Below are 71266 nucleotides of genomic sequence, written 5' to 3' on the forward strand. Positions count from 1 at the left end.
ATTTATGTTCCTACCTTCTCATCTCTTTCCCACACTTTTCTATCCAAGGCAGAGCTGTTTCAGTTGGGGCCCGCAGAGCTGTTTCAGTTGGGGCCCGTTTGGTTTATTAAGTTGCACACCTGCCCTCCCTGGTGGCCAGATGGCAAAATGACGCCTTCCTCCCACTCATAGAACAGGAAGGAGCCCATAGGAGGCTGAGTTCTAAAGGATGGCCAAAGAGGTCATCTAGGGCCAGTTCAGAGAGCTCAGCAAGGACCAGTGGTCAGAGCGTGAAAGCAATGTCAACTCTTGATGAAAATGTACTTGCCCATGCCGCCATTCTGCAACATAATAACAATGCTGGTCAGCATTCATGAGTCATGGCTACTCCAGATAGTGCGATAAATGCTCTACACAGATTATATCACAACAACAAACCTGGAAGTAGGTACTATTATTGTTGCTGTTGTATAAATGAAGAGTCTGAGGCTCGACAACATTAAGTAACTTGTCCAAGGTCATCCAGGTAGCGAGTGGCAGAGTCAGGACAGAGATCCAGCAGTGTATGCTGTGAAGTGTCATACTTTGAGGCTCCTCCTTGTACTGTGTGGTGGTGATCTGTCTTCCCCCACTGGACTGTGCCTTTCTTGGGGACAGTGACTGTCTTATTCATCGCTGTATCCCTAGCACTGAGTTCAGTGCTGTGTCTGTGCTTGGAAACACTGGAAGGACGGCACAACAAGGCTGGATCTCAGAGGGAAACTGGAGCCAGCACAGAGGGTGCTCAGAGGCTCCAGGCACAAAAGGAAAGCTCAGCCTTGAGTGCCTTTGGCTAAGTAAGGTGTGTCAGAGTCTGGCTGCGACACCAAAGGTGGCCTTGGAAGCCAGAGAGCAGGTCCCTTGTCATGCAAGGTGTCATGCAGGGTCTCTGGTTCCGCTCCCCACACAAGAACGCAGGACATGATGAGGCGAAAAAGGAACACCCACGGAGCCATAGGTAGGGGAGTCATACCACTATAGTCTCGCTGGCGGCTGGGTTGGAGACACGGGAAGCAGAAGCCACACTATCCACAACCTGCCATCCACTTCTCTGCCAACCAACCTCACTTGCTAACTGCAATCTGCCCTGCTAACTGCAATCCACTTTTCCTAGCTCAGCTACCATCTTCTTGCTAGCCCCCATTTGCTGCTAGTGTAGCCACGGCAGTTATATTAGTGGCCAATGGCTCACTGGTTACAGCTGATGGTCAACTGGCCACAGGTGATGGCCATCCAATCACAGTTAATGGCCATTTTCTACCCGAGTGAGCATCTTTTCACGTGAGGCCAAGAGCCTGGAAACAGCACTCCTGGCTCCTGTCCCCACACCCCTTATCTGTTCTGCATGGTCACCGGTGTGAGGACAGCTGAACATTACCAGGTGCCTGCAGTAGCTTCACAGACACAGAAAGGGCGGGAGTGGGGGAGAGAGGGAGGAAATGGGGGAGAGAGAAGCCAAGTCCAAAGCTCAAACCTGTCTCTGTAGGGCAGTAGCACCACCTAGTGGTGAAGTTCAAGATGATATAGGAAAAGAATACCAGACCATTCAGAGCTGGGGAGAAGCTCGGAATACCTTCCTCTGGAGGGAGCATCTGTGACTGTTGCCCTCCCACCACCTAGAGCCCAAGGGAAGGGCCTGGAAGCCTCTGGCCCCTCCCCAAGGCAGACTAGCCTATGCTGAAAGGGCCTATGTGGTGCTACAAAATGTGAAGAAACAATCCCCAGTCCTCCCTGACCTTTGCTGAAGAGAGCTGCCTAGCTCAGGGTCATGTCAGGGTCACGCTCTCTCCTGGGGACAGCCAGCATCCAGGCTAGCTGATGAAGGATATAAAAACTCAGCCAGGGCCAATCTAGTCTCAGAACTCCTCATAAGGGGTGAGTGAGACCTCCCTTGAGATTGCATTGCAGCCCAACTTCTTCCTCCACCTGATCCTACTTCCCTCCCTGTCTCCAAAGGGGGTGACCCTGAGACCCCTCCCCAGTAAACTCTGCACTTCAACTACATTTACAGTCAGCTTCCCCAGAACCTGACTTGCAATGCTATCTCATGTATCATATACGACCTGTCCGAATAGAGAGAGTCAGAGCAGCTGTCAGGAGCAGGGACCCCCACCTCCTGAATCACTGCCCCCCGCCAACCACTGCTCCACACTCCCTGTGTTTCTTTGCCTCTTGGAGCACAGACTCCTCCAGGAGGCTCGCAGATTTCTTGTCCACCATGAGTGCTAGCCACCTGATGAGGCCTCCCCTCGGTCGTGCTGAGGATGCCAGCTGTCCCTCATCATCCTGGTGCCCTGTGGGGCCATGGGGCAGGCAGACAGACCCCACACTGCATAGACAGCCTCCAGGGAGCTCCAGCAGAAGCTAGAGATGCTGACCTGGGGGCTCTGGCCACTGTTTTCTTGCCCCCAGGACTGAAAGAATCAACATTTCCTGGCACACCACTGACCTACACGGATTTCGGCCACATGAAGCTCGCAGCCTATCAACGCCATGCCTGTACGATGGTTTTCCTTTGTGCCCCCTTTGCAGGCCTGTTCACAGCAGCGAGGTAGCAGCATACACATGTCCTACATGATGTCGAACAGTGTAGTGGCTGTCTGCCCACCAGATCAACAGAAGCGCGTCATCCACCATCAGATAAGAATGCGTTGTGTTGACCAGTGTCGTCCCACAGAAACTTTTGCGATGACAGAGATGTTCTGGAGCTGCCCTGTCCATCCGGGTAACCCTGGGGCTGCTGAGTAGTGGACATGTCGCTGGTGTAGCTGCAGAGCTAAATGTTGGCTTGCACTTAATTGAAATAGTCACATGTAGCTACCTTATTGAAGAGCACACGTGTAGAACCAAAGTTGGAACGTGAAATCTTAAAATCACTTTATCTTAACTCTCAGGGCCTCTCAGTTTACCTGGAAAGTTCACTGTAACATGCAGCCTTAGAGACGTGCATACCTCTATCTAGGTCATGTGTAGAATGCTTAATAAGATTCTCCTAATAGTGTCTAAGAACTTCATCCTCGTGCTTCTCCAGCCAGAGATGTGCACGTTTAAGCAGCTGTTGATTTCCTTTCTCTAAGTCCATTTGTTTTTCATACCCAAATAGCAATCAAGCCGTATCCCCAATTCTTCTACTTTCATCCCATGCCCCAGTGACACATGTGGTTTGAAATCTTTGCTTGGAAATCTTCCTAGATACTTCTGAAAAATTAAAGTAAATCCCATTCACAGGTTCCCAGGCCAATTTCTCCTAAATAAATACATAGATTGGGCATGATTTCCTCATTTGCAGATTTCCATGTTGTGTCTTTGGTGGGCTATTTTTTGCGGAGTAGGGTGCACCGGCTTCTCTGGGTCCCTTGGGAGTCCTGTTTATGTACAGGAATTGGTTGCAATTCTCTATCACTGGCACAACAGCCATTTCAAATACAAGACACATTATTGTCAACAGTTGCCTGGTTTTCATTCTTGAGGTTCTCGGGTAAGTGCCGGAGGGGTGCAGCACATATAACTGAATGCTTCCTGAGAGTCGAGCACTGGTTAGTCCATTCTCCCATCTCAGGCCCTACTTCAGAAATGGGAGCCTGCCTTACGTCCTTTTTAGTAGAGAGCTGGCAAGACTGTCACTTGTCAGGCCACTCAGCTCAGTAGGAAGCAGTGTAGTGTGGCACTTTGTAAACGGCTTCTGGAGCCAGCTGTCAAGGGTGCAAATCGCATTTCTCCACCCACGTGCCTTTGGGCAAGTTATCCCCTCTCTCAAATGGGGGTAATTGTAGTCCATCTCCCCTGGGGTCCTTACAAGGATAGAGCAAGTTGGTTTGCATAAAGCATTTATTTATAGCAATACTTGCCACACAGTGAGTGCAATGTCAGTATGAGCTATTTTTATTACTGTAAGCAAAATTTTCTTCACTGTTTTTTTTTTGACAACAAGCTTTTTTTTTTCCTCTTTAGAAGTAAGTCAGGAGGCACTCTTTAAAGCTTGCTTTTGCTGCTTCTTCTGAGTCCGTCATCCATTCCAAACCTCTCTGCTGGACTCACTTGGATTCTCCCGCTTGCTTCCAGTTAGGTAGCAGCAGGATTTTCTGAGCTCCCAGAATCTTTATTTGGCATTTTGGTGCGCACACTTTACTGGGTTTCTGATAATATACTTTAAAAGTTTTAGATTTATAAACATTGATCGTCATCTTCTCTCATTCTAAAGCAGAATAGATGATAATCACATTTTCTCCCAATTCAGCCCCATGAAATCTCACTTTTCCTTTTTTTTCCCTCCTAGCACCTCGACTCCCGTTGGGAAGGGGGCTGGGTTGCTGTGGGCCCCAGGACTATGGAGCTAGTGTTCTCCACGTGTGCAGTTCCTGGAGAAGGCAGGGCCAGAGAGAGAGAGAGAACTGGGAAGGTGGAGACATTACAAAGACAAATGCACTTTATTGATAAGGCAACAGCATTATACAGGGCTGAGGCAGACACCCCAGGTGGCCAGGGCCACAGTGGGGGCAGGGGGTCTGATTCACATTGAGACACAGGCTGAGGTGTCCCTCATCCTCCTGATGGGTCAGCAGGGTGACAACCCATGGAAGGAAGGCAGGGGTTTGGGATCTAGACTTGCTCTGTCTCAAATCCAGCACTTCCTCCAAGGGACTAGGTCAGCTTCCGAGGGAATAGGAAATGGGGTCTGAGCTCAAGTGTGGTATAGTGAAAAGAGCACTGGACCATACGTCCTAAGTCTGGGTCCAGGCCTGGTGATACTTCTAAGTAGTTACATGAATTTGGATGAGTCATGCCCTCCTCTAAGCATCAGTTTTCTGTAACAAGGGGGTTGAACAAGTTTAGTGATTTTCAAGCCTTTTCTCCCACTGAATAGCAAGCTGGGCCAACGTATTTTTGTGTGTTCTGCAGCTAAAATCAAATAATAAGGGTCTCTCCCTAATTTATAAAATAACAACAAAAATAATAATTAATATATAGAATTTTCACAATACAAGTCCCCCCATAAATACCTCTGAATCAGTGGTGCCTACTACCTGCTATATTAGAATGTAGTACAAAATGGAATCTGATTCTGCAAAGAACTCATAGCTAATAAACGTAAGATTCAGCCATAAGGATGCATTCTGCAATAAGGAACGTGGCTGTCAGATGTTTTTCCACCTGAAGAAACACTGGGCCAGGTGGACACTGACAACTGTGGCAGTGGTTGGATGGCTCTTAGGGGACAACAGATGCAGGTGGAGGGGGTATCTTACAGACATGAACTCCTCCGTGGTTAGACATTGAATGTGGCTGTGTTCCTTAAACTCAAGTAACAATCTGAAGGACGCTTCGTGGTTCCTGAAAGGACCCACTCTGTGTTGGTCGCACATACCTACAACTCACTCACCTAGAAATCTCATCCCAGAGTAAACAGACCAAGGCTTCCCACCCGCTGGGCTGGGCTGGCTACAGAGGAGAACGTGGAGTTTGAAATTATGTACCTCATCCCTCCTGGTCCCCCAGTCCCCTTCTGACTTTGGGGTGGTGAGGTGAGAAGAAGAAGGGAACCAGCCCTACAAGACTCCACCCCTAAATGCTCTCTGACGAGCCATCAGAGGCCGACCCCTCTCCCTCCACACACCCGAGGTCTCAGAGAACCAGGTCCTGGTTCTGCACGGGGAAGAGCCGTCTTAGAAGTGCACTCAGCGGGCAGGGGGAGCGCGACCTAGGCTGCTGGGGTCTGGGAGGTCTTCACTTCTATTGTACCCCGCCAGGTGGAAGAGGCGTGGCTCCCACTAGTAAGCAGAGTGGACACTGCTTCTCCAGACTGTGAGGGGGTTGGGACAGTAGGCTGATCTCTGTGCCATGCTCGGCCATCTTAGGGTGAGGTCCCACCAGTGCGAGAGGCTGCAATGAGAGGGCTCTGGAGCCTGCAGCAGATTCTCTGTGGTGGGAGGTAAGGCACTGGCAGGGGACGATGAGGACAATGCCCGATGCTTCTCTGCAACTGGGGGGCAATTCATCCTGCCACGTGGATTGCTGGAAGGAGAGCTCCTGCCTCAACTAACTCCTTAGATCCAGGCCAAGGAGCCATGGGCTTGGTGACAGGGACAGCTGTGGCCACCATCCACTACTCTTCTCTGAGCTGTGTTTGCCTGTCCCCACTGCTTGGGCCCTGCTTTCTCCCCTCCTTGGGTTTCTCAGTAGGTGGGTTCTGGGCCAGTGGCCCCAGTCATGGGGAGAAAGCCCATCTCACCAAAGCTACTTCTGAGGAGAATGTTACCATGGTGATGGGCTGAGGGTGGGCACTGAGGGGTTAGGCAAGTGCACTTTGGCCAGCAGAGGTGGGAGGGGGGAGTTGTGACACTAGTCACCCTGTTTTTGGTCCTCCTTGGCAGTGAGTATCCTAGACAGGCCAGGGTGGGAAGGCAGAGGGAAAAGGCCCCATCATGGCACACTGTACTGGGACACAAAAGCATAGATTGGAGGCAGGAAGTGAGGCCACAGACTGTGGCCTGCAGTAAGTGAGGGTAGGTGGGGGATGTGGCCAGTTATTTATCATGGGTGGAGCAGGGGGAGGGAGAGCCCCACCAGGCTCTGGACATGTGGGCCTGGAGTGGGGGGAGGTACGGGTATCTGTCCCTGAGGAATGGGTGCGTTTCTCCTGCCTGCCTTTTCCCTAGGCACCAGCCAGCAGCCACTTCTGGAGTAGTGGGGGCATCCCGAGGTGAGGCTATGCCTCCAGCCTCTGCCCTCTGCCCCCACTTGAGTCTTTCTGTCAAATAAACATCAATTCCTCATGATTGAGGTCTCAAGGGACTGGGGACAGCCTGTGGCCTGCAGAAAGTGGGGACCTGGTCTTAGGTTGGGCAGGAGAGAGGTTGAGCCCGGCAGGAAGGAGAGGAGGGAGAAGAGGGGCTGAACTTGAGAGGGGGTGGGAAGGGCTGCTGGACAGTAGCCAGCCTCAGGCCTGGGCACATGCCCCAGAGGAGCAGCCCCAGCCCCACCCCGGTGCCACTGTAGGCCACTCTGGTCAGGAGATCTCATTGCCAAACACCTCAAGCACTAGGGGCGTGAGCTTCATGCTGCATTCAGGCTGGAAGGAGAGGCAGCGGTACTGCTTGGAGTGCTCCTCGTTGAGGCTACGCAGGTCAGCCAGCTTCTGGATCATCTTGGCATAGAGCAGATGGCTGCCGGGCGGTGGGTGGCGACAACGGATGTAGGTCTGCAGAGTGTTGGACAGGCGGTCCTGGATGGCCTCGATCAGAGCAGCGTCCTGCACCCCAGGACGGTCTGTGGGGACAGGGAGGTGGGAGCAGGAGGCATAGGAGCTTTGAGCTGTGTCCTTTACTGTTCAATCTCCCCACCACCCTTTAGTTCACACAGACAGACATGCAACCTCAGTATACTCCTAAGTCACCCTTGTATGGCTGCTGACCTGTGACATCATAGTACTCTTTAAAACCCCTCAACCACTTCCCATTGCATTTAGGATCAAGCCCCAGGTCCTTTTATGCGCCCATCTGGCCCTGTCCCCACCTCACCTCTCTCCCTCCATTTCTACACTCCATCCTTCCATGAGGATTCTGATGCACCATGTTTTCTGGACTCCAGATTCACATTTGTGTTCCATATGCCTGGAACTCAGTAATTTATCTTTGCCTGACTCCTACTGATGTTTTAGGTAACAGTTTAAAACACCTTCCTCAAGAAGGCCGTTCCTGATGACTCCCTACCTCCATGCCCCAGACTACATCAGGTTCCTTCCTTCTATTATACCCTGCTCTAGTATCACATACTTCTTTATTTTTTAAAACTCTCATGACATTAGAAATTAGTTGTTAAATAATATTTGTTTAATGTCTCCTCTTACACTTCATGGGAGAGAAGTCCTGTTTGCTGCTGAATCCCTATGCCCATCACAATGCCACTATACACTCAATAAATCATTGCTGAGTGTATGTATGAATTAATGAATGAGTACCGGGTGGAAAGGGGAGGGTAGCCCATGTCCATTCCTTGGGTCCCCAGCCTAGGAAAGCATCTCTGGGTAGAGGTTACTTGCTTGTTCCCTGAGCACAGTCCAGGGTGAGGCAGGGCTAACCCCTTTGAGCCTCATCACCAATATAACATCCCTGGGACCACAATAACCTCCTCCTCAGCCTCTCTCCCTCTTCCTACCCCAAACAGGCAGAAGAGTTCAGGGGTCACAGCACACTGCCTCCAAAATTAGTCAGGTAAACTGTCTAGGTAGAACCATCCATCAGGCCCCAGGGTTTTTTACCCTGCCTCCCCACTCCCGCCTCCCTCCCCCTGCTGGGTACCTCAAGTATCAGGGAAGTTCAGTCCAGTTCACACACAAAGTCTGAATACTGGCATTATCCAGGTCTGTCTGTGGCCTGAGAAACCCTATCTATCCAGCTCCTAAGATTCCCACCTATGAATCACCAAGAGCCTTGATAAGAAAGGCCAAAAGCAGTGGGGGACCTCACTGTACACACAGACCATATGGGCTGTGGAAACCAGGTGTTTCCTGGTCTGTCTGTCCTTTTGTTCACTTCTCCCTCCAGGCTGCCCTGCTGATTCTCTGTAGGGCTTCATCCTTCTACTCCCCACATCCCAGGTCCCCAAGTTCCTCATGAATAGGCCCCATACCTGGGGAGACAATGCAGATGGCCATGAGCAGGACATGCTCCTCCTCATGCAAGTTCAGCTTCTTCAGCCCCACCTGGAACTTGATGAGTGGCTCGATCAGCTCCAGGTTGTGTCCAGCTGTGAGAGAGAATGGCCAGATGTGTAGGCAGAACTGAGGAGCACCCCACCCCTGCCTCCAACCTTGACCAGGCCCAACCCTTGCTCTTCTCTCCCTGTTGTTGCCTAATAGGGGCCCATGACCCTAGGAGAGGTGGAGCCAGAATCTGGGAGCTGGAGAAGGGGGAGGCAGGGCCCAGACGCACCTTTGGCCACATCACTGACACGGTACTTGTAGTCCTGGCTGCCACAGGTCCAGGACATGTCGTCCATGGTGAAGGACTGGTTGGAGCGCAACATGATGACTTCAATAGCACTTGATTTCAGCAGCACAATCTGGTCCTCAGAGGTGAGGTCTCTGCCGGGGCGGGCACGGGTGAGGATCAGGTTATTACATTGGTCAAGACCCTCAAGTCATACAAATAAGTGTGTTGACAGGTCTACAACTGCCAGGTGACCAGTATGTGCCCTGGATTCTCCACTGAGGAGTTTGTAGCCTGGTTGGAAAGAGCAAGACTGTTTCTTGAGGAAGAACAACTCAAAACTGTATGTCAAGGTGAGAAGTGAAGTAGCTCAACTACTAAGACAAGGAAAACCCAGGGTCTCCAGAGCTATTTTAGGGACAGGAAGACAGAGCCTGAGGAGGCTCCCAGGGTTATGGCATGAATGTGGTGGTCTACAAAAGGTATGGCCAGAGTCACCTTTAACAGCTCCTATGCGTTCTTTCTCTCTCCCTCCTCCTGTCCTCCAGTCCCTCCTAGTATGAAAGCTCCACAACTCTGTCTCCAGGACGTCTCTGGAACCCTTGACCTCATTCCCATGCCCACCAGGACTTCTCGGGTTCAGAGCTCCATCATCTTTTTTCAGTTGCCTCCCACTAGAATCCTGGAGTCAAGTCTCTTGGATCTGTCATTTATCTGTCTTACAGTGGCTACAGGGAAGTATCATATTCCTGTGCTCAAAAATCCTCACTGATTATCACCCTCCCCCCCAGGATTAAGGCCATACTCTATAACTTGGCTCCAACCTGTCTTGCCAGCACCCCTTCCCATCGCAAACTCCATCAACCCTCCATGCTAGCAACTGTGGACTACCCCACACTCAGAGGCTGTGTTCTCACACCACTGTGCCTTTGAGCATGCGACAGCTGCAGCCAAGAATACTTTCTCCTCTCCCATGCCTGTCTGGTCCTGAATTCGGTGAGGTCTCCTTTGGAGGTCCTCACCCTCCGATTCTCCTCAGCAGAATTGGAGCTATTCCTTTCCAACACATTTCACATTGCTTGTACACCTATTTTTCCCTTTCCCCTTCGGCTCTGTTTTTTCATATGCTTATTCTTGATCTTAACTGTAAGCTACTTGAGGGCCAGCACCACCTCTTAACTACCTGAGTGCTGCCACACACTGATCACTCAGCCCTGAGCATAAGAGCTTCATTAAACATGTGCTGATGAGTCAACAGGCCAATGACTAGTTCCACTAATCTGAGTCACGCGCTGGGCTTGTCTGAACAATGACAAGGAAAAAAGCAGAGCCTGCAGATCAACTTGCTTCCGGTTTTTCCTCCCTCCTCTTCCTGACTATATTTCTGTCTGGATATCCTGTAGATAGGCTGTGATCCTCTCTGTGGCTGCACTTTGGTTCCTGAAAAGATGATTAGGATGACCAGCAAAGGGTTTGCACTGAAAAAGAAAACCACAAAGTGCTAGAGTTGGAAAGCCCCTCTTACAGGCTTTGTGGTCCAATTCCTGACAAATGGCTCTCATACAGCTTGTGTAAGATTCTCCCAGTGCCAATGAGCTCACGGCCTCTGGGTACAGCCATGAGCTTGTATCCAGCTTCATGAAGTTGGTTAACAGCCTCTTCTTCTACTTCTGTCCTCTCAAGGAACATAGAACCAGACCTCCCCACTAGCCACGGACATCCCTTTAACCATGGAGAGAAAGCTGCTACCATATACCCCTTGCCTCTTCTCGAGGATAGACAGACCTAGTAATGAGGCCTCTAGACATCTCACCATCCTTGTCACTTTTCTCTAGATGCTATCTATCTATCTATCTATCTATCTATCTATCTATCTATCTATCTATCTATCTATATTTTATAAGGAAGGCACAACTCACAGTGGCCCATGTGGGGATCGAACCAGCAACCTTGGTGTTATTAGCAACACGCTCTAACAAAGTGAGCTAACCGGCCAACCCCTCAACATACATTTTAAAAAATAAAAACTAACACCACCCTCATTTGGGTTTTAATTCGTTATACAAATAAAACACACTCATCATTAAATCTTTGGAAAATACAGAAAATATGTAAAAGCAAATAAAAGTTACTCATAACCACAATGAGCATTTTGGTGAATTTCCTTCTTATTTTTTTTCTATGCAAATATCTTTTTTCAAAAAACACACTCGAGTTCATAGTAATTCTGTGTTCCCACTTCTTATAGCACTAAAATTTCTCTAGCCCAGTCCACAGAGGGTGGCATAATGTTACATCACATCAACATACTATAAGTTATTTAATCACTCTCCTATCCACCTATTTTGAGACATTTTGGTTGCTTCTAATTTTTGCTGTTACAAGTAATTTTGTGAGGGTTACCTTACATAACCCTCTGTTCAATGGCCCTCTCAAAATGGATGGCCAGAAGTGGCCAAACATCTCATGGGTGCTTGGCCAGAGAGATTTCAAGGGCACCACTGCCTATTGTGGTCCGGACATGCTACGTCTATGAAAGCAAACCTAGAACAATCTCGAATGATCACCCATGGACTAGAAATACAGGAAATTTCTAAGTGCAGCTCACCGCCGAACTGGGGCTGGTGGGGGGTGGGGCGGAGGTGGAGAAACCCGTAAGAGACCTTGTTCCTGCTGTGCTAGGGACCAGCTCAGGCTCCGTGCTCCTCCCTGGACCTGTGTAATATTTACACCCCGATTAGTTTTCACACCTGTGGCTGCTTCTGTGCACCTGCAACATGCTCTGGAACTGTGTCTCGGCTTTCCCACCTCCCAGGCCAACCCCAGCCTCTCCCCGCCTGCATTCTCATGGTTCCTCTAGCAGGCCTCTCTTAGAGCTCTCAGCTCTTCACAGAAGTCATCCACATGTCTATCTCTTCCATCAGACACTGAACCCCTGGAGCCCAGAGACTGTGCCCTTGTCAATGTTTATCCCTCACAGTTTATGTAAGAAAGTGGTTGATTGGCTAGATAAACAAGTGAATACGGAGGAAAGGGCATCGGAGGAGGGTATCACTAGGACCCCTTTTGATCCAAGATGGAGCCCCTGAGAACGGAAATGGCAGTCAGGTTGCAGGCATTTAGCCCACAGGGCTGGGCTCCAGCTGGTTTGGCCTGGTCCCCCGTGTACCTCTCTTGGCAGTGAAACCTGTGGTCCTTGGTTCTCAGACCCAAGACAGCTCCTGGCCATTTAGATGCTGCTCCTGACCCCACTTCCTCCATGCATTTCTCTTGCAGTGCTGAGGGAGGGAGATTTGTGGGGTACAGACTGAGAGTCTGAGGGAGGAGAGGTGGGAGCCAGGAGCCGGGCTCAAGGGGCACCACAGCACAGGTCACACCCACTGTGGTCCCATGCCTGCACTGGAGCCTCGTCCTGTTCTCCCCACCCCCCCACTCACCCCCACAGAAGTCTCATCCTGCCTGCCGCACACCTTCCACCCCGCCTATAGGCAGCAAGATCAAAGCCACCAGGGATACAGTCACTGTTCGTTTACTTCTTAGAAAAACAGAACCCTGAGTGCAGAAACTGGCAGAACCAGAGGGCTGATGGGCTGGCTTCACCTGGATCCCACCGGAACCTGGGCTCTGGCCCCAGTCCAGGCTCAACGTCTCTCTGCCCAGTCACAGAGTATCCACATCAGCAGCCCCCCAAGAGCTCTTGTCAAGGCCTGCTCCATTTTTACTAGAACATTCCTTTCTGAGACTTCTCAAGGCATGATGAAGAGAGAGAAGCAACCCAAGCGTGTTCAGGATCAAGTTATGCAATTTTGCATCAATAACTGGGCCGTTCCGGTACCGCTCGTATACACGTCACTTTGGCTATGACTGCAGGGCTAGACTAGGGCACTCTGGAAACTGAGGCTGGAAAGGGAAGGAAGGGGGCAGAATTCAGCGCATCCTAGGGGAGAAAAATTGAAGGGCTGGTAGTGCTATTTGTGTCAGGGTATATGTGGCGAGGGTCAGGGATAGGAGCCAAGGGCATGGGAGAAAAATAGGGGCTCGGGTTGTTGAATGGAGGGGGCCACAATGGGATCATCTGGTTAAATGAGTGACTTTCTTTTTAGAACAGTGTTCCCTTGCGTGCAATCCCAGCCAAAACTCAGAATCACCGAACCGTAGCATGTGGACAGGACATCAGGTACCCTTTCATCCCATGCAGGGAAGGATGGACTCTGCTTAGATGGGGACTGCCCCTTGGCCTCAGGATGAAAGCCGAGTACTACTGTGTATCCATTGGCACCTGAAAGTGTTTTTTCTCTGGCTGTTTACATAAAACAAGGCTTTGGAACACACAGAGTTTGCAAATAGTAACATGAAAAGTTGAGGAGAAAGTTGGAACTTGTGCTAAGCGGAATGTTTGTCGGTTCCAAGGAAAGGCTCTAGAGGGTAAATCCCAGGCCCAGCGCAATGCTGAGCTCACAGGTGACACTCAGATCTTCGTCCTGCCAGCCTGTCTGCCAGAGTGGCCCTTCCTCCTTTTGCTGCAACCACTATATGCAATACAGTAAGTGTCTCGACACTGTTTGATGTGTTTCTCTTTACAATTTTCACATTAATTCCAGGGGAAGAGCATTGGAGAGTCGTGGGTATTTGGGCTGGTGAGAGAGAGGCATAAAATCACACAGAGCCAGCTGTCTCAGGGTGGAAACTGACTGGGAAGAGCTTGGTTTAGCTCTGTGAATTACCATCATCATCATTTAGCTGGTAATGCCGTAATTTAGACAGGAACTGAGGGCTTCCCTACACAGCAGAGAGATTCACAAAACAATAAGCAGCACCTCAGAGCCAGTCAATGTGCAATCATTTCCAGGCTCCCAGTGTTCCTGCGCTGAATCTGAGCAGCAGTATGTCGGAGGCATTCTGCTCCTGCTGCCACAGCTGCAACGATTGCCACTACTTGAAATGATGATAATATCGCCGGATATTAATTTCTTTCTATTTATCTACCACACTGTATATTTATTTTATGGCAAAGTTCTAAATAAACGTTTAGAAAGAATGAGGATAGAAAGATTATATATAGATATAACTACCTCCCAACATATCTACTAAAAGTGTCAAATTTTAACTATTTTAAGAATATTTGACACTGCATGACTCTTTAAATAGATGCATTATATGTGACATTATTACCAAAACAACGAAACATCTGAATGAATGAATAAAATGTGTATGAATGAATCCACAACAGAGGATCTCCACTCCGGCAGAGCTCCGTATACTTCTCCATTTGAGCAGAAAGGTCGCAGCACGGTTAGGAAATGGCCTTGAGTGAAGAGTAAATTGGGTGGAGGATGCCCTGACCGTACATGCCCATAATCTGTCTCCCTCTAGGACTCCTACATGACTTCACAAATCTCCGTGTCCAACCCTTTCTCCCCTCCATCACTTCATCCTGGTTTCAGAACTGGGTGTGGAAGATTAATGTATGTTTAATTTAAAGGCATAACATGAGGATTAAAGCCAAGCCAGCTGGAGTAGACACAGCAGTGAACTAAAAGTTCCAGATCTGGCTCTGACACACTGGCTCCAACCCTAGAAATCCTGGTGTTGACCATTAAACCTCTCTGGGCTTCTGTTTCATCTTCCAGAAAGGGTGAGGGACAAATAGCTCTCCAGTGTTGACCTGCTGGGTAATGCTGGATGGGCTACGCTTCCTAAAATACAGATTACTGGACCTAGCCCAGAGATTCTGACTTAGGGCTGGGGTAGGGCCTGACTCTCTCTTTTGGGAAGCAGTGGATTGGTGATCTCCAAGCCTTCTTCCAGCTCACTCTAGGACTTTGACTCAGTTCCCCAGGTGTCCCAGAAGTTTCTTACCTGAACCCTGGGATCATCTTGGCAAAGCCAATGACCTTCTGGATGCTGTAACTGACCAGGTCAGCCAGGTGGGGCAGCATGGAGAGTTGGGACAGGTCCAGGGTCACAGAAGGGTCATCTGAGTCTTCTTCGCTCAGATCCAGGTTGGAGAAGCTCGTTGGTTCCATCATGTCTGGGGAAGGATGAGGGAAGAGAAGGAACTACTTAAGGATACTTGAGCCAGGCTTCTTCCTGCTTGGCCCTGTGAAGACCTCCTGCACCCTGTGGGAATTCCAGAGTGACTGCCTCTCTCCAAGGTCACTCTTCAGCCCAGACTTTCCTCTAGGGTTCCTGTCTCTTCTTTCAGAAGTGTGGGGCAGTAAAATCAAAGATCAGAGATACTCTGAAAAATGAGACTTCCTCACATGTTGTTCCTAATGAACTAGAATCAAAAATGAATTCAGAGGGGCCGGCCCGGTGGCTCAGTTAGAGCTCCATGCTCCTAACTCCAAAGGCTGCCTGTTCGATTCCCTCATGGGCCAGTGGGCTCTCAACCACAAGGCTGCCGGTTTAACTCCTGAGTCCCACAAGGGATGGTGGGTTGCGCCCCTGCAACTAAGATTGAACACGGCACCTTGAGCTGAGCTGCCGCTGAGCTCCCTGATGGCTCAGTTGGTTGGATTGCGTCCTCTCAACCACAAGGTTGCCAGTTTGACTCCTGCAAGGGATGGTGGGCTGCGCCCCCTGCAACTAGAAACGGCAACTGGACCTGGAGCAAAGCTGCGCCCTCCACAACTAAGATTGAAAGGACAACAACTTGACTTGGAAAAAAGGCCTGGAAGTACACACTGTTACCCAGTAAAGTGCTGTTCCCCTTCCCAAATCTTTAAAAAAAATGAATTTGGAGCCAATAAACTTGTGGGAAACAATGTCCAACCTCACTAGTGAGCAAAGAACTGCCAAGTAGAAAATCTATACTTTTCACCCATAGACTAGAAACAAATATGTCTAAATGTTGATACCGGTGTTTGTAAAGATGCAGGGAGTTAGGCAATTCTTGTGCAGTGCTGGGGCACTAAAAGAGGCATAAATCTTCACAAGTCATCTAGAAAGCTATTTGACAATAGGGGTCAAAATCCTACAATTATGCATACTCTTCAACCAGTAATCCCACTTTCAGGAATTCATCATAAGGAAAACATTTCAAATAAGTGCAAATATTTAGTTACAAGCATATTGTTCTCTTCATGAAAAGCTGGTAAACAATCTAGATATCCAATGATAGGTGATTTAGATATGTTATTATACATTCATGCCCCAGATTACTAAGCAGCCTTCAAAAATGATATTCTAGATGTACACAGAATGATGTGAAAATGTGACACAATGTACTATAGTAAGAAAAAAGCAGATAACCAGACTGCATATAGCACAATTCCATTTCTGAATATACACATGTTTTAAAAAGAAACACGGGAAAGAGATGCATCACACTGTTAACAGTGATTATCTGTGGATAGTAGTAGGAGTGAAGATCTTACATATATAAAGGTTAGTTTTTATTTTCTTATTGTCTACAATGAACATGTACTACTTTTGTGTGATAATTTTTAAAAATTAAAAATGTTAACTAGTTTGAATTTTTAAATAAATATATGCTCTACTGAACATAGCGTTGGTGGGGGTGACCACCTCAAATCAATGCACCTATAAGAGGGTATCAAAACTCTTAAATAATATGGAATTATTATCAAAAGCTGAAGTACAGGCCAACACATAACATGCAGCTTGACCCTCATTGATGCAAGTGAACATGCCATCCAGTGAGAAAATTAACACAGGGATCTTTGATATACTTGTATAATTGAAAGTTGCTAAGAGAGGTATCCCCAGATGAGGAGCTAGGAGGTTCCGTTAATCCGTGCAGTGGTCAGTGGGGTGGGTAGACACAAGTTTTGGCTCCACTGCTCTCTCGGTCCAGTTGGCACTGGGACCCCTGCTGCCTATTCTGGATCTGAGCACAGATCCATCAATGAGTCTGGAAGTACTCGTGTCTGAGGGTTCCCAGTGGGGAAGGGAGGCCCCAAGCAGAGGGCAGCAGGGTTGGGGGGTTGGGGGTGGGTGCGAGGTAGAGGAATGAAGGACAGAGGAGGATGAGACAGGAAGATGAAGAGGCAGGTAGCAACGGAGCATAAGAAGAAGAGCAAAGGTGAGCTGGAGGTGACGGGTCCTCCAGGGCGGCCGCGTAAGGTGGGCGGCAGTGGGACCCGCGTGTTCTCTTTCGACAGAAAATTTCACCTTCCAAAGGGCTCAGGCTCTGATGAATATAGTTCACAATACTGTTTTATATATTTGACGGTTGCTAAGAGAGTAAATCTTACAAGTTCTCATCACAAAGAAAAAAATTCTTGTAACTATGTGACGTGATGGATGTTCATTTTATAATATGTACATATATCAAATCATTGTGCTGTACACTTTAAACTTATACAATGTTATCTGTCAATTATATCTCAATAACACTGGAAAAACCAACCAACCAAACAAAAATACCCCACAGGGCCCAGGCTCAAAATACCGCTTAGAGGAACCAGGTCGCCCCCAGGGAGGGGGCCAGGGGCAGACGCCTGGCTTAGAGGGAAGAGCAGAGGCTCTGCAGGCAGATCCTGCCTGGGGCCCCAGCGCCGGCCTCTTTCCCAGCGCCGGCCCTTCCGCAAGTTCCACGTCTTCTGTACAAAGGGGTTGTTCTCAGGCCACGGTGTGACCCACAGTGTGTAAGTGCCATCCTCCCCTCCACAGCCTGGGACAGGCAGGTGGGAAAGCTCGGGGCTCCCGCTTCCTAGGCAGGGACGGAGGCGTGCAGCCCACTTACCTGGGGAGGTGGTGTAGTGATCTGAGCAGGAGGAGGAGGAGTCCCCAGAGAAACTGGGCATGTGTCTCAGGGACGGCCTTGACAGGTGGCTGCCACCACACTCGGCCCCGCGGACCGGAGGCTGGAAGGGAAAGATGGAGTATCAGCAGCGCCCATTTCCAAGCCACCTTCCTACCTTGGCCCTCATCTTTGACAGGACTGGCTTCCAGAAAGTCCCCTGGGGGGGACAGGGCAGCCTCACCCCTTCCTGGTCTGTGCCAGGATGCGCCCGCGCTCCATCCCACTCCCCACGCCTTGGCCCCCCACGGGCAGCCGTACCCGGAACTGGGTAAAGTCGGCATAGGTGGGGTCGTAGGTCTTGTGGTGGGCGTCCAGCAGGACGTTGATGATGCGCTGCTGCTCCTCCGACAGCCGGGGCCGCAGACTGTCTTTCAGGGCCTCCTCCTCCTTCCTCTTCAGGATCATCTCACGCTTCCGCTGCACCTCCTCGTCCGTCAGGATAACTGTAGGTGGGAAGGGCAGGGTGTCAGAGGGCTGGGCCCGCAGCTCCTCCAAGAAACCTGCCTCTAGGCACTAAAGGCACAGGTGGGAGGGCTGTCCCCCCACTGGGGGCCTTCCTGCCCCGGGCGGATCCAAGCTCACCCTATGGGTGGAAAACTGGATTTTTTATGAAAAGGCAGGTGCATGAGAGAGGAAGAGAAAGAGGTCTTCAGCTGTGATGGCTGAGGCATTAGGAAGGCGCGTTCTTACGCGCACATGTTGTGTGGCTCTGGGAAAACTGAACTCTCTGGACTTAGGTTCTCTTGTTTATCTAATGAGACGTTTGGACCATATACTCTCTGATAAGGTCCCTTTTTTGGTTCCTTCCTCCATAAAGTGTGTCTGTGTGGGGCGGCAGAGTGAAAAACACCTCCCTCAAAAGATGGAGTGTTTTGAGCACTGACTGCAGGGCACGCCTGGCGCAGAGCAGCTGCTCATCCAACATGAATTCTTGCCTCTTCTCCCTCCTCTAATCCTCCCTCACACTGAGGGAGAATTCGGGGGGGGGGGGGGGGGAAGGGAGGGAGGAAGTCACTGTGTGGACAGTCATGGTGCGAGAAGCTAGGGGATGCCGAGAAGACCCCTCTACCTACATGGCCATTCTCATGTCCAAGTTTCCAGGCATGGAACTTGGGTACCTGATCTATTCTGACCAAGGTAGAAAGACTTTTCCTCTTTGGTTCCCTGCAAAACAACCCCACCTCCAGCCTGTCGAGTCTTGACATTTCTGCCCAAGGAAGTTTTCGAGTCCTCTAGAAGTCACCGATGATCACACCTCACAGCTCTAATCTGAGAAGGTATCTCCAGCTGCTAGCCAGGTGTCTGAAGATGGGACACCTTACGCCCCCTTCATGCTGTGCAGGGGCTTTCGGTGGTGCTGGGCAGCTGCCCGGGAGGGTGGGGCTGGGAGCAGGGATGCCTGGCACGGAAGCCAGGCAAACAGACCTCCTGGCCGGGGCTTGCAGAAAGCTGACGGCAGGAGTGGGCACTGGGGCCCTCAGCCTGTAGTTACTTGCTCTGTGCTGGTGTTGCCAGGGCCTCTGCCCACAGAACTGGGAAGTTTCACAAGAGCAGGGAAAGGAACCAGACTTCAGACTGGGTGGGTTCCAGTCTTTAAGAAAGGCCCATTGGCCCAGGGGCCTGCGGTGGGGAGAGGACAAGAGGAGTTGGTGGGGGGTGAGGGAGAGCCTATGAAGGGTGGGAGTGGGCAACCCGAGCCTGGCACAGTAGGAAAGGGGAGCCTGAAGCAAAAGATGGCGCGTTCCCTCTACAGGTGAGGTAAGAGGAGGACTGGGAGGAGGCCACGCCCAGGTTACTGACTCACCTGCCCAAATTGTTGCCAACCCTCCTCCCACAGAGGGTGTCTGCTCAGACCCCAAGAGGTCAAGTGGGGTGGGAGAGGTAGGAGCAGGGCGCATTCCAGACAAGGCAGGGTGCAAGGCCCTAGCCTCGAGGACCCAAGATTAGGAGTCTGGTCTTTCCTGCTCACCCAAGGGATGGGCAGGTGATGAGACCGGAGCTGGAGGGGGCTGGCCCTGCCAGTCACACCATGGGTGTCCATGGGCTTGAACAACCCCTTATGGTTTTACAGTGTCACTCTCTGCTCAGAAACTTTTCCTGGATCCTTATTGCTTACCACCTCCAAACTAAAGTCAAGATTCTCCAAGATTTTCTTCTTCCTAAAGTTCCAGCCTCACTTCTCACTGCTTCTGGATGCAGCTTCTGCTCTAGTCATGCTGGGATTGATGACTTGTGAACATGATCTGCCCACTCTTGCCACCACATCTCCACTTGTGCTGGATGCCTGTCCAGCTGGGTCTTCTCTCCCCAGTAGCTGTACAAGTTCTATCTGGTCTTTAAGCAGCCAGCATACAGCCGGCTCCCCATTACCATGAAGGCTTTCTTGATTGCCATGAGCTACACTGAGCTTTCATTTCTTATTTTTGCAGTAGTCTGGTTTTTCCTACAGACACCGGTAACCAAGTGTCTTTTACTCTGTAATATTTATGATTAGGATAGTTTCCAATAAATGCCCGTATATTGACAGCCTAAGAAGTTCAAGGTCTCCTTCACTAGAATTGTAGGCTGCTTAAGGGCAGAGGCCACGTCTTACAGTTCCTGTGTTCCCCCTGTGTAGGCTAGCCCACTGGGGCTTCCTGGCCATAGTGCTTGGTCAATATAGTCTGACGGATTGGACACCCAACACCTTGACCTGGCTTGTACCTACTACATGCTACTCATTGCCCTGGGCTCAGGAAAGGACAGTAAGAAGTACACCAACATTGCATGTACCCTACAATGTCAAGAATGGCACACACTGAATGCCAGTCCAGCAGATAAGTGAGCCAAACTTACCTTTTTAATTTAAAGAATTTGTTATCAAAATATTTTAAAGACAAAATACCTTATAACAGAACACTTGTAACATCATGTAACCTTTTCTTGATGATTCAGAGGCATCATTCTGAACAATTACTGGACTTTGTAGGAACAAGGTTATGACCTCAGAATTATATAGGGCTGTTTCCCTGCATGACCCAGCCTGCTATGATTTTGAGTTCTTGTGCTACTTTTCATGGCTTTCAGTCTCCCTCTCTCCCTCTCTGTTAAGCTGTGTGTTGTCTCTTCCTATTGTTGCCTGCCCCTAGAAGTGTGCCTTTTCCCCCATTAAGAGTTTCTTCAAATCTGTTGGGAGCTGGAAATCCTGGAGATCAAGTTTTATTTAATAGAAAATAGTGTTAATAAAAATGGACAAAATATATAGAGCTTTTTTTGTACTGGGCACGGTTCTAAGTGCTTCTTCTATATTAACTCACATATATCTGGTCCTTATAACAACCACTTAAGGCAGGTGCTATTATCCCCATTTTCTAGATGAGGAAACTGAGGCCCAGAGGCTATCTACCTTGCTAAAAGTCATACAGCTAGTAAGTGGTGGAGCAGGTATTCAGGCCAGGCCAGTATGGTTCTACAGTCCATGGTCGTAACCATGACATCTAATTAGAATCAGCTATAATTGCACAGGAGGATCCTGGTCCTCAGCATGGCACACACAAAGTGTTCGAATCCATCTGAAGAGTGTGAAGAATTAAATACAGTTTGTAAACGATTTACTCTGAAAGGACAAAGTTAAAAAGATTCAAGGTTAACCTTTTACATTGTTCCTCTAGGTCACTTATATCAAATAGCGACCACCTTCCCATGTGTGGTACCAGAGGAAGACAGGCTGGGATCTACTGGTTTCAAACAGAGGCCACCAACCCATCAGCCTTCCTCCAGACCACATTGTCTGGAGAGCAAATAAGTCATACGCCTCTCACATATGCAGATGTTGTGATTTATGAAACAAGTCATTTGTTTAAAGGGGTTATTAATTTCATAGGAGATTTTTTTAAATCATTTTTCTCAATGAATTGCTACTAAAAATGCCACTACTATCATGTAGGACACATGTTTTGCAGTTAAAAGCCACTGACCTAGAATAAGAGCCATTAGGTTCTAAAAGAGCATTTGTTGGGCTCTCCAATGACTGAAGTGCCTGAGCTCTGTACACAGACTTCGTGAAATCCATCTGACTGCCTAGTGGCTTTTCTCATTCCTTCTAAGTTCCTTGCTGAGTGAGAAAATGGATTTGGGCAAGTTATTCTGATGCAAGACATTCCCCTCTCTATGAAGTCTAGAATCAAGTTAGAGAGGCAAGATCTGAAAGCACTAACAACATAGAAACATTTCAGGGGCGGCCGGATGGCTCAGTTGGTTAGAGCGCGAGCTCTCAACAACAAGGTTGCCAGTTCGACTCCCACATGGGATGGTGGGCTGCGCCCCCTGCAACTAAAGATGGAAAACGGCAACTGGACTTGGAGCTGAGCTGTACCCTCCGCAACTAGATTGAAGGATAATGACTTGGAGCTGATGGGCCCTGGAAAAACAAACTGTTCTCCTATATTCCTCAATTTAAAAAAAAATTAAATTTCAAATTGCCACTGGTATCCTAAGGACAACATCAGGGAAGCAGACATAAAGGCTTTCCAAATGAATGACACAGATAATATCAGATTTGGGGGAATCTTCTTGATCTATAGACGAGTGGGAGATGTAGATATACAAAGAAGCATAATGGGGAGCTCATATTTAATCCTCCAACACGTATTTATTGAGCACCTACTATGAGCCAGGTGCCGTGCTAATGCTGGGTAGAAAAGATGTACTGCTGTAAAAACAGTAAACAAATTATCATATAGGTGGTTCTGTGCAGGACAGATCTATAAGAAGAAAGAACTCAACTATGAAATTTCTTGGGCTCTAAGGACACAAAGTCAACTAGGACGTGAAAGAGAAAGGGAGTCTTCAGAGGGAACAAAGCTCTCCTCAGCCCATGCAACGGGGCGCTGGAAAGTGCCTGGACACGCACAGGGGAAACGCTCTGGCCCATGGGGGGTGCCTGAGGGGCTGTGCTGTGTGGAGTCCGCAGGCCTGGTATTCAGAAACAGACAGACCTAGGTAAGAATGCTGATGCCATCATCTTATTAACTTAGAGGTATATTTTAATTCTTCTGAGTTTCCTCATCTACCAAATTTTAAAAAGTATTTACATATTTAGGAATTGTTATAAGAATTTAAGAACATGCAGTTTCCTGACACTTATCTGCACTCAGTAGGTGGTTAACAAACATTCACTCCCAGGCCCATCCCTCCTGTTCCTATGCCTCCTCCAGGGAAGGGCCACCTCCCTGCCCCATCAGAACACGCCTAAGTTTGCAGCTCCTTTCACAGGAATCCCTGGGTGTCCTGCGGTTTACAAATGTTGATACTCAGTTATCTCTACGAGGCTAGGCCTTGGGGACAACGGCCAGGTCAGGTGATAAATGAGCGTTAATCCTAGGGATATGAGCCAGGAGCTCCGGGCCCAGACACCCTGCCAGGCCTCCCAAAGCTGGGCTGACCAGAAGCAGGGAACCACAGCTGTCCCTGAAAGACCTCCCCTTTGGGCCAGTGGACCAAGAGCTTAGTGATGGGCCAAGGTTTCTATTTTAACTGGGACTCTGGGGTCCATCCCTAATTCATAACAGCTCCTTGCACTGGCACCTAGAGAATGGTGGGCATGGGGCTGCACTGGCCATATAGCAGGACACAGGACACGGGGCTCCATGGCAGGTGGAACTGAGGCTGGGGCTGAGGCGGCCGAGGCACAAAGCTGATTGGAGGCTGGGGGTGGGCATCTACTTCTGGATGGTGGCCCCCCTCGCCCAACATGGAGTTCCTGGGGCATGGGCACCCTGATATACTCCAGGCCTGCTCATTGCCATGGACGCAATGCTCTCTGTGGGCACCCGGAGGGATCTAGGAGTTGGACGTGGAGCTGGACTTTAGTCCCAACTTGCTTTCTTACTCTAATACTGACATTTTTACCTTTCTGGGTCTCAACTGATTTGCAAGTGTTCTTCCTTTTCTAGGTTGATAGAACATCTCCTTCCTCCTGAGCCACAGGAGAGGGGCCTTGGGACATCCGTGAGGCTGGCCCTGACCAGAGCTCCAGTGGCCTTAGCGATGCCCAGCGGGGTTGTTCTGTGCCGCTCGTTGTTGGCTGGGGCCTCAGAATCTGGCTCCCTGCCCCTGGAGGCCGCGCTGTCCCTGGCTGCAGGAGCAGGGACGACATGTGCTATATCTGTTTGTATCCAGCCCACCGGCTCACACACCGCAGGCCGCACGAAGCCACCCTGTGAGAAGCCCCAGGAGGCACCCAGGCCTTGAGCATCGACTGCTCCAGGATAAACACAAGCGTAGGGTGGGGCCAGGGACTGGGCACGGAGTGCTCGGCCTGTCCGGGCCTGCATGCTCCCGTGGGGGCGAGGAACACGACCTGGAAACTTCTTCCAGGACTGCCAGTGTTGGCTGGGGAGCTGGGATCAGGAGTGAGGGGCTGAGACCCACCAGCGGGGAGCCTGTCAAGGCCTGAGAATGACGCCCCAGGCGAGGACCTCTACTCTGCCTCTGTTTCCCAGCAACAGAAAATCTTTTTCCCATCAAGGAAGACATTTCCCATCCCCTCAGCCCTGTCCTGTGACTTTTACTTTGTCCTGGACACATCTTCCTCGTATCTGCCCTCTCGCCTGCATGCCAACCCGTCTCCCCTTCCCCCCAAAAACCCCAGACCCATAGTCAGGAGGGCATCCAGGGAGGCCTGCATCTGAGCCCCCCTCCCGAGCCTCCGCAGGTCACAGCTGAGCAGGGCCTAGACCCTACCCCGGGGCTGGGGAGGGGGTTGGGGTGCAGACTGCAGACAGGAGTGAGAAGGGGCACAGCAGGGGCTGATGTGCTGAGGGCACCTATGCCCAGGCTGGCCCAGTGCCCTTGCCTCGAGCCTTTGGAGGGCCTGGCTAGCCCTTCCCAGGATCTGCTGAATTCAATGGCTTCTCTGGTTACCAAGTAACTGGTAGTGGAGCTCAGATACAAAGTCCAGTGGTTACAACATACGAAACTATCCCGCTGGTCCTCTCCTCCAACCCCAGAGCTGGACACAAAGTCCTACAGGATCGCTTCTCTTTCTTCGTCTGGATCTAGAGGGTCATCCGAGAGTCCAATGCTTCCTCTCACAAAATCTTTCCAACCAGCCTCCCCTGGGCACCAGCCTTCAGGTCCTGGGCCATTCTAAGTGACCGCCCCCTTCCAGAGTGGCTGGAAGGCTGGGGTGGGGCAGAAGCCAGATGCCAGCCAGGCTCTGAACATGTATTCTCCCCATTGTCCCTTCCCTCCACAACCACAGCAGCCCCCTCTCCCAAAGGCCAAAGAACTCCTTCCCCTCGGGTCCAGGGAACAGGGAGCTGTGAGCATAGCGATGACATCTTAGAGGAAGGCTGACCTGGGGGGTCATGAAGGCAATGCCCAGCCTCTTCCCCCGCACAGCCCGCACCCTGGAGGTGCTTTTCCTGGCCCGAGACACATATACAGATCCTAGAGAGGCTCCCAGGACCCCTTGGTGCTTTGGACCCTGGAGTTCCGGCCACCCTCCCCAGGCTGCTGGCCCTGGGAGCCGGCAGCTAAGAGGAAGGGCGGGCACACCTCTCTGGCCAAATCCGCATACATAGTAGCCAGAGCCTCCCTTGCCCAAACCCCTGCCCTGGCCCCTGGACACTCACACTCCTTCATCATGCCAATGTCCACACAGCGCTTGAGCCGGCAGGCCTGGCAGTGGCGGCGGTTGTCCTTGGTGATGCGACAGTCCCCATTGAAGGGACAGGTGAACAGCGCCTTCCGCTTCATGCTGCGCCTGCCAAGAGAGCACACACCCTCTGCTGGGTCACCCACCTTCCAGCTCCTCAGCTCCGGGTGCTGGAAGATGGCCTGCAGAGGCATTAGGCCCCCAGATCTCCCGTCTCCCACAGAGGACGGGGGCCCAGCCCCTGGGCCACTCTCAGTGAGCACCCCCTGACCCCAGGCTGTGTGTGCCAATCGTGCCCTCCTCCTCCTCCATTGCCTGCTCTGCCTTATCATTGCTTTTATTCACTTTCATGGTAGTCTACTCCCCACTCTTTGTATTAAGTACACAAGAAGTATATGAGTAAATTAGCCTAGCAAACATGTTTCAAAGGATTGAAATCTGGAAAGTAGCTCCCACTGCTATAAACGAGCCATTATAGGAGGTGAGGATGCTAGTCTCAGCCTCAACTTTCTAGAGTCCAGAGATCTGTGGCTACAGCATCCCCAATGCAGGGACAGACATGCACACAGGTGTGTGGAGAAGGGAGAAAAGCCCAACCACAGCGTTAGACATCCAGATAACCTGCCCAGAAAGAGAAGAGGCGCGATGAGCAGATGGGAGCTCTGAGGTCGGGCCTTGGCTTTCGGAAAAGCAGAGGAAGCAAGGGTTCTGTAAGAACAGAAAACTGTCAAAGGTTCTCAGGTAGGAAGCCAGCACCCACCTGGTAGCCATTGTAAAAGAGTGTATGTGTGTGTGTGTGTGTGTGTGTGTGTGAGAGAGAGAGAGAGAGAGAGAGAAACAGAGAGAGAAAGACAACACTCACTGTCCGCATGCCAGCCTCCTCCCCTGCTGCGAGCCACACCACATGCGACCCTGAGAAGTTGCACACAGGACTCCTCCGTAGAGGCTTCTCATCATCTATGCCCTAGAGGTCCCTCTTACATTCCTCAGCTCTGGCAAAGAAAGGCCTCACTTTTGCGCTCCAGGACAGGTGACAAAGTTCAGCTGGGGACAGATGGTGGCAGCATCGCTGTCTCTGTGAACAGAACAGCAGCATCTCCCGAGGAGCTGTGGGGATGCCCGAGCCTGAGAGGCAAAGGCCCAGGCCCGACCTTTTCCCTCTCCCAGAGGTGAGCTGGTGCTACCATCTTCTCCAGATGTCACACACGCGTTAGTTTCTTGGTGGAAAGTGACTTATTGTTCACGTGCACTAGGACAAACATGGGATTCAGGACAAACACACTCCTCACTCGACATGGACAGGTGGGGACCGAACCAACTTGACCCATGGAGTCGGGGAGAAGAGACCCGAGGAATGGCCCTGCTGGCAGTCACAGGTAGTCAGACTCTGAGATTCTCAGGGCACTCAAGAGATCATTAGTGTACCCCTCATTTTATGGGTGGTACCACTGAGGTAAAGAAACTTCAGTGAGGCGATTCAGCAAGGCTCCCAAGTTGGGATCCTTAAAGAAGTGAAGCTGAGCTTTCAGTCTGGATTGAACGTACTGTTTCACCTCCAGAAACTCAAGGTGCTCGGTGAAGCTGAGCCCACAGGCAAACAGCTCCAGGTAGCTGGCCCTTGAACACAGCCCCAGGTGAAGGCCAACCCAGTGGTCCAGGAAGTAACTGCTCTTGGTTTTGGACCTTGGCCTGCCCTTGCCTGTCATAACCCTCATTACCCAAGGGGGAAACCAGCAGGCCGGGCTATATAGGGAGCCTAGGCTATTGGAGTATCCACGGAAGGCCGTGTCCTGTCCCTGCCGTGACTGCCGGGGAGAGACGGTGTATCAGGCTTTTGCCCACCTTTTATGGAAACAGGAAACCTTTCTCCTTGAGTCTCCCTAGGGACAGCTTTTCGGAGGGACAGGAGAGTGTGGAACTACCTTGGGCACTGTTAGAGCTTCCCTGAAATGACATACTGTCATCACCACAGGACATACTATCCACGCCAGGACGTGAGATTGGTTCCCCCCTTTACTCCTTTCTACTTTGCGGTTCTTGGGGCTCCACCTCTTACCACAAATGGTCAGGACCCAGAATGCCCATAATTCTCTAAACCTACTCAAAGACCAGAAGTTTCTAATTCAGAGCAAACTCTCATTTCCCTTTTCTTTTCTTTTCTTTTCTTTTCTTTTCTTTTCTTTTCTTTTCTTTTCTTTTCTTTTCTTTTTTTTTTCTTAATAACCAGGCACTTCCCCTTGGGGCTGAGCAGCTGCTCTGTCCTCCCACCCACTGTCCTGTCTGGCCCAGAGCTCTTTGTGTTCATTCTCCAGGGCCATGGGCACCAAGAGAGCACACGCACAGGGCACCTCCAGACACGTGAGCCAAAGCCTCTTGACAGCCCTGTGTGTGCTGGGGGCTGAGAGCTCGTGGAGGCCCTGGGAGGGTGGCAGCTGTCCTTCGGAGCCGGCCTCTCCTCCTCAGGCTGGAGGGGGCCTGCCTCTGACCCTCCCCAGTGCACCTCCCCCAACTGCAAAGTTGCTCAGAGAGAGATTCTGGAACTTCACCATCTTTCTTTTATCTTTCTCATGTTGTAAATCTGAAGTCCAGTTCCAGGCTTCCACACTCAGGAGAGTTGGAGACAGTCACTCAGCCAACATGGCCTGAGAACAGGAGTGGACTTTAACGAGGCTGGGACAGGAATCCAAAAGAATGAAGCGCTCAATTAAAAAAAAAAATACGGGGGCGAGAAAAGCAGTGTTCTTACTTCCACATGTATAGTTGTAGTATGAAGCCCAGGAGTACTGAGAAAAAAACGGAGGAGGGCGAGGAGGGCGAAGGAGGAACGGGGAGGAGAGAGGGAGGGGGGCAAAGGAAGCGTTACCAGCCCTCCCAGCTCGGCACGTTATCTCACCGCAGGGCCGGGACCGTGGTAAGACTGCCACCTATGACTCTCACCCTTTGCCGTACCTTGCCCTCAAGCCCACCAACCTTGCAGTATGTCTCCACATTGTTCGAGCCATGTAGAAAGCAGCCTATAAACTTATGAAGCTTTTAAATTACTATTATTTAAAAATACAGTAAGCAGCTCTTCCCAGGCTCCGCTAAATACAGAATCAGAGGAAAGGCCCCTGGAATTGTAGTTGGGAAGACGGAGGTTACACACCATAAAAAACATCATCACGCAGAACGTCATCCGGCTCTGGAGTGTGGGACAGCATTTGGGGACGGAAAGCTGCCTCGCCAGCTCCAAGAGGTCCTTCCCGGTGCCCAGACCCCAGGACTGCCTTTCAGGTGTGTCTGGCCCAGCATGGCTGTTTGCCAGGCCCCGGGCCCCATGGGCTCCAAGGCCTAGCTCTTCCCCGTTCTCCTGCCTTCTAAGGGCACTTCCACTCATGTGGCTGTCATCTAGCCTCTGCCCAGGAGGAGTCAGGGCGACCAGACTGGCCAGCCCCGGCTCTGAGCTCTGTCCTGAAGATCCATGCCCTGCCCTGCCTTCCTCCCAATGCTAATTGCCTGTGAGCTGATTTGGTTTCCAGAAACAAGAGCCTCGGGTTTCCCTGGGAGCCCACTGCCTCTGCTTCTCTGAGTCTGGACCGTGTCATCCTCTGGACGGTTAGAATTATACCCCTGCTCGGGAAGGGGCTAGGGGTGGTGCCAGCAGGCTAAATATAGACACAGTTTCTAGAAAGTTAGGGGTGAAAGAGGACATTGACCCATTCTCATGCCAGAGAACAATTCATCAAAACACAAGAGACAGGCAGTTTCCAAAAGCATGAAGCGCCTGGGGCCAGAGTCTCAGGCCTGGGACAGTAGGGTCCTTCTCCAGTAGGTGACTCTGTCAGTAGAGACACACCTTGTAAAACCTAAGCCTGGGGCCAAGTACCAGCTCTGGGCTTTGTCTCCACTGCAGCTCTGAGTGTCACAGAAATCCCAGAGCCTGGTCTGGATACAGGACCCTGAGGAATGGAGCTCCTGCTGTGAAAGACCTATGTGGTCTGATAGGTGGAAGCTACACAGCACATCTGTATGTGGCAGCATCAAAGGTGACTTTTAAAAAATCAGCTTTAAAGGAAGGTAGGTTAGCACTGTGATAAAGAGCAGCGGCCTCTTTATTGGAGGGCAATTTGGCAGTGTCTACCAACATGTGAAATGCACAGAGCCTCCAACACAGTAAATCTCCTTCCAGGAGGTCCTCTTGCGGGGAAATCAGCCCATGGGCCCAAAGACACATGCAAAAGGGTAGTGACTGCAGCACTGGGGCAGCAGAGGATGGAACCCAAACGCCTGTCAACAGCGGCCTGGCTCATTACGTCAGAGCAGAGCCGTAAGAAGGATGGGACTGGGAACAGGACAGAGGAAGAATGCTGAAATGGGAGCAAACTTGAAGAAATGTGCTTCACTAGATAAAAGCAGGATGTAGAACGGCGAGTACAGTATACTCCCCACCTCCCATACACACACTCTCACACAAAGAATCCGAAAGAAAAGACAATGAACTGGTGACTGACAGCTTCTGCAGAGGAGGGAGGGACCTGAGAATTGGGTTGAGGAGGAGATATGTCCTTTTGAACTTTTGGCATCTTTTTCTTCATCTAGGGTCATTTACACAAAATAAATCTACTACCCACTATCACTATGTAACAATTTAAAAGGAAATACAGGCTTTGGTTAGATTGATCTGTGTGGGTTTAAATCCTAATGCACTTAATCCCTCATGCCTCAGTTTCCACATCTGTAAAATGGAAGCAAACCTACTGAAGGGGTCGCTGTAAGGATTAACTAAAGGATGCCGGGCCTGGCACAAAGTAAGCATTCCATAAAGGGAAGAAAGAGAAGCTAGCAGGGAGAGGCAGTGGGAGGGACTGCTGAAGAAGGCCGTATTTAATTACCCCAGTGAGAATCTGAGAACCCGGAAGCCGACGCCCTGTCTTACCCCTGCCCTCTGTGCCTAGAGCAGGGCTCTGCATGCAGCACAGGCTCAAACCATGTTGTTGCTTTGCATGGTCTTGCTCCTGATGTCTGGACCCACAGCCCCTGTGCAAGTCCCAGCAGCCATTGTCCCGTCTCCCCGAGCACCAGCCCGTCCCCACGGAGCCTCTGACTGACAGGAAGGTCTCTCAGCACCTTTCCTGGTCCACACCTGATATTTAATTCCTTCTGCTCAGGGACCTTTCCTCAGAGACCCCTGCTGACACATCACAGTCACAGACATTCCAGGTCCCATGACAGAAGAGGAAAGGATTATCTGTTCTCAGAAATGAAGACACTAAAAGGGGACAGTGGTAACAGCTGCCACTTACTGAGAGCCTCTGGGCCAGGCCTTCCCATATTATCTCCAGTGTTCTCAACACCCTTTCAGAATAGGTGTTCTCCCTATTTCACGGGTGATAAGAGAAGGCACTGGGAAGTTCAATAACTTGCTTCACGTCACGTACCGAATAAGTGGGAAAGCTGGGCTTACAGTCAAGATCTGTTCGATTCCAAAGCCTCAGTCCAAGAGAGAGCAGCAGTCAAAAATATGTCCCCCAAAGTCCAAGAGCATGAAGGAGAGACTGCTTAAAGGACTCCTCTAGGACAAACAAGCCGCTGGGACAGAGGCATACCCGAGACGTGCGGCTTGGGGGTGCGGGGTATCGCCTGGCTGTCCTCTCTGCTGGCCCTGCCCTGCCATCCACAGGGCGGACACCCAGGGTGTGCTGAGAGTGGATTCATGCCAGCGAGCCCTGATGAGAGTGCTGAGTTCCTAAAGAAATAAAACACTGGCCAAAAAGAAATGTAAGATCTTCATCATATCTTTTCCACGGACTTTCTTGACAACTCCAGCAACCTTCCCTCTCTGAATATTCCGGCCTCCTTTACCCCAGTTTCTAACGTTATTGCCCATCTGTAGATAACCCCCTTCATTCTGTTCCATTCACATCCTTGAGCGACTGTGGTGGGGGGCCAGCTGCCAAGCTAACCTGGACAAAGTTCTCTCCAGCAACCTGGCTTCTTGGTGATTCATTCACTTGTGCCCACAGAATGCCCTGTGTGGCCACTCCTCCCCTCCTCTCTCTTTACTCTATTATCTTTAAGCACTTTGGGTCTTAAGTCGTCGGACGTCTGCCTCATTTCTCCGCTTCCCTTCACATCATGGTTCCTACAGATATCAGCTGGGTGATGTTCCTGAGAGCCAGGACATTCCTCGTGTTCCTGGATGCTCCAGCCTGCCTTTATCCCCTGCACTCCGTGAGACCTGTAATTAACGAGGGCCCTGAGGACCTCGGGGCTAGCAAACAAGAAGGCATTTCTCCACACTGCCTTTGTTAACTTGGCGCTTGCAACACACCGCTTCACAATGTCCTAATTAAGGACATGTCAACAGGGAGGAAGAAGACAAAATGGAGAGGCAAACAGTGACCCTGCCTTGCAGGACCACCTCTTAAATGTCACCATAACCTTCCTTCTCTTCATCAAGAGGTCCCTCTGATTTTCTTCTCTGTCCCCTACACCTTTCCCTTTATATCAGAGCCTGGACAAAGTCATCCACCATGAGAGATTCAGCCACACTCATAGATCATCCACTATGTAATATACTTTGTAGTAGATCTGCATATTTCCCCCCTCTGGCCCTTATTTATGGTCTAGTTGCTAACATATAGCTGAGACATACAACCATCTACAAGTCTGCCCATGTCAGCCTTTTACCCACACTGAAAAAATCATCTTTCTCTGAGGACGTCCATGTGTTCCAGAGGAGCAGGAAGCAGGAGCAACATGAATTAGCTTGTAGGACAGACTGGCCCACAATTGTCTCTGATTCCTGACCATAGAATTGTCCAACCTTCATAATCACACTTTGCTTTGATTATGAGTCTTGGACCTGCTGGGGTGACCCCAGCGAGGTTCTAGAGCAGTTTAGTTTGACTATCTTAGAAGTCAATTAAACACTAAATGGTCCAACGGGATTACTGTTGCCAGGGCTTAGAAAATAGCCAGGGACCCAATGTTAAAGGGATGCTCTGTCCTGGACAGCTGCCTTGAAAGGCTTGAGTGACATTCTTGAGAGCAAGGAGTTGGCTGCATTTATGTTTGTGTTCCCAAGGCTGCAGAGCTCAACACAGAGGGGGTACCCACCACGGACACCGTGATCAGGATTTCACAGATACAAGTGACAAGCGGATTCTCCAACAACTACTTGGACAAGCCTCAAATGGAAGAACACCAAATAGAATTTGGATGAAGCAAAGCAGGCAAAGTAAGGGGAGAGGGAGAAAGGAGAGGACAAATTATGTACATATAGTCCATTCTTGTTATTCCCGGTAGTTATGTTCTGTAAAGTGATGGCAAACACTGAATTAACGACTACTGAAGCATCACGCTGGGGGACACACAGGGTGAGGTTCCTGCAAGCCTCTCGTCACCACCTTTTTGTCAACCGATCAATACATAGCCTGGTTTTCGCCTTGTTTCATGTATGTTTTCTGTTTAAAGATGATTCAAAACAACACAAAACTGCAAAAAAACCTGTCATGCAGCAGCCGACCACACAAAGGACACTTGCTTATCACGTGAGAGCTGGAACAGAAGCGAGAACGTCACCCTTCTCAGCCTCAGCTGGGAACATGTACATTGGGAGACTCAACTTTTCACCACTCTGCACATGTCCACAAACGACCACAAAAGTGCCATGACTATTGATTTTGGGATTACAGGTAAATTTTAGCAGGTGGGTATATTTGCAAATACAGAATCCATAGGTAATGAGGATCGTGTGTGTGTGTGTGTGTGTGTGTGTGTGTGTGTGTGTGTGTGTGTGTATCTATCAAACAAAATTAAAGCCCCAAAACAACAGAGATGTTGGCTGTTCAGAAAGTACAGCCTGGCTCAGTCACCAAGACGGGGACAGTGAGGAGACAAGGCAGTCCGAGTCCAGGGTAACAGGACAAAGGCAGCCTGCTGTCCATCATGCCAGGCCTTGCCGGCAGGGGTTGGGGCCATCAGCCAGCAGCAGACTCTGAGCAGCCTGCAAAGAGGGGCTCAGGGTGGGTGATGGCAGCTTACTGTGTCACAGGCAACACAGCCACACTGTGGGTCTGTGGTGACATGGATGTGCCCAGTGCCATCCTGGTGAATGTTGCCATCTCCCACACTTGGCACTGGGCATGAGGGAGCCTGTCCTCCCTCCACCCAGATGCCTAACACGGTCTTGTCCCAAGGATTCAGAGCCCAGAGGTGTGTTTAAGGACAGCAAGCACAGGTGCACAGAGGTTGAAGCTACTCTAGTGAGGCATTGACCTCCAACATGTCACAATCCAACCAGCAGCCATCTAAAGGCCCGATCTTCCAGAGGTGAACCCAGAGGTAGGTGGCCTGGGAAGAGAGGGGATTTGGGGGTAGGGTCCATGAATTAATCAAACAGCCCCAAGAACTGCTGGAGACCTCTGGGTTATAGATTGGTGAGACGTGACCTTTGGTGAGAGTCTCCATATTGCCAGCTCCTAGCTCAATGCCTGGATCATAAATGCTCATTAATCTGGTGTGTGAGAGAAAACACAAAGGGAGGGTGGGTGGCTGGAGAGACTTTTGTTTATTTTATTAGGGCGGGGTTCTGCTAAGAACATCAGTGCTGACCCATGAGACTCAAAAATAACATGGTTATATTGTATTACGTGTTTTTCAAAGCACTTTTATATGTCATCTTGTTAATCCTCAGATTAACTCTATATGGTAAAGGAGCTAGTTATGAATGTACCATGTGGCTAGTTTAGGTAACGGAAACATAGAGAAGTGAAGAGATCTAAGCAAAGACATACAATTCATTAACGGCATGGGTCGCAGTACAGCCCACACGTTTCTGACTGGTTTTATGATAGGAAGCAGACCCTCATGTGTACACCCAGACTCCTCCATTATCTCTAAGAAGCAGCTCCCCATTCCCAGGCCCTGGCAGGAAAGGGTCCAGGTGGCACCTGGGACACATAGCCCAGACTGTGGAAGGCCCACCCTGCGGGAAGTGCAGGCTTCAGGCCAAAGGAACAGGAGACACGGCAACAGACGTGGAGCCAGCGATGCTGCTGGTCTGGTTCCCCGAGCTGGGGAGCAAGATGCCAGGAAGCCAAGCGGGCAACCTGTGCCAGGCCAAACAGGCAATTAGCACCTACAGAAACCCCGCTGCCCAGTGATTGCTCAAGGCAATGAAACTGCAGGCCTGCTGGTTCCTGGGACAAAGCGCAGGTGAGCCAGGAGCCGGTGTGTTATAGAGAGTCCAGGGGGTCCCTGAGCTGGAGGGGAGCACCCCAGGCCTCTGATCCACTGATCAAAGCTGAGAACTCTTCAGTCCGGAGACCCAGGTCGGCCTCCGGGTCCTTGATCTGGACTTGATTTGTTCGTTCTGCTCTTGAGGGCTTCTGCCCCGTCCTTACCTTTACCTGGCTCCAGTCAAGACTATTGCACAGAAGCTCTTTTCTGGATACCTTCTTCTAATATATGCCGAATGCTAATTCCTCATGGCTCCCAGTCCCATCCTGCAATTTGTTACTTTCCCAACCTCCCTTCCTGGCTTTGGATGGGAACATCCTTTGTTCAGCCTTTCCAGTACTTTCCCTCTGCTGTTTGCACTGGTAATGCTCGGCTCACAGAAAAAGAGAAGAGGCTGCTGGTGGAGAAACTGGCTGTGACCAAACAGGAATGCTGGCACATTACTGCCAATGCGTGGGCATTCTCAGGTTGGCTTTCCGATCTGGGACAATCAAGCCAGGGGTGAAGACATGGGCATGGATCAAGCATGGAGGTCTGATCAAGGGTGCAGTTTCCCTTGTTCCAAGAAATCGCTTCATTTGAATGGGAAGGGAAGATCTGAGGCCAAGTTCTTGGGCTTTTCCAAGGTCATGCCTGTCTCTTGGATTAGGAAGCTGCTAATGTCAGCTGGAGGAAGCTCACGCAGGACAGACAGACACATGCATTAGTGCAGGGCCTGTGAACAAGAGGTAATGGGAACATGGGGACCTACATCATGGCCTCAGGAAAGCACTATGAGAGGGTCAGAGGACATGACTGGAGTGAGGAGAAGGGTGGATGAAGATGCCCCTCACCAAGGTCCTGTAGCTCCCCGTGGCTGTGGGAGCTGCCATGTTCCATGGGCATGGAAGGAAGGAGACATGAAACATGCAGGGGTTGTTTTCATCTTGCTTCCTCTCCTTCGTCTTGCCCTTGGGGAGGACTTACCTGAAGAAGCCTTTGCAGCCTTCGCAAGTCATAGCGTTGAAGTGAAAGCCTGTGGCTCGGTCTCCGCACACCCCACAGATGCGAGGCACATTCCTGTCAAAGTCGCCAGGGTCAGGCAGGGAAGTGCTGGCCGCCATCGCCTCCATCCCTGCAAGAACAGCAGCCAGGCTGGAGTCAGGGCCAGGGCCAGCTGGCATCCTTTGCATCCCCCTGCCCCCATCTGCCAGGGGGCTCAGCAAAGCTGGGCAGCTCCCCAGGGCCCAGGCCTGAGCAGGATTTCTCTGCTGCCCTTATGACATGACTCTCCGTACCCTAGCTTACTCTCCTGACACTCTGCTGGCCATGAACAGAAGCAGGGCTCCCTTTCCCAATTCTGGAGTGATCTGCAGGGGGCACTGTGGTGAAGCCACTCATCACACGGCTTGGAATCAAACTGCCTGGGTTCAAAGGCTGCATCTGCCACTTACTAGCTGGGCTCCTTGGGAAGTGATTAGCCTCTCCGTGCCCCACTGTCCTCTTCTGAAGAATGGCGTTTTATTACAGGGTGCGAGGAAGGCTTGTACGAGTATGAATGAGTATATGTGCGCCCCTGGTATCAACTCCATCTCAGTAGCACACCAGGAGCCTTTACCGTGCCCAGGTCCCCCTCTAAGAGAAAAGGGGAGACCACCACCAGCCTCAGACCTCACATGCAGAAAGAACGCCTCAGCCCTTCCTGTCGTGAGGGCAAGGGGAATAAAGGACTTACATGCCCAAATCCTGCCCCAGCCCCTCCCAGGACTAAGAGGCCTTGTGCCCCTCCTGTGCTAGGAGCCACGTGATCAAAATCTTTTCCCTCTTACTTTTTTCCATATAAATTTAACACATTGTTTTGAACATCCTTCTGAGTCCTGTGAGTCATATACAGTCAACTAATTTTGTTTCCAGAGATGGCTCTTATAAATAAGCATTATCATCTAGAGATGGGTTTCACACTTGAAGAAAGGTGGGGAGAGATAGAGGGAACAAGACATAATAGCTTTGAGAAATCCTTCTCGGGAAGCAGGCGACTTAACTCTTCCATTAGGCAAATCGGGCCCTTGGCTTTGCCGGCTGCCTCTCATCCCGACTGCTGTCAGGCTCAGAGCTGCTTCTGGGGTATCTCAGGCCTCCCTAAAATGGTTTCAGACCTTGGTGCCTCCCAATTTTATGTGACTCCTCCCAAGGGTCATTACAGGTTTAAGTGGCCCCTTGGCCCCATGGCAGGAGGGTCCCTCAGGTCAGAAGAAAAATAAGAGAGAAGGCCAGTTATGAGGGGATAAGCATCCCCTCCCAACACCGGTATCATGTCCTCCCACCCCAAGGTGAGAGAGAGAGATTTGGGGGGGCCCTTGGGAGGCTCTGAGCTTCTTTTCCGTGACTGGGCCGATGACCTCTGAGCCAGGGTTTGGCACACAAAGCCCATGAGAGTCTTATTTGGTTTCATCTTCATGAAACTTAACCCAATGAGATAAGTGTTATTATCACTCTCTCTATAAATGAAGGCCAGAGAAGCCCAAGCCTTGAGGGCTCTCTAGAAACTATGATGATAAAATATACGAAACAAATACTTAATTTTGTAAACATTCCACAAAAAGCTTCAACCAAAGGAAGGAAGTGGGACTGATAAAGATATGGCATTGTCAGTCCCAAAGCGGGGAGGGGACCCTGATTGCAGACATCCCCTAACTCTCTCCGTCAGCTGTTCTTTTCCTGGAAACTTTAATATAATAATACTGACAGTGTTGCCCGTCCCTTTCACAGCTAGATTCATACTTGCTAAACTATAATGATTATATATGTGATTATATATATATATATATATATATATATATATATATATATATATATATAGAGAGAGAGAGAGAGAGAGAGAGAGAGAGAGAGAGAGAAGGAGAGAGAGTGAGACACTTGAAAAAGAAACAAAGCAATGATTAACAGGAAACTTTGAGGGGGTGAGATGAAATGGGGAGGGTCAGGTAGAGGCATTATTTAGTAGCCATTCTATTTTCTTCAATGGTAGGTATCTTATTATTATTAAAACACTATTTTATGTTTCATATGCCCATCTGTATACATAAAACATTTCATAATTTTAAAACAATGAAAAAGAAAAGAAACAGTGCCTGTGGGTCTGTCAGCAGTGTCCCTATAACCACCCCAAGCCCAGGCTTCCCGAGTGTCACACACACGTCTAACATGTGGGCAGGGATCCCAGAGGCCCAAAGCCGCTGTGGGGCAAGAGGAGAAACCGTCTAGGATGCCTGTGGCTTAACCCCAGGTCAGCCGCGATGTTGCAACTCCGAGTCATCATGACGTTGCCACAGAGTCTGTGTCATCTGAGCGGCCAAACATCTGGCAGATTTGGTGGAAAAAAGAGAAATCAAATGCGGGGGCGGGGAGGCTATCAGTCAAATCCATCTAAGAAGCGCTCAGCATCACATGGGCTCATTAGATGTTATGACGCAACAGGGTTGGAACAACTGATACCACAGAGTGTCAGCAGTGCCGTCCTGCAGCCGGGCGAGGTGGTGCCTTGGCACCAGGACGGCTCCTAGCCTGGGGCTGGGGGCCCCAGCCCTGGGGTTAGGCAGGACAGAGGGCTGCCAGACAGAGGCCCACTGCACACAAAACCATTGCAGGTGAGCCGAGAGAAAAACAGAGAGCTGCTGGGAGTTATTTGCTGCCGTCAAGAAGGCAGAGGCCAGGACCAGAGTCTGGAGGTAGAAAAGAGGCACGTGCATCTGTGGCCTGGGAATGGCAGGCTCAGGAATGGCACGCAGGCAGAGACAGCGTGCGGAAGGCAGGACAGTGAAAGAGGAGATGGAAGCTGGAGAGGAAACATGACCATGCTGCCCGGCCCTCCCGGGGGCCCAGCCTTGGAGTCAGCAGGTCCCTCTCTTCTGAGTCCCTTTGAGCCCCCACCACCTCTGTGGCAGGACTCTGGGCCTCAGCTGCGGGCTGCTGTGGATTCTGCTGACATGGGACGGGCCCGCATATGCAAAGCCCGGGGTAGTGTCCTCTTCCTTCCCATGGCCCAGCCCTGGCCCTGGAAAACAGAAAGTCAGGGAGGTTGTGGCTGACGGGAAAACACGCACCTGAAGGAGCAGGGGGGTGGACAGGTGAGTCGAGCCTAGGGGCGCCCTTTTGTGACGTCTCACAGACACTTCCAACCAAGAAGACTGTGAAATGAAAAAGGGAAAACATTGTACCTACTGACCTCATAGCCAGTTCCCCAAGGAGCCCAAGAAGCGGGTGAGATAGGCTCCTTCCAGGGACATTAGTCCCCAGAGCACGGACTGGAGCTTGACAGAATGACCTGTTGAGGGCAGGTGTGCCATGTCATTACTGGCAGGGGTGAGGGGGCGGGAGCCAGGCAGCCGCCAGGAATGGCCCTCCCTTGAAGCAGGGAGTAGCAAGGAGCAGTGAGGGCGATGGAAACAGCCTCCCTGCTCGAGGTTTTCCTCCCTTCACAACAGAAGGTGTCAGGAGGGAGGAGGGCGTCCTCCTAAGGGGGCGCTCCTACTCCCACTGGCCCCACTCCAGATTTGAGGGGTGCTGAGAGTGGCAGAGCCGCAGGGTAGCCCAGCTTGCTGCTGAGGGCAGGAAGGAGACAGGCACCCCACGCAGAACACAGAGCAGCCTGGGGGAGCTGGAAACAGTGCAGGCTGGGACGTGGCCCGGGGCTTCAAAGACAGGTGTCTGGGATCTCCTGTCTGTGGAGACTGGGTGTAGGTGGGGCAGGTGCTGCAAGGGTTAAATACAGCCACACACTGCTTTCGAACAGGATGTTTTCTGCCACTTTTAGCTCTTCTCCAGACATGCTCAACACCCCCGGCCTCAGCAAAGACTAAAGGTTACTCCAGTGCCCAGACTCTGGGTTTTAATGGGATGATGGATAACCAAGGTGGGGCTGGCAGAATTTCACCCTCCCCACTTCCACCCCACCCAGCCCTGCTTATCCACCCATAGACACACACACACACACACACACACACACTCCTCCCTTCACTGATGCCAATAGGAGGTGGCTGGGGAGATACATAGATATGCGAGGACCTTATCCTGAAACCTGGTGAAGACCTTTATACCAGATCCAGATGGGAAAGGTCCAGATCCCCAGCTTTGGTTTCTCTGCCTCTGAGTGGCTCAGCTAGACAGGGAAGGGGCGTCCAAGACTTAGGCCCAGTTCTAGGGCTGCCAGCCCGCTGAGCCCATTTGCCACTCACTCAGGCACTGCCAGCCTACACAGAACATCAAGGAAAGCGCCAGTGGGTCATGAGCTGAGTTAACCTGAGCTAGGCTGGCCCACTCCCAAGGCCCTTAGGTGGGAGGAGGCACACCCGCTGTGGACAGACATACTGTCACTTACTTCCAGGCCAGGTTCTCCTTTGCTCCCTCTACTTGTACTGCCCAAAGCCGCAGCTGAGCACATTTCTCAGGATTCTACCCCGTGGCCTTATCTGCTTTCCAGACTCCCTGCTTGCTCCTCAGAGGCTGAGGTGAGGGTCAAGCGGAAACAGAAAAGACCACTGTTTTTCTGTCCTCAACCTCTAAGACTTCCACAAGTCAGACATAAGATCCAGGTAGACCACCATCCTTGAGCTTAAAAAATACAGTGCGTGGAATATCTATTACGTGCCAGCCTGCTAAGCTCACACACATGATCTCACGTAACCCTCTTTACATCCCGTGAGGTGAGGAGCAGCCCCATTTTACAGATGGCAAAACCAAAGTCCAGAGCACTTTGAGTGACTTGCCAAAGTTTCCATGGCCAGACAAGTGATGGCGCCAGGGGCCAAACAAGGGCAGGCTGTCTGCCCTGCCCAGGTGTGTCCCTTGTCTCCTGCTGGCTCCTCTCATTCTAGTGATACCCATCAACACAGACACTGTCACTGGGTGCCGGGCCCTGTTCCAAGGTCTTCACATACTCACTCATTTAATCCTCACAACAACCTTACAGGCGGGTACTGTTATCATCTCTACATTAGGTGTGGGAAATGGAGGCACAGAGAAGTTGATTGTCTCTGGAAGCCAGGTTTGAACCTAGGCAGCTTAGCCCTGAGTCTCCATTCTGCTGCCTTCCCCCAGAGAACGATCGTCATTTCCCCAGTCCTAAGCCCTGTATGCCTTTCACGTCCACCGAGTCGGGGAGCAGTGGAGAGAACAACCCCCAGGCCACGAGCGGAGAACGCCATGGCGCTTTTCCTCCCAAGACTCCCCAAGACCAGAGGGCAGCAGGCCTCAGCCAGGACCCCGTGTCTGCCAGCCAGCCCCTCTTCTCTGGGAAAATTCCATTCCACAGACTGGCCTCCCCTCCCCACGCAACTGTGCACTACTGGATGTTCCTTGTCGGAGAGACCATCCTCGCTTTAGCCTATAGGTCCAAGTGCATGGAAAGTGGGGCAAAGACACAGGGTTGAAAAAAGGGCAAGTGGAAAACAACCTGCCTAATAGCAGGCCCCTGAGCCACGTCATAACCCCTGCCCCACCTCGCCCCCAGTTCGTGTTCTGAGTATACAGGACATCCTCGTGCTTTTGGTGGGGCTGTCCCCAGAGCAACTCCCTCCTGTGTCTGCTTTAGAAATAGCCAAAGCCCCAGTACAGAGCCATAGAGAAGCAGAGGGGGTGGAGCTAAGCTCGGCAGAAAGTCCCTGGCTTCCATTCCTCCGGGGTCTGCATCCCACATCAAACCCCTGCCTGCGCCTGACCCCAGGCCTGACCTCGCCTTAGCAAGAAATAAAGAGAGAACGTGTTTCCTTCCAGTCACTGAAGCCACAACTTGTGCCTCTCCTACACGCCTGCCTGTGGGCTCACACACCAGGCACCCCCTGTTCCAGTGGCCTCTGCCACACGGGCATCCCCAGGTGGAGTCTCCCCAGGACAGCCTCACAGGGTGGTGGCTGCAGGGTGTTCTGGGCTGAGCGCTGGCAAGACAAGACGGAGGATCAAAGTGCCGCTGGGCTCAGGTGAATTCCACCACATTCCCGGACCGTCCTCAGAATCCTGAGGGTGGTTTAGCTGTGACTCTGGGAGGACAAGTGGTGGAGAAGAGGTCGGACCGTTACAGGCGCTTCCAGCTCTGACAGTGCACGACTCCAAGGCCAGAGTCCCCGCCAAGACAAGGCCTGAAGACCATTCGGGATGTGAGATTCCCTCACTGAGCTCTCTCTGAGCCCCTCAGTAACCAGATGGACCCCAACATATGTGTCAGCGCCAGTGAGCTGCACTCACCCTCAGATGCTAAGGAGCAGGAAGGGCTGAGTGACATGGCCCCGATGAGCCCCACAGAGAATGGGAGCCCAGGGGAGGGGACTTCGCTCAGCCAGATGGGGACTGAAGTGATCAAAACTGGGCTTTCCAGTTGTTGACATTGGCTCAAAGCTGCCCCTCCTTCTAGAAACAAATGGAAAGCTAAGTGATTTCCCAGCAGAGGGGTGGGGGGAGAAAATTCTTCTTCCTAAAATTGGCACATACAGAGTCAACCACATGTGGGGCTCTGTGAGCAGAGAGGCCTGTGTGGACACTGGCCGTGGCTGCACACGTCCGTGCATGCCCTTTTCTTGCTGCTCTCATTTCATCATCCTTTCAGCTCTGCGCGTGGAGTGCTGAACACCGCATGACCTACCTTACGTTTTATTTGTCGTCCTTTTATTCTAGTGTAACTTCTACACAGCAGTATCATGGCTGGCTAGGGTCACGCCTTTTCTTCTTTCTCCACTATCCCCAACATACGCCCACATTCTTTTCCCAGAACAGTCTCAGAACTACCTCCCAGAAGAAGCTGAGAGGGAAACAGTGAAAATTGAGGGCAAGGGGAGAGGAAGTGTGCTGTATAAATAGCACCTGTCCAAATTATTTCTTGCCCCATTCTCTCCCAGCTCCTCCATACACACAGATTTTTAAACATGGGTGAGAATGGTCGGAAATTATTGTCTGCTCACTACAACGTCCAAAGGAAAACGCAATAGACATCAGTCATCTCAGAATGTCTCAGGATGGAAAGGAAACTTAACACTACCTAGTGCAACCACCTTGAATTCTCTCTATAATATTCTAGCCACTTTTCTAGCCTGCGCCTGAATATTTTTCCTGATGGAGAACTATATCCCATGGCAACCTACTCTCTTTGGATGGCTCTATGCTTAGAAAATTCTTCGTCATGCACAGATGAAATAGCCCCTGTTGCTTAAATCACTGGTCCTACACCAGCTCTTTGCAGCTATCTAAGAAGAACCTGAGACCTCCCCCAGGTCTCTGGAGGAGGGGTCGGCAGGGCCACCACTATTGTACAAATTAGAAAAGGGGGACAGATTCCTCATCTGCTGGAAAATTGTCGTAAGAAACAGAAAAATGTACAATGTCTGTGATGTGAGTGAGGTTACAGGGGAGAAGCAGAGGAAACTGGCCTGGGCTACACCGAATGTGGGTTAGACCTCATGAACTTGCCAGGTATGATCTCAGTTCCCACAGGACAGCAGGTAATGTGGTGAGTCTGCCTCTGTGGCCTTCACCTGGAAAGAACAGTTTTCAGCTCCAGAAAAGGACTCCGTGGAAGAGTGAGCCGCTGCGTGAGCTCCACCAAGCCTGCCTGCCTCCTCCGTCTTCAGCTCCATTGTCTCCAGGGCAGGCTGGCCCCAGCACTGCAGCTCTAAGTAGAAGCATGGGCTGTACCAAACTATTTAATGACTGAGAAGGATGGGAAATGAAGTGGCTGATGATCCAGCCATTGCAGGAAGGAGTTTAGCGCTGCAGGTGCTTCTTAATGAACCCTTGGGAGGAATAGCCATCACCTTGGAGAACCTGATAGAGATCACGGCTAACACCCCACACAGTGCTGAGGGTTAGCAGGTCACTTTGTAGAAACCAGGCTACAAACTCCCACTCTGCTGGCCACTCACTAGGACTCTTTCTTGGCGGACTGTCCTGCCACTCTTGGGAACATTGGCAACTTCTTGGAGCTGAGGCAGGAACCCACAAGGCCCCAGGCCATGGGGCAGGAGATACATAGCTTACTTAGATATATTTCCATTTCTTATCTACAACAATTATTCCTGCAAGCTGCTTTTTTCCAGTGGAAACTCTGCCCTAAGCTTTGTCAACAAGATTTCTGGGTTGATTACTGCTCTCCAGGCAGCAGGCAGGCCATGCCCTGTCACAGCTGGAAAGTGTGGGCAGCGACAGTGGCCGGTGAAGCGTAGGGAACCAAACCATTCATAAGCTATAGTCCAATGTTTCTGGTTTTATAGCTGAAGAAACTGGGGCCATCAGAGGGGAAGCAACTTGTCCAAAGCCACACAACGAGGGACAGTGATTCTCTACCTCCACACTGGCCAAATCCCAAGACCTCTCATCCTCAGCCTGAGCAGCTTCCAGGGTGACAGAGTGGTATGGGAGAGCACCAGACCACGTGCGGAGGGGTGAATCTTATTCTTTAGAGGAGGGGAGTTGTGGGAAGCCACGGCGGAGGCCCTGATGTAGACTGCAGTGGGGCCACCCAATACGGACCCCATCCTTACAAGCAGCATAGAGAAATGAAGAGGTGGGCAAGGGTTGCCCACACACTCCGCCTGACCAGCTCCAGCTCCCCACTCTGGCCACTGCAGCCTAGAGAAATGGAGGAGGACTCAAGACAGGGACTATTGTAGAGGGAAGTCGGATATGCCTGGCCTGCTCTCTCCCTCCCCTGGGTGGCTTTCCTGGGATACTAGGATGGGGATACTTCCCTGGGCTATCTGCTACAGGCCAAGTAGATGGAACAAGGAGGCTCTATGCCCAGTGACTTGGGGACTAAAGAATACAAACTGAGGCAGCCCAAAGGAAGAGCACCAATAATACATGGAGAGCGGGTCTAGCCTTCCTCTGAGGAGACTAAACCCCTGCTATTGCTGATGTGGCCAATGGCTAAATGGCATTCCCCCCTCCCACCCCACTCCCAACCCAGTGGCCTCAGAACAACAGGAGAGAGCTGCTTCCCAAGCCCAGTTTTTAGCCCCCGGGGGGTCTCTACCCAGGCTAAGCATTCCCCAGCCCAAGTCCACAAGGGCCTGAGTCAACCCCTACTGAGACACACGGCTTTGAGACCTGCCCCGCCCTGGCAAGTCTTCCTTTCCTTATTTTCCTTCTGGGACCAGTGTGTTCTCTGAATCACTGACTCTTCCTTCACCGTGTGAAGGTCAGTATCCAGCCCCTTGTCCGCCAGCTCGGAGATATTCAGGATCCTTGGCATCGTAGCCCTTGCTTACCTCACAACCACCCTGGCCAGCAGACGCCCTTGGCTACCTGACCACCGTGCAGCTTCCCCCAAAGCCCATTCCTGGGACATGGTAGTGCCTGGGTCATAGGGCTGTTGTGGGTTGCACTCAGCACGGTGCCGGGAACACTGCAGCTTTATATAAGTTAGCTCTCTTATTAGAGCTGCAACTGTTGTTAGTACAATCGTCAGTGAGTTCGAGGCCTGGAAAATGAGCAGAAGACTTGCAGGGCCCGAGAGACGCTGTGGAGGCAAGAAGCTTGCTCTTGGTCCCAAACACTCCACCCCAAACAAACACTGCCGAGAAAGCCACATTTCTGCTGACCTGGGAAGAAACTGACCACCCCACCCATTGGCTGTGGTTTCTGAAAATCTGGCTGCTCAGGGTTGGGAGAAATGGGTAATTCTAATATCTCCCCAACAAGCAGAGAGGCTGAGTCACACATCCAGACTTCTCCTCCACAAAGAGATAAAGCCAGCGGCTCCCAAGGTGTCACCGATCACTAAACCCTTATGCTTATTGCCCTTACGTTCCCTCTCTCACCCAGTGCCATCTCTCTCTTCCCTCCTCCGTCACCTAGGGCTTGTCCTACAGCTGTCATGCATCTGTTCTCCCCCTAGTGGGGCCTGAAGCTCAGCAGTCCTGTGATGTCCCCTGTCTGTCATCAGGGTGACAGCACTTCCTATCCCACCCTGCCTGTCCATCACCATAAGCAGCGGAAGGCAGAGGACTGGGAAAGGCTTCAGTGGGTGCCAGGGGGCTGGAGGCCGGCGCTGGCAGTGCGGGCTGCAGCTGCCCTGGCAGCAGTATGGCCCCCAACCCAGACACTGGGCTGGCTTAAGTTCAGTGGGCCTGGACTCCTGGTTGCCCCCAGCTCTGGGGGCTTTGGGAGGACATTCACTTATTGTGAGCTAGATTCTGAGGCCTGTATCGGAATCAGTGAGGGAAACTGGGTCCTCCGAGATGGCAGGGCTGGGATAACTCTCTATCAGGCCGTCCCCATCCCATAAGGGGCTGACTTACCCAAAGGCATCCTCTCCATCTTCTGGGTTATTAGTGAGGAGTAAACACTCTGCATGTACTCATGAAGCTCCCATGGCCTACGGCAAACAGGGAGGTTCCCATCTATACTGTAGAGGGCGCCACTGGCTGCTCCTCACTTCCTAATTAGAATGATTTCCCCCCAAAGAGCTCTTCCAGAGCTTCTGTTTGGTCAGGGTTCCAGCCATCCTTCTGTGTAGCTTTCCTCTTAGGAGGCCCCCTGGGAGGGTCAGGGAGGCGGCAGCATTTCTGCTTGGCTTCACACTCTGGTGGGCATTGGTTCTGGCATCTGATGCCTTAGCTTTGAAGGCAACCCCTGCCTGGTTTTAAGCACTGACTCCCTGGCAAGGCCTGTACTAGAAGTCAGAGACGCAATGGCGGGCCACACACAGACCCTGGCCTCTTGAAGCTTGTAGTCTACTTGGAGAGACAAACAGAAAGTATAATTCAATGCAGTCCATGCTATGATACAGGCAAGTGCAGGTGTGACCGCAGCATGTAGGAAAGCACCTGCCTTGTGCTGGCAAGCTCGAGAAGGCTCTGTAGAGGAGGTCGTAGTTTACCATGGCAGCGGTAAGAAGGGTATGAGGGTTCTGGGCAGACAGTACTTGGAGGCAGAGAAACTTGTTCTTTATGGCTGGGGAGAGAGAGGGGGCACCAGGAAGAGAGAGCCTACCGGCCACTCATTTTAATAGAAAGCATATCCCATTCTTTCCTCTACTGAGTACTTCTTCTAAGTAAACCCATTGAGTTTGAATACGAGGAATTTTTAATTATTGTGATAATATTTTGAAATTGAAGACATTCAGACTCCATTCAGATTCCCATTCCAACCTGAATCAACCTTGAACGCGGTGAAGAACATAAAAATGGGCCTCTAATTCATTGGTTCGTTTAGAAAGGGCCACGGAAGCCAGCAAAGCAGCGGGGGATCCCACCTGGTGTCTCCCCAGAGCCACCACCTCCGTCCTCCTCTGGACGGGATCCTTTACCATGGGAATAGGACCATCAGTAATTGAGCTGGAAGGGAGAAGTAGAGGGGAGAGTTCTGGAAAATTCAGCCCAGCTGAAGAGGAAAACAATATGTTTTGTGAGAGAAAACCAAAACAACGAACAAAAGGTTCAATAAGGGCAGATGGACGTTGGTGAACAGCTCAGCGGCACACCACCAGCTCAATCCTTATTTAATGCAACAAAAAGAGTGGCCAGATACGGTTGCTGGGCACAGGGAGACCTGAGTTACCACACAGCCAACTGATCCCCAACCTGCCTCCCCCAATCCACTGGGCCCACTCCTCTCTCTGTCAACATGGTCACTTCCTTGTTGCCAGGAATTGCTCTAAGGAAGGGCATCAGCCACAAACACACAATGGTCACAAACAGCGTGCTCCATGGACACGTGTGGGAAGTCCCCGACACGTGTGGGCACATGTCAGCCCACACTCTGAGTCAGGATGTCCACACTCACTGCTTGCTGATGTAACACAAGCCCCGCCTTCCCTGCAGAGCTGTGATTGACGATAACCCTCTTGTTTCAATGTTTCAGGCCAAAATGTCCTAATTGCTCTGAAGGGTTCTTCCCCAGGGCCAACAAGTGGTAGGAAATAGCTGCCTTTCTCCTAAGCCATGAACTCTTTCCAAACTATAACGCCCCTCCCCCAGCCCTACCCATTGGCCATCTTCCTCTTTCCTTGTTTTTCTCTGGTGGCCAGGGGAAAAGATGGCACAGATTTGCTACATAGAGCAGCATTCAACGCTGCCTTAAGAAGAGCTAAACCAGGGCCCCCAGAAGAACTACCCCTTTCCCTCTTCAGCAGTCAGCTATCTGCAGCCCCTGTCCCCCGCCCACCTGGGCCTTTGCACCAGGTAACAGAATTCCCACTCCCTTCACTTCAACACGCTTTCCAGCAGAGGCAAACATCCCTGGAGAAGGGATTTGATGGACCAGCTAAGAGCCTGCGCTCAATTGAAGGAGCTAGGAGTGAAACTCTGCTCCAGCTGGCTGGGCAGGCTCCACTCTGTCAGCTGGAGGCGCTGCCAGTCAGGCAGCCTGATGGGTAGGGAGGACACCAGGGGCTGTGGCCCATCGCTGTCCTGTGGGGAGAGGTGGCGGCCCCCCCACCCACCACTTCCCCTTTGCTCCCCCACCTCTTACTTTTCCCAGAACTCACCCCCTGACCTGAAAAACAACTCTGCAGCCATGCTCTTCAGTAGCCCAGGATTGAAGTTTAACAGAGACGAAAATAATTCTCTAGTGAGCTATTTTCTGCCCAGCTTTGGGAACAATAGCTCAGGGTGATGGGTGGTGAGGGTAAGCGTGGGAGAAGGCTGGCCACGGGCCACCTAGTGTTGGCTTAGGGCCTTTCCCATGCTCACTCCACACTCCCTCTGGAGGATTTTCAGGGAGATGGGACCTACCTTAGTCAGGGGCTCAGGACTTCCCAGCGGCCTCACCTATCGCCACCTGTGGAGCCCAGGTGAGGAGTAAGGGTGGCAGGTGAGGGAAGGCCTGTGGGAGCTGGGGGCTCCCCGCACAGTGGGTTTCAATCCTCCACGACTACTGCTCTCTTATGGGATGGAGGGAAAGAAGAAGAAAACTCTGCTACTTTACCAAGCCTCAAAAAGGGGATTATACACTCACATGCCTGTCTTATAGGATTGTTGTATCAGCTGAGATGAAATATTTAAAGTGTGTTATAAAAATGTTATACTCCATAAAAATGTTGGGTAGTTTATTATTATCCTTCCAGGTATTTAAGAGAAGGAGGAGGACTGAATTCAGGTGTAAAGTAGAGGCTGTGAGGAAACATTGTGAAGTACAACACGGAGTGGGAGCCTCTCTCTGGCAGCATGAGGCCCTCGCAGCCTGGAGGCCCAAAGTGCAGATCGCACATAATAAGCGTCGTTCAATGCCCACCAAGCCCAATCCAAAACAGTCCTTTTTTCCCCCCCTAGATGTTCTTTCCTTGACTGTTAGTTTCCTTTTGATTTCTCTACTCAGAACTTTCCTTCTAATAACTATGGGAAAATATCTGACTGGGAAAACAGAGTTGGGGAGGAAGGAGGGAAGTAGGGAGGGAGGAAAGGCGAGGATTCATTCATGGAATATCATCCACCTGAAAGATTTCATCATAACTCTCCAGAAAAAACCACTCTGCATTACAGCGTATTATCTCTTGCCAGGAGGGGACCCATGGACAGTGCTCTTCCTGCGTTTAGGAAGGAATTCTACATAAACCAGGGCTTTCCTGGTCCCATTCTACGTGACAGGCACCTGTTAAAAGTACAAAACTACCAGACGACATGCTGGAGGCCTGCAGGCTAAACCCGACCATGGATATGTTCTGTTTGCTGCCCCATCCCCAACACCGTCAGCAATGATAAATTTGTAAATTAATTGTCACTATTTAAAAAGTGGAGAGGTTTCACTTTCGAAAAAAATCCGGATGTCCAGCTTCCTATTAAAACAAATGAGATAATTTGGCCACACTGGCTACAGTTCCAGGGGCAACCCTGCTGGCCTGAGGCAAGGCTGTCCCTCCAGCCCCGGCCTGTGCCCTCCAGCCCATCCCAACAGGGTCGCCATCCCTCCAGGGGTGTAAGGAGCTGGCAGTCATAGTAGCCTAATGGTTATTATAACAGTATATCCCAGGCCTGTGTTAAACGTTTTCATGCATTTCTCATTTATGCCTCTCAATAATCCTACCAGGTAGGTAATATTGTTATTCCATTTTACAGAAGAGGAAAACTGAGGTTCAGAGACGTTAAGTGGCTACATTTCTTGCCCAAAGCCATTGAGCTCCTAAGTCAGCACCAGAGCTTAAATTCAGGTTTTCCTAAGTCCCAAACGTATGGGACTCTGCACCTGCCCACTGTTTCCTACACAGTGTCCAGTCATTCAGTTCAGTTTTCTCCTCTCCTGCTCCTGTCCAAGGAGGGCTGGAAAAGAGGCAGCACTCATTACACCCCTGGCCTTACTCCCTCCCCCCACCCCCAACCAGCCCACAGTGACAGCGGACCTCTGTGGTCCAGGAGACAGGTGAAGAGAACAGGCTCTGGAGGCAGCCCACCTGGGTGCAGACCCCGCCTTCCCTTCCTACCAGCTACGGGCTGTGTGACCAGAACCAGTGACCTGGGTTCCCCAAGCTTCTGTTCCCTCACCTACAAAATGAGAAAAACAGCAATCCCTACCTCATAGCTCTGTGAGGATTAGTCGGGATGATGCATGGCGCACAGTACCTGTGCAGTAAAGGTTGGTGCTTACACAACTAGTTCAATACCTGGGAAGAATTTATCTGAGTTGCAGCCCAGCTCTTTAAAGATATTTTTGCCACACAAAGCAATTGCCTTTCGCATCTTTCTAGCTCAGGGGACCTGGTCTACCTACAAACATCTTTGCATCCAGTCAACATCTATTGCGTGTATCTGTGATGGGTTAGGTATCGTGTTGAGTGGCGACACTTGAGAGTTGGGATTCAGACCTGTCCTCAGGAGCTCACAGTAGAGTGGGGGGAACTGGAAAGTTGAATAGTCACAGCCCTGTCAGGTGGTGTTTAGCTCTCCCCTCCCTACCCTGTCCCAGCCGTCCAAGGAGGAACTGGGGGTGAGTCTGACTCTATTCCTCCTGGTCTCCAAACCTTTCTAGAACTTTACTAGGAGGCACTCAATGGCACATGAGCTCCACTTTACCTCCAGTTTCTCAGGCTGCATGTTTGGGTTCTTCCACTGCACACAGGTTAACATAATTCCATTTCAACAAAGCTGTTCAGATCTCAGATGGAGTTCATTATAATGGAATTTTACCTGAGGCAGTCCATCCCCCACTTCTTAACATCATGGCACCCAAGATGTTGGTGTGCTTGCCAAATAGGCTGGGTAGAAGTAACTTCCCACCCCTGGCAGAGGCTGGGAAATTCAGAGCCATTTGGAACAAAGAACTCTGCCCCGAAGGTGTTTTCCAGCATCATCCTGGCCAGCCTGGAACTGTCCCATTCACCCTCCACTGGCACCACCTGCTGCCTCTTTTCCAGCCCTCCTCGGACAGGAGGGGGAGGGGAGAAAACTGAACTGAAAGACTGGACACTGTGTAGGAAACATACATTTGGGACTTAGGAAAACCTGAATTTAAGCTCTGGTTCTGACTTACGAGCTCGATGGTTTCGGCAAGAAATTTAGCCACTTAACTTCTCTGAACCTCAGTTTCCTCTTCTGTAAAATGGAATAATAATATTACCTACCTCGTAGGATTGTTGAGAGGCATAAATGAGAAATGCATGAACACGTGTAACACAGGCCTGGGATATATGGTTATAACAACCATTAGGTTATTATGACTGCCAGCTATGATATGATATGTAAACCTCACGAGGGTCAAAGGTTGTGCAGAGAGAGGCACTGGGACTGAGCTGGGGGTGGGGATGGCGGAAGCATTGGTGGAGCCCTGCCACTGAGCCCAGCGTGGGCCTGGTGACCAGGATGAGGCCTAGGGCAGAGGTGCTTACCTGCCTCTGGAGCTGACAGGCACAGACTAGATGAGTAATTACAGGATTGCGGGCTGGGATGGCCCAGGCAACTGCCCAGCCAGCCACATTCTTTTGTCCCGTGGGTGGTTGGGTGGGTGGGCAGCTGGCTGTCTAAGTGGCTGACAGGACACTGGCTATATCTAACACCTCTTAAACCCAGCACCCTCAGGAACCGCGTTCAACCCTTGGAAGGAGAAGGGGTTCTCTGAGGGAGTTCTGCTCCTTCCGCAGGGCACCGCCTCTGTTCTCTACACCCCAGTCCTCCAGCCACTCCCTGCTTCTCAGATTGGACAAGTCAGAGGGTCAAAGAACAAGGCCAGACTCTAAACAGTGGAGCAGTGGAGACTATTAAACTTCAGTTCACCTAATCTGGAGACTTGAAATAATCAAGAAGCCCTGGACAGACGTAAATCCCATCACAGTCCCTAACCCCGTGTGCTTTGATTAGCTAGCACACACATCATTCTGTTACTTCTATGTCCTTTTCTCAAAATTGATGCCCAGGGAAAATATAATCCCTTCCAAGGCACTTGAGACAAATGCAATTTGATGGGCATTAATTGAGCACCTACTTACTGCTTGCTCAGCACTGACACCAGGCTCTTGGTTGCACGGAACAGGATGCCAAGTGTGGCGGAGGCTGTGGGGCCACGGCTTCCCTCACTCACTGCTGGTGCCAGCCCAGTGAGGAAAGACTTCAGCTGCACCCAGAGGACCTGCTCAGGGCTCTCCGTCAAGTTGTGGCACGTATGGAGCCACCTGAGCACAACACATCAGACAGGCACACACATACGCCGGACACCAGCTCCTGACGTTGAGGATGATACAGTTATTGTAGCAGAAAGGGACTTCAGAAACTCATCTAGTACAACTTTTTCATTCTAGAAATGAAGTCTGTATCAAATATTGAAAGGATGGGAACAATGAGAACTTTTATCCGCTACTGAAAGGAGAGGTTTTTTTTCAGTTGTTGTTGTTGTTTTTTTGATACAACCACTGTGGAAAACAGTTTGGCTTTGTAGAGTAATGCCAACCATGGAATTCCATGTGACCTAACAATTCCATTCCTAGATATATGCCCTAGAGAATGCCTATACGTGCTCCAGGAGAAAGCACAACATATTCCCAGCAGTATTATCTCATCATGAGAGCCCCCAACTGGAAACACCGCAAAACGTCCAGCAACAAGAGGGAATAAGATGTGGCATATTCTCACAACGGGATACTACACGGCAGTGAAAACTAACGAGCTACAGCTGTGTGCATCGACATGGCTGAATCTCAGAAACAAGATATTGAGTGAAAAAAGTGCATCACAGAGCACACACATGTACGTAAACTCCAAAGACATGTAGGACTAAATATATTGTTTTGTAAAACGGAGACAGATGATAACTTACAAAGAAAAGCAAGGAAATAACCAAAACTCAAAATATTAATGACTGTGGGGTTAAGAGTGAGGAGGGGGATGCAAATAGGCAGAGGAAAGGGGGCGTTTAAGGTACTGTAAATGTTCCGTTCCGAACTTAGCTCGCGGGTACAGTATATATTATTTTTTAATCTAAGCATATTGTATACTCTTCTATGACATATTTCACAGTTAAACAATAAACAAAAACAATGGAAGAATCTGAGTCCCAGAGAAGCTAAATAACTTTCCCAAGCTCATCAGCTAACAAATGACAGAAAGAGAAATCAATTTACTGAATATTAGGTGCCAAGACAGCCATTCCTGGATTGGAAAGGGAACTCTCCCAATGATGTGTTTCTGATCTAGTACAACTGAAAACAATTGCAAGCATCTTTTCTTTTCACTCTTAAAATCCCAGTGTCTTGAACAGTGCTTAGCACACAGTAGGCCCTTGAAGTATATCTATCAAATGACTGCAATGCTTTTCAAGGGCCTATTTCATGCCAGGCATTTATTTACATCGTCTGCAATCCTCACACAATGACCCCAAGTTTATAGATAAGGAAACTGAGATTCCGAGAGATTAAGAAACTTGCCCAAGGTCACAAGCTAGAAAATGATAAAGCCAGGATTTAAACCCAAGTGCCTCTAACATAAACCCTGTGTTTCTCCCATTCCACCAGGTTGGTGGCACAGCTTCTAATACCTAGCACTACCTAAAATTCAGCCGTATACCAAGGAACCCCAGAAACCCCAGCTGAGGTGGGTAGGCTGAGCGTTTTTCCTCCTCTGCGTCTGGGCTCTGGCACTTAGAGTGGCTTGCAGGGCCAGGCCCAGTACCAGCAAGCCGTGCAGAGCAGTGGTCACAGGTTAACTTTGCAGCCATGAGCAGGTCACTACATCTCTTTAAACCTTGGTTTCCCCATATACATGGTGGCGAGAATAATAGTCACTTACTCCAAAGAGAGGTTGTGATGATAGAAGAAGACAAGCAAAGTAATTGGTACAGTGCCTGGCAGAGGCTGTCTTCCTCCAGGTGGGCTAGGGTCAGGAATAGCCCTTAAGGGGTAGCCAGGAGGGGAAGAGGTAAATAAGGTGAGAATAGCTCCCAGGTGACAATGGGACAATGGCCTTTTCTTCCTTGGTACATATAGCACATAGAAGGATATCAATACAGTGCCTTCTTGGAAATTGAAAGAGTGTTTCTTATTTACCTTCCAGACCATTCAAGTCTTATTTGCTCCTACGCAATCGCTCTGCACAGAGCAAACTCACTCGGGTTCTTGTCTGCTGTTTTTACCCCAGTAAGGTACCTGGGACTGCTAGAGAGGCACCGAGGCCTGAGGGCACGGGCAGAGGCGGCCTCCTTCTGAGTGGCCACTGTCCCCAGGGTAACCTCTGAGCAAACCAAGCTTGCTCCCAGTTCAACTTGTTCAAACTAGTTAGTGAATCTACCCCTGCCGCTCACAAACATTTATTGCAGGCCTATTATGCGCAAGGCATGGCCTGAATGTCCCGTGGCTGTCTGTAAATGCGGAGGTAGTAGGGTTCCACGGAGGTTAAGACAGACCCAAGTGTGAATCCTGACACTCCCAGTCACCAGCTGTGTCACCTTGGTACGTCGCTCAACCTCACTGAGCCTCAGCTTCCCATCTGTAGAAGGAACGTAACAGGGGTTCTGTCCCACAAGGTTGTGGCAGGCCAGGGAGGCCACGCGTGCCACGTACCTAGCACAGCACCTGGTACAACTTAGCTGAGGGCTCAGTGAGTAGCTGTTCCTGGAGCTACAACTCCAGTGCCAGCAGGTGGCACACACTGGATGTGTCACCAGCAGAGCCTTGGGCCTTGTGGGTGCCCCACAGTGCCTGGAATGTCACACCTTGCAAAATACCTCAAAGCTCCAACCTGTCGTAGAAGGCCAGTGAGAGGCAGCAGCTTCCCAGGAAGCAGCTGCTGGGTCCTGCCAAACTCCACTTTCCCGCTGGTGCAGCTGCCCACGCTCTGCGCAGGACCGGCACTCTCCCCTGTGCAGAATGGGGACTTTGTGTCGCATCTGGTTCTGGGAACACTGCTTGGTCTATTCCTTGGCACGGGACCTGCAGGGCAGGTTTGCAAAAGCATGACACATACTCAGAAGCTTGCTGCTTCTGCCTCGCGCTCCTGCCATTTACCTACCAGCCACCCCTTCCTCTTCCTGCTGGCCCAGGGTCTCTCCCCTCCTTTCTCCCCACAAGTCACTTCAAAGGGAGGGACTTCCCAAGAAGTCTTCATCTGCCCTTGTCATTTGTCGGGTTACTTCCTGCCAGAGGAGATAGAAGCACTGCAGTCATCAGGGAGGCTCCACCCCCCCACACCCAACGTCCAACGACTGGCACACTGGTCTTCTGGGGACTCTCCAGGAGGCCACCCTGCGCATCAGGACCACAAGGACCAAGGACTCAGAAGGGAGGGCAGTTTCTCTTCCACATGTCACCAGGGCAGGATGCAGTAGCTGCCACCAACGCCTATTGCTTGGGTTGAGCAAGAACAGTCTGTCCCCACCCTGGACCATTTCCCCAACAGTCAGACCCGACCAGAGAGCCAGACTCCAGTGGCCAAGGGACCCGACCCCATCTCCCGCTAAGCAGCTTCTCTCTGGCTCTGACTTCCCTTTGCATACCATTATACCACTTCTCCGGAACCTGATTACCAGTGACCTGTGCTCTTTCTCCACATGGGCAAGGTTTGACTACCCTTCCCTTCCTGGTTGTTTACCTGACCTAGAGTGGGACTTTCCCATGGGATGGTGTGGCCCCAGAGGTCTGAGAAACTGGACAGACAAAATGAGGAGGCTGCAGAAATGGGGGAAGGGGGAAGAGGAAGCAAGCGGCTCTCTTGGCTCCATGATAACTCTGATTTCCCCAGGGGCAGCTGAAGGGGATTTGGCAGGTCTTCCTGTCCCTGTCTGAGGTAGGGGTGGGGCAGGAAAACCAAAGGTGAAGCCGGTCACCAGTCAAGGGTGAAGGGCAGTCACAAGAGTGGTAGGCTGGGTCCTGGGAGAGGGTGGCTGGGAGCAGTGCTGCCCTCAGGGAGAAGACTGGAATTGGCTGATCACACAGGGGAGCAGGCTGGGAGGTTGGGGCTGCTTTCAGAATTAAGCTACCCCCTCTTCCCATCCTCATTAAGCACCACCCCCATCTTCTCCTCCTCAGGAAACCCATTCCCACACATCTTCCTTCCCTGCTGTGACCTCCACTGAGTCTCCTGGTTCACCAGAGTTCACTAGAATGACCAAATGTCCCAGTTCGCCCTGGATAGTTTTGGATTATGTCTATTGTCCTGACATAACGATTAATAGCACCCCCTTCCACTCAAAGTCTCCCAGTTTAGACAATAACTTATACGGTCACTCTCTCTAGTACATCCAGGAGGGCACTGACACAGGAGGGTCAAGGGAGAATCAGAGGAAACTGCAACTAGAAGTGACGTCGTGGTGGTCCAAAGCGACAGCCAGGCTGCTTCTGCCCAGCTGGATCCCCTCAGCGGTGGGCAGGAGAGGAAGGAGAGCCTGAGAGCTGCAGCCCGTCCTGGGCTCAGGTCACCCTGGGGAAGAGGCCTGCTCTGGGGGGTTCTGCTTCCTGTTATCCCTCAAAGGGCCTGGCACCACGCTGAGCACATGAGAGGCTCTTAATCAAATCCTGTCATTTCCTTACTTCCTGCTACCTGCATCTGAAACAGACGTGCAGTAGTGACAAATGGAAAGCTGGAGTCCTGTAACTCATCCTGTCAAGCAACAAACTACAATGCTATCCTGGCTCAGTCTTCTAGGGGCTCCTGACTCTGGCTCTCCGGACACTAGAACCCAACTGCTGGACGTTAGCGACAGCAGGTTCCAGCAGAGGCAGCTCTTGGCAGGAATGGTCAGCGCCGCCTTAGGATATGGGGTAAAGAACTGAAAGACTGGAACACCTCCTCCCATCTTGTATAACCATTTGGTGTGGCTCACTGGGCCCCAGGCCTTCCTCCAAACACGCAACACATTGTCTTTGGACACTAGCTATTCATTCTGGGAGTGAAGGTGGGGGGTCCAGGAGGTCCTCTTGGTGCTTCTTCTGGGACTTAGTTCCAAAAGGAGATCAGTTCTGAGGTCGAATGGGGTAAGAAGACTGAGAATCCATAAACACAGATAACCAGTGCACCCCAAACAGCATCAGACCTTCTACAATATTTATATAAATAAAGCATCATGGCATTGGCTGAGGCGCTGTGAGGGGTCGGGAAAGCTTCCTAACTCTCTTCTTTTCCCTGCTTCCTTATCCCACTCTGCTTTCCTTATCCTTTTTCTCTTCCCTCTTTTCTTATCCTTTACCCTGGGAAGGGTCCCAGCACTGGCTGATGAGGGACCAGAAAAACTGAAGCCATGGGACCAGCCAGAGCACACATTGTGAATCCCCCAGATTTATTCAGTTTGAGTCAGCCCCACAGCCTGAGTGTGGAGTCTTCTCAAATGGGTCCAGAGAAGCCACTTGAAAGGGGCAATGGACTCTGAGACCCCCCAATTCTGCTCTAGGATCTGAAGCACTCAAAACAAAAGCCAGAGAAAAATCTGCAGTCTTACTTCTTCCTGGGCTAGCTGTATACCAGTCCTGATACCATTCCAGAAGGACCCACAACCTCCTCCAGCACTTGGACAAGGAAAGGATGAGGACGGTCCCCCAATACACAACACTCTTGGTTGATGGAGTTGAGGTTCCAGTGTCCGGACAATCCATTTCCGCCTCAGCAAACCACCCCCGCTTTCTAGCCTGGCTGAAAACCTTCTTTGCCAACACCATGCCTTCCCCAGTCCCAGGGCCTCCTGAGTCCCTGTGCATACCACCTCACTTACAGAGATGGGTAGCTACGGAACAACATCACCAGGCTGACATGCAATGAGTGGCTAGAAAAGTACAGTGCTGGGCTGCACCTCTGGATCCTAGAAGAGAGGAGAGATGTGGATTTACCACAATCCCTTCACAGTCAACCCTTCTGGAATACCATAGCTATCCCATAATCACTGCTGTGTTGGGTGTCTCCTTCAGGAGTGGCCACCACTGGCCGCGAGGAAGACGGCCTTCCAGCAGGGAGCTGGATCAGAACTGAACTCTGCCCACGAGAGCTTCTGCAATGCTCAGAAAATGCCTGCCCAACTGCTTGCCTGGGCTCTGGCCCCTCTGGCTGCAACTGAGCCCAGACAGGAGGCTGACTCACTCACCACACGGAGGAGGAGGAAGAGGAGGAGGAGAAAGAGGAGGAGGAGATGCGGGAAGGGCCCGGGCTCAGAGACCCAGGGCTCTCCCAGCCCAGGCAGCCTGGTCTCAGCGTCAGTAGTCCATGGGGGAAGGGGGCAGTGTCTACTGCTCTCTGGAACCCACATGCAGTTCCCACCTAGATACTGCCTCTGAATCCTCCCTCATCCACTGCCCACAACGTGCCTGCCCAGCACCCTCACTCCCCAAACAGAAACTACTCCTCGAGTCCCTTCCTCAATTAGATGCTTGCCTCTAAGTTCTGCTGGACATCAATGGACATCTCCTGAGAAATAAATCCAGTGCCCTAGGGCCAACTAGGTCTAAAATCATTGGTGGTTAAAAAAAAAAGTCAAGAAAAATACTTAAAAGATCCAGCTCCACCATGGTAGGTGATCATAACTGGTCCTACAAGATAAGGCTACACACACTCCAGCCCTAGGAGATCTTAGCGCCATCGACAGCCAGTCTCTCCCTTTCTTATTCTTCCACTCTATGCCGAAGCGCCCGACACAAGAAGGAAACAAATGCTTCTTGTTGCCCATTGCCCAAGTCCTGAGCACTGTGCTAGCGGAGCATTTCTGCGTTAAGCTGCCCGAGAACCGAAGAGGTCGCTACTCCCTCGCCAGCCTGGCACTAACTTCAGCTCTTTCTGAGACCACTGTGTCCCCTCAGTGCCCCAGCCTCATGGCACGACAGCCTGGATCTCAGTCGTAGGGTTGGCCCCCGCGACTTAAGACTCTGATGCTTGCACTCAGACCCAGGATCCCCGACGCCCTCATCCGAGCCTAATCCCGACCCTGAGACCCCCTTCCCCTCCACTCCCGGGTCCGCACCTGGTCTGGCGGGTGGGCACGCTGCTCCGCGCTTCCACTGCCTCCGGCTCGGCTGCTGCCTTTTGACAAGCAGAGACAGCCCAGCACCTGGCCCCGCCCTCGCAAGGCCCCGCCCCCGGTCCCGCCCCGTGCCTTGGCTCCGCCCACAGGTCCAGTCGTCGGTTGCCAAGAACTCAATCGGTGCTGCAACCATCTTGATTGACTTGGAATCAACCACTGCACTGTCGTTTAGGAGACTCTGCCCAGTATAGTCCTACACCACTGCCGTCCACAAGGCAAGGCATGCTTCTGTCTTCTGTGGGTGAGTTTCCGATGCTTATGTGTGTGCAGATCCACGCGTCTGCCTGCGATCATCTGTGATGCACTCCCCTACCTCCTGCTACTGTGGTTCTATCCAGCCTGCGGCGGACGCCTCCTCCAGGTGCGTCACCCCCACCTGGGCTGACCTGGCCAGGATTTCTCCGTGGTCTGCCGGGCGCTGGGGGGCGCCCGCCGCGAGCTCCAACAGTTCTCACCGCGCTCCTGGGAAATACCACGGCGCCGCTCGCCGAGGTATTACTACTGCAGAGCGCCAGGGAGCTTAGCCCGACCCCACACGCTAGAATAAAAGAGCAAACGGAAAACGGCGCAGAAGTGGAGCCTGGAGTAGCATCGTCATCCGCACTCGACGTCCCCTCGGCCGCGACGCCGGCTGACTACGTTCCTGGCCCGCCGCGAACCTCATCCAAGCGAGCTCAGTCTCAGCTTCCCGGGACTCTGGTCCCCAGTCTCCCACCCTTCACCCCCATCCGATACTGGTGTAAAGAGAAGGAAGGAGGTAAAGTACATCCTGAGACCTGGAATTGTAGGTGGATGCGGAAAATACACCACAGAAAATTTTGGCTAAAAATTACTCGTCTTCTTTTGCTACGTGCTAGAGGCTGGAGGAGAGATGAAAAAGGCGTGGTTCCTTCTTAGAGTTCACTGTCCAGTGGGAGAATGTATACATAAATAGTAATTACAACATAGTTCTACAATAGATGTCCACCAAGTCGTCCAGCAACTGGTGACCTCCCTTAGTCAGGGAAGAGACTGCCTTTAACATAGGAGGAAACCATGGCTCCGAGAGACCAGCTGAGCAGGTGGGAAATTGAGGCATAGAGAGGTTAAGTGATTTGCCCAACATCACACAGATATTCAATGAAGGACAGACAGTACTAGAGAACCAGCAAGTCTTTTGGTGCGATGGACTCCCAACCATTTCTGAGACCGTTGTGCTAGACTGTATGGTAATTGGCCCCTCTCAAACGCTCAATAATTGGATCAAAAGAAATGGACTGAGGCTAAACAGGAGGAAGAACCTTCAAATGGTGAAGGTTGTTAAGCACTGAAACGGTTCTTTAAGGGAGTATCATGGAAACTTTCTGGAAAAGTTGTAAAACAGAGAACAGAGACACATTGTTTCATCGAACTTGGGAATGGACCATCTATTCTGAGAAGCAGATGAAAGGATGTGCCCCATTTGGAGGTCCTGCCAGTCTGATGGATGGATTTTTGCGTGTAGTGAAAGTAAAAGAACGAATCCCTTTCTCCAAAACATAATTGGAAAGCTAGCAGTGATTCTCATGGGGAGAAAAGTTCAAGAGGAAATCTCTAACAACCAACATTTTCGGTCATTCTCAGGAAGTACCATGAACCTCTGGAAAAGGTTAATGTGGTGCTTAATTGACCAGACAGGTGAAGCTGGCATCTTGAAAATAAACCTTATCAAAAAGTGGTAAAGGAGAGTATTAAGTATTCCGTAATAATTGACCATTAGTCTCTTTTCACAGCTCTTCATTCTATTTTCATGACAACCTTTTGCATCAGGAAGAGTAGAAAATACTCTCTCCATTGTATGACTGATGTGCAGAGTTGTCAAAGTTCTTACAGCCGGGGAGTGACGGGGCTACTTAAACCTAGGTCTTCTCTCTGCACTTCTCACTGCCTCTCAAAAAAAAAGAAATTATTTCCATGGGCTTTTCACCTGTTGGACCACAATCTAGATAAGCCAGATTTGGCCGATTTGTAGGAATTTAGATGTCATCCCAGTCCCCAGCACAGGCTGTCCTCAGTCCCATCACTATGTCCCTAACCAAGTTCTTTTTATCTTCCCCCAATACCTGAACGTGCTCGCTCATCTGTCTCTCCAGACCATGTTCTCTTTCAGGTCCTGTCTGTCCCATTAGGCCTCTCCTGACCTCTCAGGCCAAAATGACCTGTCAATTCTCTGGTCTTCGTAGCATGTATTCTATGTATTGCGTGGTTTACCACTTGATAACGAGCCGTCTTGTATTTGTATTAAACAAAGGTGGATTTTTGTACTTCAGTTTTATTCTTAGGGAGAATGTTATTTTGTGGAAGTAGAAAAGCAAAATTCATAAGATGCACTGCTCCCGGTTTTGTCATAATCACTACCTGTCTCCTGGTCTTGCTTGTCCGTCGCCAGAGACTGGGAAGGGAGGCTGCTGTCCGTTACCCTGTTCTCTCGAAGACTGATCACAGACAGCATTCCTGTACGTACTTCAGAATTAATAGTTTCAAACTCTTCTAGTTGACCGCTGTGTGATTCGTGTACCAGAACCTCTGCAGAAAACACTAATTTTCTCTTTCTTTTCCCCAAAGATAACATTTCTTGTATTCTCATTTATCCCTGGGAGGGGTGGTGGTCCTTATAGGTCCTTATAGAAAGGCCTTTGTTCAAATTGTTTTTTGTTAGTTTTCATCTCTGAAAAATTACATCAGGGAATTATCTAGGCAGGATATCATGAGTTATATAGTGCTATAGACGCAATAGTCTGTATAGTAACCAAACAGCCCTTCTAGATGGGACCTGCCTGGGAGAAAAGATTCTAGAGGTGCCAGGCTGATGCCACCCCAGTGCACATCACTTCACAAAATCTGGGGAAAGGCAGAGGCTGGTCTCTTGGCTGCTCTGCCAGGCTCCAGGTTCCTGTGGGTGGCCTGGGAAGGCCTGCAGTCAGGCCACAGGGCTGCAGCCTGTCTTCAACTGATGGGCTCCCCTTTTCTGCAGCCTGGTCATTGTCCCTGAGGCTGGCTGGCACTTTCTGAACCTTTTTCCATGGTGCCAGCACTGGAGTGTATCACTTCATCCCTGCAGGGTTCCCAGAGATTCCATTCCCATGGACAGAGGTTTATAAGCTGCCCAGAGGCAGCTCTCCAGGTAAAATGTGCCCTTTGAGCTCTCCCTGGGACACTCCCATCTGTTTGTTTTTCCTTTTTTTAGGGCCCTTCTTTCCCCTTAAAAATTTTATGGTTATGGGCATGGGGGGAATGAATGGAAAACTCTTCCTTAGCCAACTCACAAAGAACATTCTAAGAGACACAGAGTCATGGATTCATAGAGACAGAAGCCACCAGACCTCTCAGGCAGTTCTCCTGTTTTAGAGATTAAAAAAAAAAAAATTAAATCCAGAAAGGTTAATTCATTTATATTTTCCATGCCATGTTAGGGCTATTCTCTCTGTTTATAATCCAGATGGTGAAAATGGAATGAATAAATGGAAGAAGCTGTAAACAATGAAATCAACCCAAACAAAAGGGTCTTCCCAGGACAGTGTTTTTCAAAATTTTAACTGAAATCCATAGTAAGAAATAAGTTTTTATTATGACCTAGTATACTCGTGTGCATATATATATATATATATATATATATATATATATATATGGTTGGTGCAAAAGTAATTGTGTTTTAAAAGGTTAATACTTGCACAGATAGATCGATAGATAGATATAAAGTTTTATGAAACAAGAGATGCCCTGCAATGCTTTCTATCATTTTCTCTTCCCTCCCTCCCTCCCTCCCTTTTGTCTTTCTGTCCTTCTTTTTGGGATCCACCAAACTGATTTCATAGTCCTCAATGGATTGTGATCCAAAGTTTGCAAAAGTCCTTCTTGCCATGGGGTGCCCTCATTTAGAAGTTGCAACATGAGCTTCCCAGAAAAGCCTGAGAGACCAGCCCAGCTCACACAGAGCACCCCGAGAAGCCTACAGTGGCTCCACAATGGCTCCGGGGCTTTAGAGGACTATCTCCAAGGCCTACGGTCAGGGTTAGGTCACTGAAGCAGCAGAATCTCCAGTGTTTGCCTTTGTGGCCTTAATTCAGCTGTTGTCTTACCATGCTCCTGCATTTTCCAGCTTTGGAGGTTCTTTCAGCCTCAGGAAGCTTTGTGGCATCTCAGAAATCCTGACTCCTCCAGAATAGGATAGCTGTGGGGAGTTGTGTGCAAAACCATGAGAAGTGAGCGTCCACAGACTCAGCCTGCCCTGGAAAGAGTAGGACACCGCTGGTTACTCAATCCAAATCCATCTGGCTCCAGGGCTCCATTCCCAGTAGCCCAGCTCATGTCTCCATCCTCAGGACTTTTGGCACTTGTCTTTCCCACCTGCTCCCACCTCCTCAAGCCCTAGGCTGCCAGCCTAGTGGCCCACACACAGCGTCTGCTGGCATGGTAAAGCAGAGCCTAGGGGCCGGATGAAGGAAGGTGTAGACTCCCACCTGCACCTCCAGGCAGAGGCATCTCCAGAGCTCTCCCAAGCTCCCAGGTATTTGCCAGGCTCCCATCCAAACCCCAGCAGACAATGATGACTTTTCAAGCCTCAACCCCAACCATAGAGACCAGTGGAATAAACTAGAGGCTCGGGTCCTTTCCTGTGTAGGTCTCCTATGGCTGTAAGTTTTGCAACCACTACAATGACTCTAGTAGCTGAAGTGACCCCTATCTCCTCACCCTTGGGGAATTCTGATTTTGCTCCTTTAGGGAAGAGTTGTGAGAGAGCCTAGTGAGGGAGGTAAGAGGCCAGGCTCTGTGGCATGGGGGGAGGTATCCTGGGGGCAGGAGAGAGTGTAGTTAATGTCACAACACTGCTGAAGAGGTCAGTAGGGAAAGGCTGACTGTTCCCAAAAGAAACGCCCCTTCCCCATAGGAAGGTCTCCACGGAAGGAAGGCAATGAGGCAATGATCTCCTTTCCTTCATACAGATGAAGGCATGCCTGCCTCTTTCTCCAGAAGAACAAGAAGGATGTTCCGTAAGCAGCCCAGGAATGTGTTAACCAACTCTCCCTTGGGGCCTCAACTCCACAAAGACGAGGCTGTTGACAGTTCTTCTCCTTTGCCGTTGGCCTCTGACCTGGAGCAGACATCATGCATAGCATGGGCTCCCCTCTCTGTTGTATTTGTCTCGTGTCCTATGTTGTTCAACATGTCGCCATGGCTGAAACCGGTGTTTCTGGTGTCCACCTCCACTTCCAGCAGGGTTTACTCTAGACTACACGAATGGTGTAGTGTTGCTTTATATCACCCACATCTCCTATGGCCAGAAGTGCTCTCTAAATGTTTTGAATATAAACCCCTATTGGCAAAAATGTTGCCATCCCCATATACGCATATGATTTTACACGTTCTATCATTAGCTCACATCCCAAGTCACACTGCACAGTTAGGGTGAGATTCACCATCAACATTAATGAATGTGTTACTGATACTTTTGAAACTTTTTACTGAGTTGCCTGACACGCAGATGCCTCACCCAACAGACCTGACCTGTGACCGTCTGATAAGACGATCAAGTGAGAGTGCCAGTGTCAATCTGTATACGAAACATATTACAGTTTAATTTTTAAAAGTTAAACAATCAAAAGGAAGCCTTTGATTCTGTCCTCTTGTCCCCAGTGGATCATGTAGTGCATCCTTGCTTGGAAACCTTTGCTCTAGGGAATAGAGAAGTAGGATTTAGACCCAAAGGGTTTATCTAGCAAGTATAGGTGACCCATCCAAGTGTATGATTGGTGAGTAGCAAAGCAGGGACTAGAGGCCAAATCTCCTGCCTTGAAATCCAGGTCTAGTTCTTTCCATAATCCTGTGGCGCCTCTTCCCTCTGCTTCATGGGGAAATGCAAGCACACTACGTGTGTGTGGGAATCTGTTGAAGGCTGAGAAACTAAATTATTTGATCCACGTGGCTTATTTAATTAGAGCCTGAGGCAAGATCCAGGTAGAATTCACTGTGATCTGTGTCTAGCACCACACCTGCTAATACTAGTCTGATGCCACAGACCCCCAACCAGATTAAAGACGCCGACAGCACAGACTCTCTAGGCAATGGCTCCCAGCAGGAAAGGGTGCCACGGAATACTTGTGGATAATTAGGAATAGGAGGATGCCTATAAATTCTTAGCTTGGCCACCACCAAAAACCTTTCAGCCCACATTCTCAAGAAAAGCTGTCAAGGGGGCAGCCGGTTAGCTCAGTTGGTTAGAGCACAATACTCGTAACACCAGGGTTGCCGGTTCGATTCCCACATGGGCCAGTGTGAGCTGCGCCCTCCACAACTAGATTGAAACAACTACTTGACTTGGAGCTGATGGGTCCTGGAAAAACACACTTAAAATAAATAAAAAGTTTAGGGAAAAAAAAGAAGAGCTGTCGCCCAGTTGGGGTTCCTGGAACCTGGGAAGGAGGGATGTCCAGCTTGACTGACTCCTGAATAACAGATGCCAAGCCCACAAAGAATGTGGGGAAGAGGCCTGAACCATCAGGGATTTCCAAATCTTCTTTACAGGCCTCACCTCAGTGGAATATTTTACCCTTTAACGCCCCCCCCCCTTCTTCTCTGTCCTGACAAGCGAAGTACTCCTTCTTAGAATTTTCTTTCCTGCTCTCCCTCTGCTCCCGTCTACCTCACATATCTCTGTACCATATTCAGCCATCAGGCTCCTCGTCTCTCAAATGATGGAGCGTTTCAGGGCCAGGAAGAGCTGATGGTCAGTGAGTCTATAACTTGGACCTGCCCTGAAAGGAGAATAATAACCCAGTTGCCAGTATTTCCCCGCATTCTGCCTGCCTTTCCCTCCAGTGAAACCCCAAGCAGGGGTACAGATAGGTCAGGAGAAAACATTTAAGCAAGTAGTTCAGGTGCCCAGTCGTGAAACCGCCAGCTATGGGCTCCTCGCAGGGTTAGGATGGAGATTCTCAGCAGGATGCTGGACCCAGCAAAGAAATTGTAGCAACTGAGTCTTTGTTCTACATCCTTGAAGAAATCTCAGTATCCTATTTCCCTGTCCTCTCTTGTTCCTCCCAGGAACTTTATGCTTGATCTTGACAAGAATCAGAAGTAAATCTCAAAGGCAAATGTCAAAATCTGTACTGTTGCTTCCTAGAGATGATTGAATCTAACCACTTCCACCATGTTGGGAGCTGAAACTCAAGAGAAATACATGTCTCCGTATCACCTTGCCTTCCCCCACTCTCCCCCACGCCGTGAGGCTGAAACTTTGGACTGATACGGTACAGCCTGTCAGTTATGCCGCCGCCGATAGAAAGGTTGATTTTGTGCCTACAGCTGGTTTACTTCCTCATCAAAGTTCTGAAAGTGAGGAGACACAATTCCTGCTTTGTGATTAATAAGAGTCTCCCCTCTAATCACTTGTTATCTACTGCATTAAGCTATCCGTTGATATTTGATCTGCAGCAATTAAGGATTTATTGCCATGTTTCTTTCTCTAATACAGCACACACCCTTTAAGTAGAGGGCATCTGAGGACAAATAGTGTTGGAACCAGAACAATTGACAAAGAATTGTATGTGTCAAGGTTGTATTACCTTCATCCTAACCCCAGCCTTGAAAAAGATGTTTTATTTCTAACAGTACAATGGATTAGATATCCTGAATGACCTTCCTGATTGAAACAACAATTTTAACAAAAACAACTCCCCCCCCACCTTCTTCCGCTGCATGCCCCCCGGTTCAAGCCGTTGTTTCTCAGTCTAGTTGTGTAGGACACAGCTCCCTGGCCCATGCTGGTGTTATGAGCCTTGTGCTCTACCCCCGGTTGAGGCAGTCAGTCACTGGTCGTCGGTTGGCTGCTCACAGCAGCTCATGGCAGCTCTCACCAGCTGCTGGCCACTCACGCTGGCCACCGGCTGCTCACAGCAGCACAAGGTAGCCTGTGGCAGCTCACACCAACCTCCAGCTGACAGCAGCCCAGCTCCAGGGAGAACTGCTGTTCACAATCTTAGCTGTAGAGGGCGCAGCTCACTGGCCCATGTGGGAATCGAACTGGCGACCTCAGAGTTAGGAGCACAGCACTCCAACCATCTGAGGCACCAGGCCGGCCCAACAACTTTAATTAAACATTTCACATTAACTGATCACCAAGCTGGCACAAAAGAAAGGAATCTGCAGAACTCAAAATGCAGTGAAAGTAGGAACACAGGTTGGTAAGGAAGGACCAAAGCTGGCCCAGAGAGACTCTGGGAACCTTGAGCTTTCACTTTGATAGCTTCACAGGGCATGGGGACAGGAGATATGGCTGAGGGATTTCCTGCATAAAGCTGGGCCCTCAAAGGGTATATCCCAGAACTCTCTGTGTAAGAAGAATGAGAAATAAACTTCCCCATAGAACGAGACAGCAAGAAAACGCCTGGGTCATTCTGGATGGTAGGAAAAAATAATAAATATCCCCTCAGAATTCACAACTACACGCCACTGCTCATCTGGGTTTGCAGTCTAAATTCATATGCTACATATATGATCCAAAAAAACTCAAGGAGAATATTTAAAATTACCCCAGATTGGCTCTGCTCAGGTAAGTGGCTCAATCAAATATAAATCCTCTCTGTAGGATTTATTCAACCTTATCCCTGTATTCAAAGACTTGCCACAGATGAAACTTCAAGGACAATTACAACTCATGGTCAAAGTCACAGAACACATATGGAAATAAAGCATACTGAGTGAGAATTAGCAAAAATAGACCCACAAAGGCTTCAGGTATTAAAATTTTTAGACATAGAATATAACTAAGTTAATAGGTTTAAAGAAACAAAAGAGAAGCTCAAAAGAGTGAGCAGGGAATAAGAGACTATAAATAACTAATTAGACTTGGAAAAGAACCCAAAAGAATTTCTAGAAATAAGAAATATTAAGTGTTGAGTATTAAAACTCAGTGCATAGATTAAAAAGCTGATTGGACATGGCTGAGGAACAATTTAGTAAACTGGAAGCTAGATATGAAAAAAAAATTATCTTGAATATAGACCAGAAAGACAGACATGGAAAATGTGAAAGAGACATAAAGGAGAGAGAAAATTTAATTGTGCTTATTTAGAGTTCTAGAATAAAATAGAAGAACAGGGAAGAGGTTATATTCAAAGAGACAATGGCTGCAATGTTTCCCAAACCGTGGAAAACATGAGTCTTTAGCTTCTGGGAGTCCAGTGAATGCCAAGAAGGTAAATAAAAAGAAATTCACATCTAGGAATATTATAGGAAACTAAACACAAAAGAAAAAAGAGAAGATTGTGAAAATTGCTAAGGAGAAAGATTACCTACAAAGGAATGGTGGTGATTAAACTTGAAGCTGACTTCTCAAAAATAAAAATGGGGGCCAGAAGAATGAGGGATATAGAAGTGTTTTCAAGGTGCTGAAAGAAAATGACTGTGGGCCTACATTTCTATGTCCATTGTCTTTCCATAATGTGGGCAAAACAAAGATATTTTTCAATAACACCTAAGAGCATTTACAACCAACAGATCGTCACTAAAGGAAATCCTCAATGAGTTATTTCAAGCAGAAAGTAAATGAATGTAGATTGGTCATCTGACATAGAAGCAAGAATGGTAAATAAAGAGATTGGTGAATATGCAGGTAAAGCCTAATGAATAGTAACTGTTGAAAATAGTAATGATAATGTCTAACTTATGTCTGGTGGGAAGGCTAGAACTAAAAGCATGGAAAACAAAAGCATCGAGGTTGGACAGGGGTGATGAGGCTTAAAGTGTTCTGAGATCTTCATATCGTTCAGGAGGAAGAGGCAAAAACTGATTGATTGATTGCAGACTTCATTCTGATAAGAATGAATATAAAAATAGCTAAGATAACCATCAAAAATAGATACAGCGTGTATAATAATTTCAAATCAAGTAAGGTATATTTAAAGAAATGGAGACACAAATCAAGACAAAGCACTCAATAAGGTGGTAGCAATAAATGAAAACATGTCAATAACCACAATAAATTGTAACTAAATAAATTCCAGTAAAGGATCAAGATAGGTTGGATTTTTAAAATTCCAGCTATGTGCTGTTAAGAGTCAATCAGGAAGCTAAAATGAATAAATTTGCATGACTTAGTAACATAGCCTCGAAAAGGTAGAACAAAATGATAGGTTAACAAGAAGAGGGTAAACCCACTATCACAGTGGGAGATTTGAACAAGTGATAGGTTAAGGAAACAAAAAAATCAGTGAGGATGGAGAAGACAGTTAACAAATTTGATCTAATATTCACTGAAGGAACGCTGCACACAACAATTAGAGAATAAATATTCGTTTCAAGCACTACATGGAATGTTTATGGAAACTGGCCACATGGTAGGCCATAAAGCTAGTCTCAACAACTTTAAAGAATTGTTTTCAAACCATCTGTATTGTTTGACCATGATTCAATTAAGACGGAAATAATGCCAGAGGATAGGCTAGATTACGCTGCGGTGACAACCTCAAAACCTGAGTAGCTTGGCACAATGACGTTTACTTTTTGCTCAGGGTGCAGACAGCCCTCCCGGGTAGCTGTCCAGGGTAGCTACCTGCTATGTGTAGCTCAGTGCTCCAGCCTGCTCTGATCGCGTGGCACGTGCATCTCAACATGTATTTCCCCCATCCCCTTGGAAAGGAAAAAGGCACAGAGAATTGCATGCTGCTTTCCTAAATGCTTCCACTTACATTTCATTGACCAAAGCAAGTCACTTGGCCGTGACCAACTTCAGGGCTCGATGAAACGTGATCCTCCCATGGACCCAGGCAGGCAGGAAAACTGGAAATGACGAACACCACAGTAATCAATAACAACAAGCTCAGGAAAGAACCTTTACAACTGGAAATTGTAAAGCAGATCTCCGAAGAATAAATTATAGTGGAAAAGAGAAAATACTAAGAAGTGAATAGTAATATTATAATAATAACATATGGATGTAGCTAAAATAGTACTTAGAGGAAAATACAGAATTCTAACATTTACTTAGCATTTGCGGTGTGGCAGGCATTGTTTTATGTGGTCTATATATTTTACTCATTCAATTCTCGTAACAGCCCGAGGCAGGTGTAAATGAGGAAACTGAAGCACAAAGAAGCCAAATGAAGCCACACAGCTACCAAGTAGCAGCTCCAGGAAGTGGACTCAGTCTGGCTTCAGACTCCGTGTGTTACAGTTGCAAATACTTACATTAGAAAACAATTTTAAGTTCAGAATTATGTGCTTAAGCATCTTATGAAGAAGTTGGGGGTGGAGCAAAATATCCCCCCAAAAAATATAAGAAAAGAAAAAATAAACAGTAGAAATTAAGTTGAAAAAGATATTTTTAGAGAAAAATTAGCAAAGTCAAAAGTTGGTTCTTTGAAGCAACTAATAATATAGACAAACCTATCACAAGATTAATCAAAACAAAAAGAAAGAAGGTACAAAGCAATAACGTTAACAATTAAAGGGGGACCTAACGCGAGATGCTGTGGAAATGAAATAGTTAAGTAAATATTACAAACAACTTGATGCCGATAAATTTGAAGCTTTAGAATAAATAGATAAATTCCTAGAAAAACACAAATTGCCAAAAATGATTAAGAAGAAATAGAAACCTGAGTAGTTTATTAAAAAAAAAAAAAAGAATTAGTAGTATAAAATGTTCCCACAAAGAAAACACCAGACCAATGAGCTTAATCACAGGGAAGTGTCATAGTCTGGGGTCCTGCAGAAAGCAGAGCCTGACTTAAAGGCTTGGGTGTACAAGGTTTATTTGGAAAGTGAAATGTTTAATTTTCGAAATGGGGACCCAAAAAAATGAAACAGGAAAGGACGAACAGCCAACACGATGGTGTCATCACTATGGACGAACGGGGCTCAATCCTGCTAGGTGGAATGTACGTAAGAATTGTTTCCCCGAGGGATGGAAGAGGAGAGCATTTATCCACCATTTTCCATCCCCCATTGGTCAAGGTAGTGTTAACTTTCTTGGACTTCCAGATTTCCAAACCCTCAAGTGCTCCACTCAGAGCAGTAGGAGGGCAGCCTCAGGACAGACAGTGAGAGAGGTGAGGCGGCCGAGGCCAGATGCCCACGGGTTACACCTGCAGGAAGTTGGTCGTCACTGCAACTGCTGCAGTGAAAGAGGTGTCAAAAAGACGTGCGGTGGGGCACAAGAGGTGATGCACTTAGTAAGTTCTAGCAAACATTCAAGGAGCCCATCATTTCAACCTTATACAAACACTTGCAGACAATAAAGATGGACATTCCTCAACTAATTTAATAAGACTAGTATAATCTTGATACTAAAATCAGACA

The 71266-nt window shown here is 49.8% G+C and overlaps 1 protein-coding gene and 1 long non-coding RNA gene across 2 annotated transcripts; one reads left to right on the forward strand and one right to left on the reverse strand.

Moving 5' to 3' along the window:
- Positions 1-4422: 4422 nt before the first annotated feature.
- On the reverse strand, positions 4423-58962 carry VDR (vitamin D receptor). The gene is made up of 10 exons (XM_019748429.3): positions 58892-58962; positions 38659-38742; positions 35543-35690; positions 25332-25462; positions 17974-18158; positions 17656-17776; positions 14805-14976; positions 8949-9100; positions 8647-8763; positions 4423-7284 (listed from the first exon to the last, which is right to left on the reverse strand). Exons 3-10 carry the CDS (start codon positions 35686-35688, stop codon positions 7025-7027), a joined length of 1284 nt encoding a protein of 427 aa, XP_019603988.1. The 5' UTR covers positions 35689-35690; positions 38659-38742; positions 58892-58962; the 3' UTR covers positions 4423-7024.
- Positions 8961-14891, forward strand: LOC141570105 (uncharacterized). The gene is made up of 4 exons (XR_012493998.2): positions 8961-9091; positions 9181-9298; positions 13049-13488; positions 14777-14891. It is a non-coding gene; the product is annotated as an uncharacterized LOC141570105 (long non-coding RNA).
- Positions 58963-71266: the final 12304 nt, after the last annotated feature.

Source organism: Rhinolophus sinicus, chromosome 1 (assembly GCF_057876585.1).
Source record: "Rhinolophus sinicus isolate RSI-liver-muscle chromosome 1, RSI-T2T, whole genome shotgun sequence".
Taxonomy (NCBI): Eukaryota; Metazoa; Chordata; class Mammalia; order Chiroptera; family Rhinolophidae; genus Rhinolophus; species Rhinolophus sinicus.

Bases quoted from the DNA above. Each gene is read 5' to 3' on its own strand.
- VDR (XM_019748429.3), bottom strand. From the start codon at position 35,688: ATGGAGGCGATGGCGGCCAGCACTTCCCTGCCTGACCCTGGCGACTTT. The intron at 17,777-17,973 runs GTACGGCTGCCC...TTTCCCTTCCAG, and splicing joins CCGACTTTACCCAGTTCCGG to CCTCCGGTCCGCGGGGCCGA. The intron at 14,977-17,655 runs GTAAGTGGGCTG...ATCCTTCCCCAG, and splicing joins TCACTACACCACCTCCCCAG to ACATGATGGAACCAACGAGC.